The 72,089-nt window shown below is 40.5% G+C and overlaps 1 protein-coding gene and 2 pseudogenes across 1 annotated transcript; 2 read left to right on the top strand and 1 right to left on the bottom strand.

Moving 5' to 3' along the window:
- The first annotated feature begins 22,828 nt into the window (after window positions 1–22,828).
- Window positions 22,829–24,691, top strand: LOC130868495 (uncharacterized). The gene has a single exon (XM_057760694.1). The coding sequence runs from the start codon at window positions 22,829–22,831 to the stop codon at window positions 24,689–24,691; it is 1,863 nt and encodes a 620-aa protein (XP_057616677.1).
- Window positions 24,692–57,676: 32,985 nt separating this feature from the next.
- Window positions 57,677–60,200, bottom strand: LOC130868058 (PDZ domain-containing protein 4-like; annotated as a pseudogene).
- A 3,959-nt stretch (window positions 60,201–64,159) lies between these two features.
- Window positions 64,160–65,597, top strand: LOC130868494 (40S ribosomal protein S2-like; annotated as a pseudogene).
- Window positions 65,598–72,089: the final 6,492 nt, after the last annotated feature.

The following is a 72,089-nucleotide window of genomic DNA, read 5'->3' as shown; positions in this document are numbered from 1 at the left end:
TATGTCTGACAAAGTATACTTCAAAAACAATACCAGAAGCAACAAGATATTCCTAATAGAGGGATTGATAAAACAATAAAATATGAAAATTATGAGTTTATATGCATCTAATATTAGAACACCTAGTTTTATAAAACAAACATTATGAGACCTAAAGATATGTTTCAATGCAGTAATAGTGAGGAATTTCAAAATTCCACCTCCATCAATTTTTCCATTAAGGAAACATCATATTTAAAGTATAGTTTAGATCAAATATACCCTTATGAACAAAAGCTATGGAAAAAGTCTTATCAATGAGTAAGTTTTTGACACCTTAAATCACATCCTGCGTATTTTATTATTACAATGCGGTAAAACAGAAATTCAAAAAATTTAGAAATGAAACAAATGCTTAGAAATCAAATGCCAATTTTTAACTTAAAATTAATTGATATTGACTATAGAAATTTATCTCATCATGTCGCTTTCATTCATGTAACTATCATGCTTTAATTGATTATACAAACACAAATATTTCTTTCACTCTATCCTACCTCTATTCAAATCCATTTCCTTTTTCTAATAGTTCGTCTTCTACTTTCAGGTCAACACACACACACACAGAGAGAGAGAGAGAGAGAGAGACAGAGACAGAGACAGAGACAGAGATGGAGAGATTAATCCTCATCCAAACAAATAATAATCATTTTGTACCATATTGTAGGTGAACTCTTTACTTTGCTGATTATTATTTTGATGTATAGGAAAATTTTATTGTGATACAATCTCATTTTCTACTTCTTGCTTTTATTTCTTGAACTATTAGATTTTAAAACATTAGTACCCATATCTATATCTCAAATCTTGTGCTCCAATTTCTTTAAAATTTTACATTTTTGGTCCATTTTAATTTTTGTACAGAATGAAAAGAATCTAGCCTCAATCTTCTACATGTTGGCATACCTACCCCACTTTTCCATCTCCAACTTCTCTTGGATAGCCCCATAAGCCCCTCCCAAATTTATATCCCAGTCTTTTGTTTTTATTTATAATTCACTGATTCCAATTAGAGATGTCCCCATTGCTCATGACTGTAGAGCCATTTACTGGATCATAGACAACATAAAAGAGGTCGCAGCACTGTGGAAAAAAAAAAGAACATTCCATCTTCCAACAGTCATCAACTGCCAATATCTCTCAGGTAGGGGTGAGGCTTGGTGAACCTCTCCCTCATCCATGCTGGAATGTTTATTGGCTTGATATTATGTAGATCTTGTGCAGGTAGCCCCAGCTGCTTGACTTCATAAGTAAACTGGCCCAATCCTGTCATGTCCAGAAAACACTATTTCTGAAGCAGTCTTCACCAACTTCTAGCTCTTACAGTCTTTTTACCTCCTTTCTGATAGTCCCTGAGCCTTGTGAGTACAGAGGCTAATATAAATGTTTCATTTAAGGCTGAATACTCCACAGTCACTTATTCACTGCAAGTTAACTTGTGAATCTGTGTTTAAATACTCTCATCCACTGAAATAAGAAGTCTCTTTGATAAGAGGTGAGAGCTAGGCTAATCTAGGGGTATAAAGATAAGCATTTAGAAGGCAGTTTGATGCCATCTTGCAAGCATTATGGTGCTGTGAGGAATCAATCTGGCTTTGTGAAACCTCCACTTATGCTCACTTTTCTCAGGATTATATTGGTTATCCAGGGCATTATTCAGAATATCCTCTAATTTCATATGAATTTTAGGAGTTTCTAGACTTGTAAATAATGTCATTAATATTTACCTGATTTATGTAAATAATATTTTATTATTTATAAGTATAAACAATTATTTATAGATTGCTTACAGTAATGTGACTGTGTTAATACTAATTTTGCTTATCCATGACTATGGAATGTTTTTGTCTTTTCTATGATCTTTTTAGCTTAATTTCTTCATTTTTCCTGAGTTTCACACTAGGACTTTTCCAACTATTTAGTAAGGTTTATTGATAAGTTATGTTGTGGATACACCAAAATGGATTTGGTTCACCAATCTATTTCTTACTGAGTTCATTGCTACTGAACTTTTTCTGTGTATTTTCTACTGCTTTGCTTAATTTATTTTTCAGATTTAAAAGCCTTCTCATGGAGTGTTTATGGCATCTGAAGTGATAAGATGCTATAAGTGATTTTTCTATTTTTCTATTTGTATTTATTTTATTTACTTCTTTATTTTTCTTGTATCAATGTCAAGTATTTCATGGAGGAAGAGTTATGAGAATAGTCATTCTTGGTTTATTCTTGACTTTAGAAGAAATTATTTCAGTATTTTTCTCTACTGTGGGACAATGGTCTTGTACCCTGTAAAGATTTGTCACTTGTATTGGTTTAATAAAATGCTGATTAGCCAGTAGCCAGGTAGGAAGTATAGGCAGGGCAACCAGAATAGGAAGAGGAAAGGCTCAGTCTGCAGTTGTCACCCAGACGCACTGATAAAAGGTACCAAGCCACATGGCTAACACAAACAAGAATTATCGGCTAATTTAAAATGTAAAAGTTAGTTAATAAGAAGCCTGAGCTAACAGGCCAACCAATTTATAATTAATGTAGGCCTTTATGTGTTTCTTTGGAACTGAATGACTGAAGGACTAGGCGGGACAGAAACTTCTGTCAACATTTCTCTATTTAGTAAGATGTATTCTTATGAAAGGCAAAGAATTATCTATTAAAATTACATTTTCAACATAAAAAAGATGTTGCATATAAACTTACAATCTAGAACCTTTGTTATAATGAGGCACTTATGAAGGCTTTGATGAAAGCAATTTTAAATGTTCTCAAAAGCCTTTGATCAAATATTTTGGGGGTTATTATTTAATTTTTATCTTTGATAATTTACAACAGTTATTTGTATGTGTTGAGCCATCCTTATATTTCTGAAATATAAAAAACTAATAAAGTACATTATCCTTTAAATACATTGCTGAATTTGATTTACAATTATTTTCTTAAAGATTTTCACATCTATCATCTTTCTTTCTTATCTCATGTCCTTATTCAGTTTAGTATCATAATATTTTCTTTATAGATTGATATTTGAAGCAGTCCTTCAATTTCTATTCTGTGGGCTACATTGAGAAGCACTTCAATTTATAACTTGAGATTTTGAGAAAGTGCAGCTGTTAGTCTGTTCATTTCTATGCTTTCTTTGTTGAGATATATGTGTAGCTAATTAAATTTCATTGCTTTTTATTAAAGTAATGTAAAATATTTTTTTGACATAGGGTCTCATGGCATATCTCCAGCTGAACTAAAATTCACTATTTATACCAGGCTACGCTTGAACTCATATAGATTCTCCTGCTTCTGCCTCTGCCTCTGCCTCCCAAGTGCTTTGATTAAAGGCATGTACCACCAAGCCCAGCTGTAAAGTTTTGTATGTTAATGGTTTAATTTTGATTGATATATGCCTCATGCCCCTTTCTTCCTCATACCAACATATTTTGGGGGATTAGAATATAAGCTTTTAAAATATTGTGTAATGATTCTCTATATTTCAGTATTTGAGTGGTATCTGTGGCAATGCTTCCTCCCCCCCCGCCCCCCATCAGTTATATTTCTTGGGTTTCTTCTCTTTCTTTGGTTATCTTCTTTAAGGATGTGTTGATCTTATTTACCATTTCATAGAACCAATCTTTGAAATCTTTGACAGTTTTTAGTCTTCTTTTAGCTTCATTTATTTTAGCCATGATATCTAATATCTCAGTTTTACTTTTTAAGTTGGATTCAACTCCTTGGTTTTTAAAATCTTAATAAAGTCAGTCACACAGTTATAAACTTTCTTCTCAGAGTTGTTGTTCTTGTGTCCCAAGACTTTCTAGTATGCTGTGTTTTCATTCATATTTGGTTATGGCACTTTTCATCTCCCTGCCCTGAATTTTTATTTTATTTAATCTTTATTGTTCATTTCAAGAACATATATAATGTATTTTAATTAACCTCCATTTTATCCCCTTCAATTTCTACCCTATCCTCCCAACACTTTCCTCCAACTTCGTGTGCTTTTTTTCTTTAAAGCCAAGAGTCTACTTAGGTTTGTGTGTAAGAACCTTAGGACGATCGTCTCAGGGACTTTATTCTTGAAGGCAAAAAAGTCTCTTTCTCTTAACAACCATCAATTACAAGTAACTCTTTAGTTAAAAGTGATATTTCACTACGTCTCCTACCCACCACACACCAGCCATGCTGGTATTTTGGATAGCTTGATCTTATGCAAGGCTTCTTGCAGCCACAGCTTCTATGAGTTCATGTATGTAACTGTGTTCTCGTGTTCAGAAAATAGTGCTTTGTTTTCTTTTCAGATATCCACTGCCTCTAGCTATTATACTCTATTTGTCCCCCCCCCCAATGATCTCTGAACCTTGGGAAAAATAATTTGATATATATTTCCTACTTTGAGCAGAGCACTTCACAGTCTCTTATTCTTTGTGCATTGAGCAGTTGTTGGTCTCTGTTTTAATTACCATGTAGTGAAAAAAGAAACTTCCTCGATGAAGGTTGAGAAATGCAATAATCTATGAGTATGAACATATGAACTTAAGGAACAGTTTATTATTATGACCATTTAGTGGAATATTAATATTAAGTTCTCCCTAGACTCTATGACCTTGCCAGCCACAGGGTTTTGTTCCAGTTGACAGTAATTGCCATGAGTTCTTTAAATCCAATCAGGAAGTAAATGGTTACTTTCATGATATTTATGTCCCTATTTTATCAGTGGGTTTATCTTATCAAGCCAGTTTTTAATGCATTTGAATAATATTTGAGGCATTTCTTCAATTTCAGAGTTCACAGATGAGTAAGACTATTGATTTCTCTCTCAACACCTTGGAAAAAAACAGCATTATGGAAGCTAGAGATAAAATGGTCTTGTTGATCAAGATTGTATTCCTCATGTCCTATGAATCAAATATGTAGTAGTATCTTCAGCAATAGGCTCTGAACATCAAGTTATAAGGGCTTGACTTACTGTCGTAGTTAGTTTTTGTCAAGTTGACACAAACCTAGATATACAGGGGAAGAAGGAATGTCAATTGAAGAATTACCTCTATCATATTGCCCTGTGGGCATGTCTGTGGGACATTTTTTTTAATCCTGAATTGAGGCAAAGGTGCCTAGCCCACTATAGGTAGTAGAATCTGCAGGCAGCTGGGCCCAGGATCTTATAATTAAGATAACTGAACAAGGTAGGGAAAGCAAGCCTATAAACAGCAACTCCCACCACCATGGGATCCGCTTTGGTTTCTGCCTTGAGTTCCCTCTATGATGGACTGTAAAATATAAGATGAAATAAACTCTTTCCTCTCCACATTGTTTTTAGTCAGTCTTTTATTGTAGCAACAGAAGCAAAACTAAAACTGAAGTTGGTACGAGTGACTGGTTGTTCTGGGAAGGATTTTATAGGTTTATGCTGGAAAAGCCATTGAGTACTCACAGTTTATTGGGATGTTTTTGTGGAAGCTTTGGAGATAGGAATGTTGAGAGAAATGCAAACAAAGATTGCGATGTCTCAGAGAGACACGAAAACTTTATCGGGCTGTTTGTGGAAGTTTTAAGAATTTCTGAAAGTGAAACCTAAACAGCACCACCAGCTAGGGAGCAAGCATTCAAATGATTGATCCTGTGTGGGATATTTTTCATTAAACCACCCCATTCCACTCTCTGTTATCCACAGGCCTCGTGGCCATATCATAATACAACATGATTTAGTCCAAATTCAAAAATCTCTATGGTCTTTCAGTTTCTACACTGTTTAAATGTATAGTAGGGAGGCCGCTTTTTCATTTCCTGGCTGCCCAGACTCCTGAAATAACCACACAGAAACTGTATTCATTAAATCACCACTTAGCCCATTAGCTCTAGCTTCTTTATTGGCTAACTCTTACATCTTAATTTAACCCATTTCCCTTATTTTATATTTTACCATGAGTATTGTGTGTCTGTCTCTGAGGGTGGCTCCATGGCTTCCCCTGACTCCACCTCCTTTCTTCCAGTATTCAGTTTAGTTTTCCCTGCCTATCTCTACTCTACCCTATCACAGGCCTAAGACAGTTTCTTTATTAACCAATGCTATTCACAGCATACAGAGGGGACTCCCACATCATAAAAGTCCAAAGTATCTTCAGAAATGCAAAGAAATCTTTTCTCTGTAATCTCCTGTAAAATCAAAAAACAAATTATATATTTCCAATATATAATGGCACAAAATATACATTACCATTCAAAAAATGAGGCATAGTGAGGAAATACTGTACCAAAGAAAGAATGTAACACAGCAGGCTCTCTGTCTGGTATCAAAGGACTTAGATAACTCTGCTACTGCAGATTTTCTGCCTGCAACATAGATCTCTCTTGGGCTTGTTCCATTCCTTGTATGGAAGCTGTCTCATGACTCTGGCATCTCCACCATCACTGCAATCCAGGTCTTACTTGACGCTTTCTTGGGGATTACCACACTCTCAGGGCCTTCATACAATAATTCCCCTGCCACGTGCTGCCAAGCCTCAGTAGTTCTCTGGAACTGTGGAAGAATCCACAACCAATTTACTTTTGTGTCTCTCATTTTACTAAAAGCCAGCACCATGTAAATGACACTGCCATGTACTGTTTCAAACTTGGGTTGGATTCTGACTCATTTGAACCACATCAGCCACAGATTTTTTTTTTTATTCAGTTTCTTTCTAGGAAGAGAAAATGCCTCAGACTCTCATAAGTTGGAAGCTTAGGTTAATGGGATCTTACTTTTCTGTTTACCCCAGTAAAAAGAAGGCCTTTCCTGACTGTGCTACTATCAACAAGTACAGCCTCTTCCAGCACAGGCTGTGTGTGTTACCTTAGCTTCCTAGGAGTTTCCCAGCTCCAAACTACATTCTGAAATTCTTTCTTGCTCTTTTTCACTATAGAACTGCTTAAGTGATAACAATAACAACTCTATGATAGATTCAGGGTTTTGCTCTCTTGAAATTCTCTCACCAAAGAAATTAGTTCATTGTCTTTTATTTTAGCCTCAAGCAAGTTCCTAGGACACCATCAGAAATCAACTAAATTCTTTGTCAAGTATCATATCAATGGCTGCTATCCCAGTTTGGAATGAGCTAGGCTTCTTTAGCCTACATTGATCTTAGCACTACTGTCTTCTAAGCTTCTATTAGAATATCACTTTAAGTGCTGCTTACAGCATTCTATCACTTTTCTGGTCCAATATTCGAAAGTCTTCCACATTCAAAAAAACACCCAACCATCAAGAAACTCAAAAGATCAGGGTCTTCCCAGCAGCAGCCCACTTTTTGGTACCAAAATTTGTGTTAGTTACTTCCTTGCTGCTGTGATAGAACAAGTCTTTCAGATACAATGGCTTACTTTGACTGATGGTCCCAGACAGAGTCTATCACATTAGGAAGCTATGAAAGGTAAATATGGCAGAAAATGAGACTCACATACTAAATTTCAAGCACAAAGTAACAAATTTTCTGAAAGTGATGATGAGGCTTTTAATTCTGTACTTACTCCATCCAGACTATACCATCTCAACCTCTCCAAACTGAGAACCAAACATTCAAGTATTGGAGCCTACGAAGGGCATTTCTCATTTATGCAACCACAGTCCCAAAAGAGAGGGCAGCTTATAGGATGGGTAGGAGTGGCCTCCTCTGAAGGATGAGGATGAGAGGTCATAGGAGTCATGTGGTCTAGTAGCACTTGAAGGTAAAATCTAGAAGGAGCTAGAAGAGCTATATATAATGTGCAGAGTGATGCAGTTTGGTTCAGGGAAGTGGGATCTCAAAAGATATGGAATGCCTCCAAGTGGAGAAGGAGAAGAGCCTGGATGATAGGCAGGGAACAGAGGGACCATAGGAACCAGTGTGCTGTGGGTATAGAGAAGTAGACCTATCTTGTGGCACAGTGAAATTTAGTACTGAAATATGGATGATCCTGTGGTGTGTGAAAGAGAAGACCTACTTGGCTACGTATATGAAAATAAGTCCTAGAGGAAACACATGGTACTGGTATGAAAAAGATTTGGCATCCTTAGCTTCATGGGAAAGAAGAGTCCCATAGGAGGGAAGGTAGTCTTGCAGGACCTGGATAAGATTATGGGATAGGAAGACACAATCTTAACGAGAAGCAAAGAAACGATGAGTCCTGAAGAGCCCAGTGGACTTTTGGGGTGGGAAGGAGTGGATCTAATTGATAGTGTTGGAGAGAGAAATCCCAGAGGATCCCAGTAGCCTATGGGATAGAAAGGAACAGGCCTGTTAGGTGGCATGACAAAGAGGGTCATGCTGCCCTAAATTTTAAAATGACTAACTTTGTATTCAAATATACAGTGTTCAATCTCCCTGTATTCTTACAGTGTCTATAGTTTATCTTGATAACGATTTCTAGTTTTACAAGAACTTGGAAAAGTAATCAGGCGACAAAAATTAATAGTTGGAGACAAATAACAAAATCAAAGTGTGAATAAATAAAATAGTTTAAAAATAATACAGAACATCAGTGAAACCTGGAGTTCTTTTTAAGTAAAAACAAAAAGTCATTGACAATCTAGACTAACCAAAGTAAGAAGAGAAGATCAAAATCAGTAAAATTATACATGAAAAAGATATTACAACTACAGGAATTAAAAAACCTCATTGAATTATGAAGGCAAAACCACACAGGGACCAACAAATTGAAAATTAATACATAGTAAAAAAGCTCCCAACCAAGAAATGGCTAAGGCTGGTTTCAGTGCTTCATGTTACCAAACATTTAAAGAGCGCATGTAATTTTGTCTCAAACTATTCTTAGAACTAAATAGAAGCAAACTAAACTGTTCTTCTGAAACCAGCAATACACAGAGTTATGAACCTTAAAAATTTGTTTCTTTTTATTTTATTTATTAAAAATTTCCGCCTCCCTTTTTCCTCCTTCTCCCCCTACTCCCCACACACCACTCCCCTCCCCCTCCCTCTCCAGTCCAAAGAGCAGTCAGGGTTCCCTGCCCTGTGGGCAGTACAAGGTCCTTCCCCCTCCATTCAGGTCTAGGAAGGTGAACATTCAAACAGGCTAGGCTCCCACAAAGCCAGAACATGAAGTAGGATCAAAACCCAGTGCCATTGTCCTTGGCTTCTCAGCAGCCCTCATTGTCCACCATGTTCAGAGAGTCCGGTTTTATCACCAACCCTGCAACAGACAAAGGTCTGATCTCCAAAATATATAAAGACCTCTAGAAACTAAACTTTAAAATGCTAATTTATGTTTCTTTAAATGAAGTATATCTTCAATATTTTATTTAATAAGTTTGTGTGCCAATTTAACATTGTCTGAAATTAATATTCCTTCAATAACTGTAATTTCAGTTGATGTTATCTGTTGCTTTATTCTCAGTCTTCTGAGTCACTTAGAGAGTCTTTCATAATTTGAATTTAAAATTTATATATATACATATATACCATATTTCATGTATGGATATAATGCATTTTGATCAAATACACTTTACTTTCTCCCTCTAATTCCTCCCTAGGACTCTTATTAAATGTGTTTCAGTATAAATTAATGATAAAGACACATTGGTCATGATTTGAACCCTATATAATTTTATGTGTATTCAAGCACCACATGTTGAAAACTATATTTATGTTTTATCTATTAAAATAAATTAAAAAATACTTCATATCTTCAGGAAGGTTTTCCTTGATCTCTATTTATACTCTCAATTGACTCAATTTTGGTTTTATTTTTATTTATTTTGTTATTAGTCTTTATTCTACCTACATGTCACATTTCTCTACATTCGTGTCTCCTCCTCTTTCCTCAGTCATGTGTTATGGAACCATGAGACAAAATAAACCCTTCCTTTCTTGATTTGCTGTTTTCCCCTTTCATGGTCATTGGTCTAGTTTCATAACCATACCCCTATTGACATGCTTATCATCTGAAATTATATTAAATATTTGTGTGTTTATTTTCATCTCATCTACTAAAGTTTCAGCCGCATGAAGGAATATAATTTATATGTTCTGTTTATCTTAAATGCCTCAAACACTTTGCCAATTTTTTCTTGGTTTACAAATTTTTGCATTTTCCTAGTTATATAATAAAGCAAATATATCAAAATATATAACCACTATAATATTAATTATATATAATATATTGTAATATAATTTATATTCTATATTACATTATAATATATTATATAAATTTCTTTTACTATATTTGTTTTATCTAACAGCTACATATTAATTAAATATAATATCATATATAAAAATTTATTCCATTATCATTTTATACATGGATATGTTTCATTCATATTTGCCATCCCTCCATTATACTTTCTCTCTCCCACTCTTGCTGATCCTCCTGGATCTTCTTAACTAGCCTCCTACTTATGCTGGTTTTTGTTATTGGGCTTTTTGTCTTTGTTTACCCAACGAGTTCAGAATTGCTTATAGAATTATGGGTGGGGAGTTATTTATAAAAACTTAAAAATGGGTGAACTGCTAAAGAAAATTACCCTTCCCTCCCAACTGCCATTAACTGCCAATAATTCATCAGCTACTGGTGAGAATTTCATAAACCCCTTCTCTTCCATTATAGAATATTGATGGTCCTAATCTTATGCATGAATTGTACAAATATTCAAAGCTCCTGCAAATCTATGAGTGCAAGGGTCATGTCTTTCCCAGAAGACAGAATTCCACACTTCACCTGTTATTCTTTGCCTCTTCCACAGTGTTTCTGTTCTTTGAGGGGGGTGATAATAGATTCATGGCTAAGTATTTAGAAGTCACTTATTCTCAGCCTTCTGGCCAGTTTTGAGTATCTGTAGTAAGCACCTCACACTGGATAAAAAAAGTTTCTCTGACCAAAGCTGACAGTGCTAATCATAAATATTTATAAGATGATTTGCTGGGCCGGGCGGTGGTGGCGCACGCCTTTAATCCCAGCACTTGGGAGGCAGAGGCAGGTGGATCTCTGTGAGTTCGAGACCAGCCTGGTCTACAGAGCTAGTTCCAGGACAGGCTCCAAAACCACAGAGAAACCCTGTCTCGAAAACACCAAAAAAAAAAAAAAAAAAAAAAAAAGATGATTTGCTGTGCACAACATGTTCATGAGTTTATGCTGTGTACATCTATTAATATAAAATGTAGCTTTGTCTTAATTTGACCATGTTCTTTTTTATTTTATTTTTCAGTGTGTAATATTTTTCTAACATTTCTCCCTTTCCTTTCCTCCTTCCAAAACCACCTATATACACTTTCCTGCTATCCTCCAAATTCATGGACTCCCTTTTTGCACTAATTATTATTATATGCACATATGTTTATGTATATGCACAAATATCCCCAAATATATCCCTTTGAATCAGTATTATGTTACTTGTATGTACGTTTTCAGTGGTGATTATTTGGCTTGGATAACCAGTTGGTGTATTCTTCGCTAGGGAGGCCCACCTCTCCTGCTCCCAGCTCTACTCGGTTAACTACAGTTCTTTGTGTAGGGTTGAGGCCTTCTAGGCTTTTCTTTATGAAGTTTCACTGGTGTCATTTTGTTCAGCTTGCATTTGGGCAGTCAAGTTCTTTTATATTAATACTGTTATTTTTTATTTTTTAGTTTTCCAGCATATTTTGATTTGCTTTAAGTGTGTTCTCTCCTATAATTTGAAGGACATCACTTTTATTAACTTCACTGTTTTTCCTATTTTGTCACCAAGCCCCATGCCTATAATACCACCTACACACAAATAATTAAGTAATTTTTATCTCTAGTCCCAAACATTCCCCAGAACCCCTGAATGTGTATGTTACTTATCTTGTGTTTCTGTATTCCTTGTACTCAGCTTACGGTTCCTCTTCAAAATGTATTTGTATTGAAACTTCTTCTTCTTCTTCTTCTTCTTCTTCTTCTTCTTCTTCTTCTTCTTCTTCTTCTTCTTCTTCTTCTTCTTCTTCTTCTTCTTTCTTCTTCTCCTTCTCCTTCTTCTCCTTCTTCCTTCTTCCTCCTTCTTCCTCCTTCTTCCTCCCTCCCTCCTCCTCCTCCTCCTCCTCCTGCTCCTCCTCTTCCTGCTCCTCCTGCTCCTCCTCCTCCTCCTCCTTCTTCTTCTTCTTCTTCTTCTTCTTCTTCTTCTTCTTCTTCTTCTTCTTCTTCTTCTTCTTCTTCTTCTTCTTCTTCTTCTTCTTCTTTTATTCTTCTTCTTTTCAAGACAGGGTCTTGTTGTAGTTTAGAGCCTATCCTGGAACTAGCTCTTGTAGACCAGGCTGGCCTCGAACTCACAGAGATCTGCCCGCTGAAACTGCTTCTTAATACTTTTTATATTACCATCATGATCCAGTCATTAATTATCATTTCTTGCTAGGCATGCCATCACCTTCTAACCAGTTTCTATGACTCCATCCTAGTTTTAAAATAAATCTTATTTTTATTGATATATGCTTTTATGAAATGAACTTATTCATGGTGTAATGTTATTAGACTTATGAGTCCTAGCCAGAGTAGCTTCTTCATATAGTAAACTACCATTTAGCAGTTCCACATGCAAAATTACAGCAAAACAAGCCATTCTTCCCATGGCAGGCCAGTGTTAGCTGAGACCAGCATAATCCCTGATAAGGGAAAGAACAGAGTGTACATAAATACGAAACTTTCCCAGGGTCTGGTTTCTCTGCATCTTATGCTATCTCAGCCTGGAGTTGTATCTGCTACTTTAACACTAGGTAGTGCTCTGAACTCAGGATTGCAGTAATTTTGTTATGGACTTAGAATCATTTAAAATGGAAACTTGAAAGAATTCCTACAAACTGTAAAATGAAAATTTTTGAAGTAGAATCTAAAAATGCTTGGAATGTGGTGTTTGACAATTCTGTTAAAATGTCACTGTCTCCAGTCCTCTGGTGGTCTGTAAATAACCCCTAATAAACTCCATGTAGTCCTCAAGATGAACTTGTAAGAGTTTTTCTTTGGCATGTTGAGGCTGTTTCAGTTTAAGTGCATATATTAATGTTACATCTCCTCAAAAAGAAATGACACACTGAGCTCACCAAATCAGCTGGTGATGATTCTGGTATCAAAAACAAGAAGAGATCCAAAGAATAGTCAGAGGTAAGGCCCATGGAGGAAATCAGGTGGCAATCCTCCTCCATATAGTATGGAATAGTGTACCTCACAGATGAATGTGCTCTTCCATGTGAAAATGGAAATGCCTCAGAAATGCTTAATGGACAGCAACACATTCTGCAATCCCTTAAAGCAGTCTGTATACGGTGGGACCACAGGAAAACTATGGCATGTGTTGCAATGGACTGCTCTATGAAGCAATGCATGGAACAAAAACTGAACTGCCTTTCAGGGAGACCTTGCTCACTTAAAGCGGAAACTAGACTTAGAAAGGGATTTGTGAGTGAAATCTTCTGTGCTAACCACTGAAGTGGCAGGAAAATTATATAAATGGGAAGACAAGAAGGAGGTGCATGCCTATGAGTTTACGTATTTAGGAATTAGCAAAGGGAAATGCAGTCCACTCTGTGCTGAGAAGTCCCATGTGGCTCCTAAAGACCTGGATTGCATGGGTCAAACAAGGAGAGTGAGAAGGGCATGGAGGTCACAGACAACACTCCCAAGAATGACACCCTAGTGCAGAGAAAGGAAATCTTATTACTCCTCATGGTGCTGGTTATCCTTCATGCAAGAAAGGGTGAGTTTTAGGGCTATTCTGCTCTGAAAGGGGTATATGGGTATTCTCCTATGTAAAACTCTAAGAAGAGTGTTACAAAAGCACTGCTGTGGGCAAGACAAGGGCATGGGGCATGGCCAGCTCTCCTTGGAAACAATGTTGAGTTTCCTGTGTAGCCCACACCACTGAAATCTCACTATCTCCATGGGAGAGCACACAGGGACAAGTAGAAATTTGCTATCTTGCTTTTTAGAGGAACACGTGCACTTCTTATCCTCAACTGCAGTTCCAGGGTTAACATATAACAATTTTGGACTCATTGTGCATTTTCACTCCCATTTATCTTGGTTACTGCTCAAGGACATTTAGAAGGTTTGTTATCTTGGCCAGCTCCCTCTAGAATATAGCATCCTGTACCTTTTAGACTCATGTGAAACCAAGGGGAAAACTATGTGACAGAACATCTTGAAATCCAAGAGGCAATAAAATCTGCTTAAGATCTACAGCAGATAAAAAAATCTTGTACTTTAGCAATGTGTGGACAGGTGATCTTGGTTGGTTTCATGCTGTCACAAGTATAGCTTGATTCAATCCTGTCTTGACAAGGTGATAAGTTTATTATATTGCTCTATGACACAAATAGATCTTTTATTTATTTGTTTTAAAAATCTATTGTGTTAGGTTAAGAAGAGAAGCATATTGAAGTGTGTGTTACAGAAGGAGTTTGTCAGAACTTACACCATGCTAACACACTATATGATATATAGTCAATAAGTCCATGGCAGCCTCTGAGACTGGAATCACTGTTAACCAAGGCAGAGGAAGACACAAAGTACAAAATAGAAGCAGATTTTCTGTGCATAGGAGACCTCCAACTTCTCTTCTGAAGTATGGCTTAGACTGTTTCTTAGTGAGGACTTTATAAGGCAATTTCTGACTTCATACTGAACTGTAAATATATCTGTCCTGTACCAGTGCAGAGACCATATGGTCCCTGGTGGGTACCAAGGCACAGTGCATCGTAATTCCTGACAACTCTCCAAAGCACAGAGGACAATGAACATCTCTAGATAGATGTTAAGTTTGTTCACCAAATCCAGCTGGACCGGGTCTGAATGAGCATGTGATCAAACTAGACTCTCTGAATGTGGCTGACAATAAGGGCTGGTGGAGAAGCCATTGATAAAGGCACTGGGACCTGTTTTTTTTTATTTTTTTTTATTAATTAATTTATTTAATTATTAAAGATTTCTGCCTCTTCCCCGCCACCACCTCCCATTCCCTCCCCCTCCCCCAATCAAGTCTTCCTTCCTCCTCAGCCCAAAGAGCAAGCAGGTTTCTCTGCCCTGTGGGAGGTCCAAGGACCACCCACCTCCATCCAGGTCTATTAAGGTGAGCATCCAAACTACCTGGGCTCCCACAAAGCCATTACGTGCAATAGGATCAAGAACCCATTGCCATTGTTCTTCAGTTCTCAGTAGTCTTCATTGTCCATTATGTTCAGCGAGACCGGTTTTGTCCCATGCTTTTTCAGTCCCCGGCCAGCTGGCCTTGGTGAGTTCCCGATAGAACATCCCCATTGCCTCAGTGTGTGGGTGCACCCCTCGCAGTCTTGAGTTCCTTGCTCGTGCTCACTCTCCTTCTGTTCCTCCTTTGGATCGTGAGACTTCAGTCCAGTGCTCCAATGTTGGTCTCTGTCTCTGTCTTCTTTCATCGCCTGATGAAGGTTAATATTCAGGGGGATACTTATATGTTTTTCTTTGGGTTCACCTTCTTATTTAGCTTCTCTAGCCCACAAACCTATGAACAACTGGGACCTGTTTTTACAGCATGTTCTGGCTTTTTGGGACCCTAGTCTGTATGGATGTACAGCTCCCTAGGCCTGGATGTATGGGGGAGGGCCTTGGACTTCCCACAGGGCAGGGTTACCTGCCCTCTCTCAAGCAGAGTAGGAGAGGGAGGAGGGTGTGTGGGGGAGCGGGAGGGGATTGGGAGGAGGGAAGGAAGTGTAAATAATTGAATGGAAAAATAAAAAAAAAGTTTGGACAGTGCAAGTGAAGGAGAGATCAGTCCTGATGCTGAGTCACTGTCTCCCAAGCTACAGTAGGTTGCTAGTTAACAAACACTCCCCTGTCCATACAAACTAAGAAAATAAATGTAAAACCATTTTAAAGAGCACAATCATGGAAATGTGCTTCTGGACCACACTTTGCACACTACAATCACAAAACAATAAAGATAGTGTCACATGGTTGGGCAAAGTGATAGCTAATGAAATGCTTTCCCCAAACAGTATAGTGAATATCAGACTACATAAAATGGTAGGCATGTGTGAAGAGGTCATGGTCATTATTGAAATATCTTAAAAGGTGAATTGTTTTGCTTAGACCAAAGTTTCTTTACCAGTCTGATATAGCCAGTAAAGAAACAAGGTAGTTCTCAGGAAATGACAGTAAATTACAGAGTGATAAATAGTTTCCCCATTTGTGCAACTGAAACGGTATTGCTTTCCTGATGGATAACAGTGATGTGCTTTTTACATGCTCATTTCAATCTTCCAAATAACTTTGATATTCTTTAGCAAATGAATTCTAGGATCATTCACATTTCCCTGGCATGGCCAGCAATGGGCTTTGAGAGTATCTTTCCCAGTTATCTACACAGTCTTATCTCTGCCCTACAGCTGTGCCTCCAGATCTTGCTTTGTTACTCAAATAATGCCATGCAAACCTCAGTATCAGAAGGCTATAAAAGTACATCCGAAGGAATAGTAAAGGGAGGTCAATCCACTCATGCTTCAAAGGCCTGACATGGCCAGAAATATTTGTTTGGGCAAGTCTTAAAACAGTAATTGAGAAATTCTCCAGCAGCTAATACTAATAACTGTAAAGCAACTGTGTGTGTTCCTAGGATTCCTGTAGTGGTGTATTTTTGTACTTCACTTTGCTCAAGTTGCCAATCCCAGATATAGACTGAAAGAAGGTGGTAGCAGGAAGGCATCATGGAACTGGGACAAAGGGGTTCACCGTAGCCTACTCAATTCCTGACCACTTCCTGACCTCCATCTATTTTCTCAAAGTTAGTCTTAGGTGGGGGAGTGACAGAGGAAAATGAAGAGGGGGGCAAGAGTATGGTGGAGAATAGGGGGAGGAAGAGAGAAGAGTGATGAGGGCGGAGGGAGGAGGGTAAGGAGGAGTGCAGAACAGAGAGAGGGGCTTAGAGTGAGGAGTTCTAAAGCAGGGAAGGAGAACTGAGTTAGGAAAAGAGCAGAGGGAGGAAAAAGAAGAAGACAGAAAGTAGGCAAAAGGAAGAGAGTTGAGGGAAGAAGACAGCACAAGGAGGAGAGGATGGAGAAGGGCAGAGTGGAAGGAAGAGCCCAGAAGCAAGAGGGAAAGGGGGAAGAGAAGCTGTGGGATCGGAAGAGGGCAGGGGCAGGCAGGGAGAAGAGCAGAGAGATGGGGGAGTAGAGGGCAGAGGAAGGAGAAAGACAGAGGAAGAGTGGAGAGAGACAGAGGGCTGAGGGAAGCTAGCAAAGAGAGAGGAGCAGAGGAGGTCAGAGGGCTGAGTCCATAGTGAAGGCTTAGAGAAGAGCAGAGAGAGCAGATGAGAGGAGGGCAGAGGACTGAGGGAAGAGGGATGAGAGGGGAGGAGAACAGAGGGGAATGGGAGGCAAGATGGGAGCAGGGAGAGTGGAGGGAATAGGACTGGGGGACAAGAGAGAGCAGAAGTAGAGGAGAAAGAGGAAGACAGACTGAATAGAAGAAGAAATAGTGCTGAGGGAGAAGGGGATCGGGAGCTGGAGAAGGACTGAGATGAGGGAGGAAAGACAAGGGAGCAGAAGGATGAGGAAGGCAAAGAAGACATGGAAGAGGGCAGAGGGAGGAAGAAATGAGAGGAAAGAAGAGGGAAAGGAGCACTGACAGAATATGGTAGTGGAACAGGAGGGAGGACAGGGGAGCCAAGTTAAGAGAATGGAGTGAGAAGAGGAGGACAGAATAGGACGGTGGGTCGAGGTAGGAGGGCACGGGATGTTGGTGGGAGGAGGGAGGAGAGTAAAGAGGGGAGATCAGAAGGAGGAGAAAAGGGGTGCAGAGGGCAGAGAGGGGAGGGAGGAGAAAAGTAGAGGGACAAGGAGAGAGAAGCAGTCTAAAGACAGAAGAGCGAGGTTGTCTGAGGAAGGGGAACAGAGGGAAGACTACCTTAGAAAGGGAGGAGAGGAAGGTCATAGGTTACAGAAAGAAGGTGGACGAAGATAAATATAACAGCGACAAGAGAGGAGAGCAAAGAAGAGAAAGAAGAAAGAGCAGGAACAAGGTGAGAGCTTGGCGGTGGTCTGAGGGAATAGGGGCAAAGGAAGTGGGTCCAAAAAGGTGAAGATAGAAAGAACAGAAGGAGTGTCAAAGTATAAGGGACCAAAGGGAAGAGTGAACAGGAAGACCAGACTGAAGGCTGGGGAAAGAGGATACAGGGAAGAGGAGATCAGAAGGAGGAAGGGATGGGCATATGGAAGAGAAAAGGAGAGGTGAGTAGAGAAAGGAGCCTGGAAGAGATGAGAGTGGTAGGAAATTGTGGGAAGAGAGGTAGACATCAAAAGGAGGAGCAGGGAAGGAGGTGGAGAGAGCAAGGGGAAGGGAGAAGATCCCAGAAAAAGGAGGAGAGTCCATGGAGGAGAAATTGGATGAGGTCACAGGGAAGAGGGCAGAGGGAGGACAACAGATCAGTTGGAGGAGGAGAGGGAGGAGTGCAGAGAGCTGAGTGTGATGTCATAATCAGGGTGGGCGGAGTCAGGAGGGCAGGGTCAGCAGGAACACCACAGGGGGAGGTCAGTCCTCAGGAGAAGACAGCAGAAGGCAGAGGACAAACAGGTAAGGGAGGAAGAAAGTCCAGGTAAGAGGGAAAGGGGGGCAAGAGGAGAAGGAAAGGAGGTGCAGAATGGAAGAGACCAGAGGGCGAAGAAAGGAGAGCCAAGGGTGTAGAGGAAAAGAACAGGGCTGACTGAGGGCCAGGGTGCTGAGAGGTTAGAGCAGAAGGAAAGGGAATCAGGAGGAGATGAAATTACAGGAAGAGTAGGAGCAGAGTGGAGATCCAAGAGAACAGAGTGAAGAGTAGGCAAGAGGGCTGAGGACAGAACTCAGAAATCAGAGCAGAGAATAAAGCAACAGTGGTAGAGGGAGAGGTGACCAGAGGGAGTTAGTCAGAGGCTGGAGGGGGAGGGAATAGTGTGAAGGGAGATGGAGATCAAGAGGAGGATGGAGATCAAAGGGCATCTAGAAGGAAGAACAGGGATGAAGGAGTAGGAGAGCCCTAGGAGGGCAGGGGACTTCTGAATGGGAGAGAATTCTGTTGAGGGAGAGGGAAGAGACTTCCAGAGGGACGAAGAGATCAAAAGAAAAAAGGAGAGAGATGGGGGCAGAAAGCAGAGAGAGGAGGGTAGTGGGAGTGCAGAGCTGAGTGTGATGTCATAATCAGCGTGGGCGGAGTCAGGAGGGCAGGGTCAGCAGGAGCACAGGGGGAGGTCAGTCTTGAGGTGGAGAAGGCAGAGGGCACAGGGCAGACAGCTAAGGAAGAAAACCCAGGTAAGCGGGAAAGGAGGGCAGTAGGAGAGGGAAAGAAGGTGGGGTGCAGTAGAGGTCAGACACAGGAGATAAAGAAAGGTAATGGGCATGAAGAACAGGGTTGAGGGAGGAGGCACTAGAGGGAGGTAAGTAAGGGTGTATATGGAGGCCTAAGATCAGAGAGGAGTGGAAGAGAAAAGAGCAAGGAGATCAGAGGGAAGAATGGCAGAAGTGGAGAGAAGGAAGATGTTGGTGGGAAAGGTGATTAGAGTGAGGTCGTCAAGTTGGAGAATGTAGGAAATGTTGTGAAGAGAGATGTCCATCATAGGGAGAGGGGAAATGAGTGTGGGGGGCAGAGGAAAAAGAGAAGAGCCAGGAGTGGCTATCCAGGGATGGTTGGGCATAGAGGGAGGAGGGCGGAGGGCAAAAAGGGAGGAGTACAGAGGGCAAAGTGTGATGGCAAATCAGGGTGGGTGAAGTCAGAAGGAGAAGGGGAGTCACTACAGAGGGCAGAGGGCAGAGGGAAGATAGGGAAGGAAGAAACCTCAGGTAGAGAGGGGGAGAGAGGGCACTGGGGTTAGGAAGAGATCATAGGGTGAAGAAGGAGCAGGTAAAGAGCAAAGATGGTAAAACTGAGGGAGGAAGGGGGAAGCCAGGGGCAAGAGCAGGGAGGAGTGTTGAGATCCAAGAGCACAGTTGGAGTGGATCAGAGGGCTGTAGAGAGATGCACAGGCAGGGAAAGAGAGCGAGTATGGGTAGAAGGAAAAATGTTGGAGGCCGAAGGTCAGAAGAGGTCAGAGTGTGCAGCAAATTGTGTGAAGGGAGACATGAAAAGGAGGAAAGGTGAAATGTGTGGAGACCTGAGGGTAGAGAGCAGAGCCCAGAGGAAGGAGCACTGTTTAGGAAGGACAGGATGATGGGAGCAGGAGGAGGGCAGCAGAGGAGGAAAGCAGGGAGGAGTGCAGAGCTGACTGTGGTGTCATAATCAGGGTGGGCGGAGTCAGGAGGGCAGGGTCAGCAGGAGCACAAGGGGAGGTCAGTCCAGATGAGGAGACAGCAGAGGGCACAGGGCAAACAGCTGAGGGATGAAGAAAGCCCAGGTAAGAGGGAAAGGAGGGCAGGAGGAAAGGGAAAGGATGTGCAGAATGGAAGAGACCAGAGGGCAAAAAAAGGATAGCCAAGGGCATAGAGGAAGAAAGAACAGCACACAGAGAGGAGCAGTGGAAGCTTGAGGGGCCAGGAGGAGTGTTTGAGAGGTCAAGAGAACTGAAGTCAGCGGGAAAAGAGCAGAGAGAGGAGATAATCAGAAAGAGGAAGAGAAGGGCTGTGGAAGCAGAAGGAAAATGGTTAGTGGGAGAGACAGTCGGTGAAGTAAGAGGTTGGAGGGTTAGGATATTATGGAAAGAGAGGTGGACATCAAAGAGAGGAGAGAAGAAAGTGGAGCGCAGAGGGAGGAGTTGCATCTGGGAAAGAGTCTCCAGAGGGATGGGGGGCAGATGGAGAAGAGCAAGTGCAGAGACCTGTGAGCAGAATGTAATGTGATAATTAGGATGGGTGCAGTCAGTAGGGTGGGGGCAGGAGGAGAAAACTCAAAAGTGAGAGAGCAGAAGGCAGGAAGGCAGGGTGGAAGAGCAGAGGGAAGAAGAAACCACAGATAGAAGGGGGAAGGAAGCCAAGGGGTAAAGAGGAGAGTGCTGAGTATGCATCAGAGGAAGGTTGAGGAGGTAGGGGAGAAGGAGGAGGGGCCAGGGGGTAGACATAGAGTGAATAAAGAAGTTTGGAGAGCTAAGAACAGAGGGAAGATGGCACATGAATGGCCTCAGAGGGAGGAAAGGAAAAGGAAGAAATTTGGAGGGAAAGCATAGGAAAGAGGTTGGGGGAGGTGGAGGGAGGAGGGAATTGTGTTAAGGGAGTGGAGATCAAAAGGAGGAAAGGTCAAATGAGTGTGGAGGGCAGAGGGAAGAGAGCAGATCCCAGGGAGGAGCACTGTCCATGGAGGAGAGGATGGGGTGAGGGCAGAGGGAGGACAGCAGATCAGAGGAGAGGAAGGAGTGCAGAGAGCTGAGTGTGATGTCATAAGCAGGGTGGGCAGAGTCAGGAGGGCAGGGTCAGCAGGAGCACAGCGGGAGGTCAGTCCAGATAAGGAAAGGGCACAGGGCACAGGGCAAACAGCTAAGGGAGGAAGAAAGCCCAGGTAAGAGGGAAAGGGGGGCAGGAGGAGAGGGAAAGGAGGTGCAGAATGAAAGAGACCAGAGGGCAAAGAAAGGAGAGTCAAGGGCATAGAGGAAAAGAACAGGGCTGAAGAGGAGAGTTAAGAGGTTTGAGGAGGAGGGGCAGAAGTAATAGGTGCCAGGACATATGGAAATGATAGAGGGAAGAGAGCAGGGAGGAGTGTAGAGGGTTATGAATAAAAGAGGACTCAGGGACTAGGAGATCAGAGGGAGGAAAGCTTTGAGTGGAGGGAAGAAGAGATCAAAGGGAGGAGACAGTAACTGGAGGGTAGAGGGAGGAGGAGCTGGAGATTGGAGTGTGGTGTCATAATCAGGGAGGGTGGTGTCAGGAAGCTGGGATTAGGAGGAACAGTACAGTAGAGTACACAGGGAAGCTATCAGAGGGAGGAAGAAAAGGGAGGAAAGGTGGCAGTAGAGGGGTAGATAGAAGGTAGAGTTTAATAGAGAATGGAGGAGGATAAATGGCATAGAGAAGGAAGAAGCCGGAGGAAGAGGAATGCAATGGGAGACAAGATAGGAATGTAGAGGGGAAATGAAGGCAGAGAGCAGATTTATGAGGGGCTGAGGAGATTCAAGGGTGCACAAGAATGGGGTATGGTGGCGTAAGAGCAGGAGTGGACAGAAGATCAGAGGGAGGAGGTCAGAGGAGGTTGGAGGGGGGAGGAGATTGTGTGAAAGTAGATGGAGAAAAAGGTGGAGGAAGAACAGGGATGAAGGAGTAGGAGAGCAGAAAGGCAGAGAACTTCTGAAGGAGAGAGTAGTGTTGACATAGTGAAGTCCGGAGGGTAGGATGTAGGGGAAGGAGGACAGTTTTTCGAGGATGGGGAGGGCTGATTGCAGAAGAAGGATGGTAGAGGAAAGAAACCAAGGAGTGAGGAGCCAGGAGAGCAGAAGGTGATGTCATAAGTGCAGAGGGTGGAGTTACGAAGGTGGGTTAGGAAGAGGGAGGTAAGGACAGAGAACCAGAGAACGGGGTGGGGGGAGGAGGGCAGAGGACAGAAGAAACAAAGAGGTCGTCTTAAGAGAGGGAGGCAGGTAGAAGGCTACCAGCTTCAAGAGGGCAGGTTGAAGATAAGACCAGGAGGAGGAAGGGTGATTGGGTATGGCAATAATGTAATCATACATTGTCTCACTGCTTGTTTAAAGAAAAGAATCCGATGAAACAGCATGCTTGTCCTGTAACTGCTGACAACCTGAAGGCAAGAAGCTGGTGCCTTCACTTCTCCAAAGGTGTGATTAACAGATGGTGGAAAAGCTTAGGATAGTGTTTAACAACTTGGAATGGACCGATAAGAGTGGTGAATGCTTAAAGCAGGGTTATAGAAGCATCTTTCTACACTTCACTTCTTTATTAACAAAAATCCATCATGTCGCTTAATGAAGACAAGCTTGAACAATATCTAAGTCAACCACAGACAATTTCTGAGTTCATCTATGTAATTCTGACATCATTAAACAAAATAGTGAGTCGAGTAAATGATCTTGATAAACACACTGAAGACTTATTCAGAAAATTAGATAAAGAGATTCATAGCATCTCCTTTAAACTTCAAAATTTACAAGAAAATATAATCCAGCTAACTGATGCTATTGCTCACAAAGTTCCAAATGAAGTGTTATCGATGGAAGTGTGGAAGTCAAGGAAGACTCTTCCAAATATAACTATTGAAACCCAGCAAGTGTACTCCTGTACATCATTGCCTGTTAACATCTTTGAAAGAAATGATGCTAATACACCAATACCACTTCTTACATTACCTTCATACTACCAAAATGACATGGAAGATTCAAGTTCTTCTGACGGTTCATTCCACTCATGTTTATATTGTTCCAAATTTGTACCTGAGAATAAAGAACAAGCAAGCAAGAAATACATACAGGAGAAGAATCTAGACCATGATAGTGGAACCAAAACTAAGCTACAGTGTCAACTGGTGAAAGAACGTATCTCTGTGGATCACATTCCAGCCTCTGGCTGTGCAGTATCTTATTCATATTTAGATCAATCTGAAGGTGGCTCTTTGTTATACATTTTTCCACTGAATAAAAGCAAGCCTCAAGAAAAATCTGCAGCGAACAACTTACCTGGTGAGCAAGAACATCTACATTACTGTATTGGGCATATGAGCCAGTCACGTCCTCGTATCCTTTATGGAATTGGTAAGGGGGACGTGATGCTCAGCCAGCCACCATCGCTAATTCATCCCAAAAGAGATGTATTTGTCAACCCTCTTGTACCAGAAGCACCACCATTGCCTTCTGATGAGCTGATCCAACTTGAGAGTTCTAACAGACCTTCTACTCCCAGAATTGTTAGCTCGCCAGTAACATCTTCATTCGTTGTTTTAGAAACTACAACATCTGCTTGCTTAAAGACCACTTCTAAAATACATCTAAAGATGCCACCTGAATTCACTTCAACACCAGCATCTCATGAATGTTTGGAACTGCAACCAGGTGGTCTAAGTCCACAGAGTCGAGATCAGATGATCACTTCACTTTTATCTCCTTCAGTAATTGCATTAAGTAAGTCATGGGATTTGGCTTTAGCCGTGCAATCAAAATATTCCATTTGTCAACCCGTGAAGTCTTTTCCAAAATCAACAAAATCTGCACAATCATCACCAGCATCTACATCAAAATCAAGATCTGCAAGTGAACCACTACCAGAAAACCAAGTCTCAAATACATCAGATTCTTTGAGTGCCCAATTACTAAGATCTTCCAGGGTACCACGCTCTGTTTCAGTACCTGCCTCATCAAACCAACCACAGATGTCTTCAAATTTGTCACCATCACCAAAACGTTCAGTGAGCCACTTAACAAAACTTATTGAAGCACAGTCAAAATCACACATGACAAAGTCAAAAGGACATTTGTATTCACCTCCACTGAAGCTATCATGTTTAACCTCAACAAAAGTTACCACTCTACAGTCATCATTGTCTTCGATGAAATCAACATCCGCTTCAAGCCATAGATCTCTTGCAATAACTCAGCATGTAAATCCAAATCCTGGGAACCAAAATCCTTCATCAGTCCTACCAATGATGGGCAAAGCATGGAACACACTGATGGAAGCCATAAGAGCAGGCGTTCAACTACGCAAAATTCAAAAAGAGAGACCAAGTGCTGAGTTACCTAAAAATGAAGCAGATATGATCCAGGACCGTCGTAAAGCAATGGGGTATAATTCCGGAAATTCGGATAGCGAAAGTGAATGGGCTTAATAAGCAAACGTAAGCAAATAAACCCATCAAAAGTAAAAACTAGTATTTGTTTTTTTCTATTACATCTAAGTCATTTCTAGTGTTCTAATTTTCCCCCTTGAATTAGAACCCCTACCTTATAACTACACACACACACACACACACAAACAGAGCATACAAAGCTTGCATACAAAGCTTTAATATTTAAAATAATGGATTTTAGTGCAAAAGAAGTTAGCTGGGGAGTTTACAGATTCAGAAGGTGAGTCCATGACCTTCTTGGTAAGCAGAATGGCATCAAGCAGGTAGGCATGGAGCAGTAGCTGAGAGTTTACATATGATCCATAGCTAATGGTAGACAGAGACTCTGGACTTAGCATGGGCTTTTGAAACCTCAGTTCCCATCCTAGTGACATACCTCCAACAAGGGCAAAGAATGCTTAGAGAAAGATGGTGGCTGCCCAGTTTGTGAGCTTTCAGAATGGAACATCGGCTGTCAAAAATTGTGCTAGGAGCTACTAACATTATATTCTGGCAAAGAAATTGCCTGTATTGTCTTCATGTCTTGATGGTCTGAATGTAAAGTGAATGAACTTTGATAGTGGGAATTTCCAGGGTATTCAGATTGTGGTATAGTTGCTACGGCTTACCTTGGCTTATCCTGGTCTGCAGTCTGGAGAATATGATAAAGTCATTTGTGGTAGTTTGAATGAGAATGACCCCATAAGTTTATATATTTCCAGTTGGTGGACTGCTTAGCTCCCATGAGAGAATGGGTAATTAAATATTCCATAGAGTATACAAGGCCTATTGTACAAAGTAACAAACTTTTGAATATTCCCCCACATACCAATTCCAAGGGCCCAATAACCACAAGCCTTCTCAGTATCAATTTTTTTATTAGTTACTTCTCCTGATGCTGAAACTTAAGGAAGCAAAGGCTAATTTTGGCACATAGATTGAGGATACAGTCCATTGCTGCAGGGAAGTCATGGTACAAGAGCTTATAATATTATAACATATATAACATGTCTGCAGTCCAGAAGCAGATAACGGTTAATATTGTGCATTATTTTTCTTTTGTAGTAAGTCCTGGATCCTAGCCTATGAAATGATACTGTTCACTTTTAGGGTGGGTGGACCCACTTCGATCTAGAATATCCTCACAGATATGCCCAGAGATAATTATGTTGATTCTAAATCCTATCAAGCTGTCAAGATTAACCATCACAATGTATATGGATAGAGGAGTACATGTGTGAGCAGATGTGTGTTTGTGTGTGTGCATGTAATGTAGATTTGTATGCACGTACTTGTAGAATATAAAGGACAACCTGGGATGTCATTCATCGGGAACTTTCAATATTTATATTTTTTGGTGTCTCTTGCTGCGATCTGGGGCTCCCTTGTTAGCTTACCTAGCCAGAAAGTATATTTATATGTCTTCTGGGGATTGCTTGCAAGGCATGTGCTTCTACTGACTGAGCCTTGAACCTCAGATTTACATCTTTTAAAAACAACACTTAACCTCGAAAGAAAATACAAGGTTAAGACTTCGCCTAACATGATATAATTAAGTCTATATTTAAAATATCTTATCATTGTCCTCCCAAGATGATAGAGTCTTCTTGTCATGATCATCATTATTCTCAATGTTCATTAGAATTAAAATCTACATATTACTGCTTAAAGTCAATACAACTTTGTCTATAGATAAATAGAAATAAGATGGAATAAAAACATATTGATACCAATTTCATTTTTCATTTTTATGTGTGCCACATGATAATAGCTAAAATTAATAAAAAGCTTGTTCTACTACCCACTCCATAGTCCGTTGGTTTCAGCTGGTTGTAGGTTTTGCTCTGGTGCAGTGCTTAGCCAAAACATTCCTTTCTAAAAGAAATTGGCAATCAATAATACTGTCTGAATTTCGTTTTTATGGTTTTCCATTTGCTTTAATCACATGGTACATGTGTTGATAACTTTCCATTACTGTGAAAATAGACTTGAGGTGGAAAACTAAAGTATTTGTTAAGGGATATAATTTTCATTTTCATTTTATGGTCATTTGACCCTATTGTTCTAGGTCTGTAGTAGCATATTACATCAAAACAGAAACATCAATAAAGGAAAGCAGAGATGCATTTGTCTTATTGTACAGAGAAAGAAAGATGGATACCCAGAAAGGGGAGGAAAGGAGAGAGACGCTAGGGTCCTATATCCTCTTCAATAATAAAAGTTTCTGGAAAAAAAAAAAAAAAAAACCCACACACCTTACATTGCTCTTCTGTCAAGGCTGATTAACTGTTTGGAGGAGTTGGAATGTTGCAGGTCTAGAGCCTAACTGTAATTTATTTAGGCATTTCTTTCAGCACCTGTGTGAGACAGGCTGAGAAAACCTTTTGGAATGCGTTAACTTGAACAAAACCATAGTTTTCACCAACTGAAAAAGAACACAATCAGACAAGACATAAAGCCTGCCTCAATCTGAACTTTCCTCACTTTGCTGTAACCTGCAGACCTGGTATCTCTTGGTGTGTGTGTGTATGTGTGTTTGTGTGTTTTTTTTTGTGCATTGTCTTGCTTTTTTTATTTTTTCCTTTTTTATTACTTAAAAAAATACCAATTCAAATTTCCACTCCCTCCCCTCCTCCCAGTACCCTCCCTCTCCCTCCACAGACCCTCCCCCACCCCTCCAACCCTAAGGAAGTGCCATGCACCCCACCCTGTGGAAAGTCCAAGGCCCTCCCTATTACATCTAGGTAGAGCAAGGTTTACATCCATAGGGAATAGGATCCCATGAAGCTTGTATACGCAATAGAGACACATCCCAGTGTCACTATCAGTGGTGCCTCAGTCTGCCCCAACTGTCAACCCTCTTCAGAGGGGCTTGGTTGTTCCCATGCTCATTCACTCCCAGTCCAGTTGGAGTTGGTGAGCTACCATTAGCTCAAGCAAACTGTCTCAGTGGATGACCCCCTCATGGTCTTAAATTCCTTGCTCATACTCTCACTCCCTCCACTCTTCAACTGGATCTTGGGATTTCAGTCCAGTGCTGAGTCCAGTGGGTCATTGCCCCTGTTCCCCATCTGTTGTTGGATGAAGATTCTATTGTTATATTTAAGATAATCATCATTCTGACTACAGGGTAAGGTCAGTTCAGATACCCTCTCCTCTATTGCTTAGGGTCTCAGCTGGATTCATTTCTGTGGGTTCTTGGGCATTTTTCTAGAGCCAGATTTCTTGCTAACTCCATAATGGCTCCCTCAATCAAGATATCTCTTTTCCTTGCTCTCATATCTGTCCTTCCTCCATCTCAACCATCCCATTCTCTCAAGTTCTCCTCAACCTCCCTTCTCTCCCCTTCTAGCCCCCCCCTCCCGCTCCTAAGTTTTTGTCTGATTCCAATTTCCAGGTGGGTCTATATATGTTTTTCTTTGGGTTTACCTTATTACTTAGTTTCTCTAGGATAGGAAGCTATAGGCTCATTGTCCTTTGTTTATGACTAGTATCCACTTATGAGTGAGTACATACCATATTCATTTTTTTGGGTCTGGGTTACCTCACTCAGGATGATGTTTTCAAATTCCGTCCATTTGCAAAATTCAAGATGTCATTATTTTTTACTGCTGAGAAGTACTCTAATGTGTAGATGTGCCACTCTTTCTTTATCCATTCTTCAGTTGAGGGGCATCTAGGTTGTTTCCAGGTTCTGGCTATTACAAATAATGCTGCTATGAACATAGTTGAACAAATGTTCTTGACCAAACTGTCAACCACATAGGAATGTGGACTTCGGAGTAATCTGGATCTGTGTTCCCAGGCCATAGCGACTCAAATTTAGCTCCAGAATAAATTCTGTTTTATCTCTTTGAGATGAGTGAGAGCTGCTTTAACACTGACTGGGAGTGTTAACAAAAGACAAGTATTCCTTAAACAACAGGATTTTAGAAATTATAGGGAAAAAAGCAAGATATAATCAACTAGCCAAATGGTTTCTCTGAGTTATTGGCACCCTAATCTCCATCAGTTAGAACGTACCTAGGAGCACAGTGTGTCCCTAGAAGTCTCTCCCTGAGGCTGTCGTAGGCTAATATGCCTTGCACAAAGTCACTAACCTATAACCAGGTACTACAGAATTCTCAGCAGAGTCAGAATGAATAAAAGTCCCAAACTTGTATGCCATACTTGTGCCTCCAAACTTCACCCACCAAACTTCTGACACTGAGTCCAGAGATCACCTGCTGGTGTTCCAAGGTCGTCTGTTAACAGAACAAGGTTCATGTGGCCCAGGGCAAAGAGTTGTACAGAACACGGGGCTAGAAACAGGAGTAGAGGCATTTTATTATGAAAGGAAAGCACTGTTGAAGACTGGGTAGGGTGCTGAAAGCAAAGCAGAAACTCAAAAGCAGTGGGCCAAAACTGCATGACCATCTAGAGGGCATTTACATTTTGTCCGTAGGCCTTTTCTCTGCTATTTGTGTGCTGCCCAGGAGAGGAAGGGTGTCCAGTCTTTCTCTGGCAACTAACTGGCTTCTTTTGTGTGTTAATCTTGATATTTGGGTATCGCCTGGACACTAGTCCTTGCTCTCCTGCCCTCCCTAGACCACCACAGCATCTGGGAAACAGCAAGATGTCTCCATGTTACTCTAAGCTGTCTATTGCCTATTGCACATATTGTCCAAGACTGCTGCAACCAACTAGAGGTGACCTCAGCTGGAAAAGAAGCACAGTCAGTACATTGGGGCTGTTGTCCTCCCTGACACCCGACCAGTTCCAGAATCTCTGTCCATGGGGCAAGCCTGTTGGTGGTGCTGATTAGGATCTGCTCAGTGTTGGGTTTCATTAGCCTATTGTGATGACCGCAGGGCAACAGCTTAAGCTTACTTTCCTGTCCTGCACCCACAGTGACTTGAACCATACAACAGTGTCAGAGGCTGGGGTAGTGTTTGTAGAGGTAGGCCCTTGGCTTGATCTACAAGCCAATCAGACCACCATTTCCTTGCATCCTCACAGATACTAGCAAGCAGCTTATTAAAAATATGGATGTGAATCTGCATTAGACTCCCTAGGGGTAGTGGTGCAGGGACTTCACAGAAGAAATGTTGAAATTGCAGTCCAGAAACAGCAGCCTTGTGTATCTCTGATCTTCAGTTTTGTTTCTGGGATCCCCTTCCTGCCACAGAAAGAGAAAAACAGCCTTTCTGAATTTGGAAACAGACTCCCCAGGTGTCTGGATTCCAAGAGAGGAGCAAGAACAGGAATTTGCAGACTCCAGGGATTACAGGCCCAGGATCATTTCCCAGATCTTATTTGGAGTTCACCAGAAATAAAAAGTGCCCTTCCTCCATATCCCCCACATCCTGTAAGTCACAGGGCACCTAGATTGCTTCTGAAAGACCCTACAGACACCCTCCTCAGAACCCGCAGCTAGCATGCTCCTGGGAGAACGTCCTGTTTGCTTGAAAGATTCTCAGGATCAGCAGCTAGCCTACTCTCGTGAAAACATCCCATTTGCTTAGGAAAACAGGATATCTATAAGATAGGACATCTACAAAGCAGGATGACTGCAAAGTAGGATATCTATAAGATAAGAACAGGATGTCTGCTGCCAACCATCCATGCTGGGAGAGGAAAAACCATTCATGCCCTTCGCCTCATTCCGATAACCACGCTTCTGCTTCTGTAAACTTGCTTTTGCTGCCCTCTTTCCTATAAAAAGACCTCCCAGTGCTCCGAAAGACTTGGCCGCCCACAGGTACCTGTGTCTACCTAATAAACCTCTTGTGATTTGCATCCGTGTGGTCTCGGCCTTTTCCTTGGCTTCGGGAGGTCTCCTCCCGAGGGAAGATCCTCTACGAGGGTCTTTCACTTCTTCATTACCCCATAGTGTGAGATGCTCCCATCAAAGACTTAAAGGTTCGGGATTCGCTTTTTTAGGTGGTCCGAGTCTTTTTCTGGCATTTAATAAATCTCGTAGGTTCAAGAAATGATCTGCTTCAGTGACCGGATACTAAAGAGAATATCAGGCACAGAGCTTTTGTGAGCTGCATAATCTCAGGGTGCTCTATACTTCACCTTGCATAAGGCAGGTTGAAACACCAGTCTGCCCTACTTGGGTGCAGATCTCCCTGCCTGGTGATGAGGTAATTCAGTGGAGGGTGGGCTGGGGAAAATGTTGCCTGAGGTTGTGGGACAGAAATGCTAAGAACTGGATTCCCGGTGATTGGGTTCCTCCACCCATGCAGTCAAGCTAATTTGATAAATCCAGATTTAATAAACAGAGCAAAGCAACTCCCGGAGACTCTTGGGAAAGCAGGAGAGAAAGAGAGCACCTGTCTGGTGGTCAGGTCTTAAATACCCTGTAGGCCTGGTCTTGAGCAACTCTGGGGAAGGAATTGACCCTTGGAGGGCTTTCTGAGGGGTGGGGTCTGGAATGGGAGGAGTGAGACAGGAGCAGAGATTCTCCCCAAGTTTTTCTACCATGAAGGCTTCCTGAAATTTGAATGATTATTTGGTTGTCAAATGGAGGTTTAGTCTGTCCCTTACTGGAATAAATTAGTAAGAATAAGTTCGTTGCTACATGTAAAATGTGGAAGGGTTTTCTAGAACACAAGAAATTCTCAAGAAATTCTCAATTTTTAGCACAAAAGTGTTTTGTGACCTTAAATTTTCATCTTATAAAAATGAAACACTAACGTAACTTGTGCCTCCTAGAACATATGTTTTGAATGATAATGCATACAAAGCACTAATCACGTTACAATAGTTTTATATGGTATTGATACGGATGGCAGCCACTGTAACTTCATTTGTGGGTGCCACTTCCATTCTGTAGTCATTACAAATTATTTGAAATATAGCTGATATGCAGCCATATTGAAACTTACCAAAGGCACCTAACTCTCCAGTTTACAAGTTAAATATTTTAAAAGCTTTTAGGAATATTAATTTTAAACACCTGTTAACATTTCTTCTTCTTTTTTTTCTTACTGTGTTTTTCTTTTGAAACAGCAGAACTATCAAGAGCAGCCATTTGGCCCTTGAATGACATGTGACTTGTCCTATGCCTTGAGCGCAGAGCTGTAAAGCCAGCAGTTCCTGTGCTGGTGACAGGCAAGACTGTCATCATGACACCTTGGCTGCTGGGACCACTTTACAGATGCCTTGAGGAAACTGCACTCCAACTGTTGTTAACATTGCTAAAGACATGATGCCTGCTTCCTGGGGCCTGACATTGGATCTGAAAGAATCCACTCATGATAAGGTAAGTGGCCTTGAACTTAAGATGACCCTGTTCACCCTACAGATATTATTTACTCAGGAATGGAATGCAACCACAACATGAGTGGATTTCAGAGATCATCATACAGGAAGTCATTCAAGAATCCCTCCCCCAACTCCAGTATTGTTCTCTAGCACATTCCTAATACAAACAACTTTCACTTCTGGACAGATTACTGGGTACAGAAATATACCCATTTGCAAGCTAATTCTCTTTCTTTTAGCTTGTATCTTCAGTTCTCTAGAGTTTAGTCACCTTTTCTTTAAACTGATTGTTATAATGTCCAATGGCGGTTTTTAATGTGAACTTCCCACAAATCACCTGAGTAGGGAGCCTTAATTGGTGTGGGAAGATCCACCCAGGTTTGGGGATACCTTCTGATAGCAGCCCAAATTTTTTAAAAAAAATGCACAGCAGAAGGAAGGTCTTCCACATGTTGCTTGCTTGACCTTCACTCTTATGGCTGAGTCAATTTGCTCTGTTGTTGCTGCTGCATCCTTTGCTCATTGATGGACCAGTATTTCCAGTCTACCACCATTGATGGGGCAAGAGGCTCTCTAGTAACCCCCCCAGGTGTTTGCATGGAATTGAGGGACCCTATCTTTTGGACTAAGCAACTATTAGGTTCTTAGCCTCCTGGGTCTGAGATACCTGTTGTTTCTATTTGAATGTAAGCCAACTTAATAAATTCTTCACACACACACACACACACACACACACACACACACACACCTTGTTTGTTTATCCTATCAGTCCTGTTCCTCTATAAGCCCTTCCTAATATAATTCTTTATTTCTTTTACCTGGACAGAAAGTTTTAGGAGGCTAGCTGAATGAGACACATCGTAAATGAGAGAAATTAAGCTTTGAAAAGTAAAACAGTCTAAGAATGTCCTGGTTTCAATCACTCATGTATACTATAATGACAAAATAAGCTTCATAGGTTTTCATATAAGGTAATTGAGATAAACAATGTACTCTGCTCACTGTAGATTCCCATGCATTTGTGAAGGCTTAGCATATGTTCAGATATTATAGTATAAAATTAGACAATATAGTATCTGAAGTTGTATACAGTAGGGAAGAGAATTTCAGGACATTAAAAGTATCTTCTGGTGTTAGGCAGATCTAAATTCACATGATAGTGTTCACTAGATAACTGCATTAACATAGATGAGGTATTTAATCTCCTTGTACTTCTGACCTTATTTGAAAGCAGGGGTAATGAGACTTCTCTAGGAGGCTGTTTTGAGAATTACATATCATAATATAGGAAGAATGCCTGGTAGAGTAACTTGATTGTAATTACCATTAGAAAAATAACCACCATAATTGCGCCTCTACTGACAGTTTTTTTATCCTCTATATCCAACGTGCTGTAACTTCTCAGCTCCTTTTTTTGGATATCAATTCAATTTTTCCCACATTAAGATAGGTTTATACTTTTATTAATGCATCCTGGGATTTGTTTGTTTGTTTTGTTTTTGAGATAAGATCTCACTATGCTGTAATGGCCTCCAACTAGAGAACCTTTCCATAAATGATGAGATTACAGCCATGTGTCACTACAACTTCTGTGTACTTCTTTAAATAATTATAAAATAAAACTGAGATACTAAATGATCACAACGCCATTAGTAGAATAATAGAGTTACCTCCAATATAAAAAGTTATTCAATAAACCCTTCTCTTACAATGTTAATTTTAGTCGGAGTGCTGTGTCCTCCAGGCATCCCTGAAATATTCAATGCAGCCACAATGTCACGAACCTTTCAGAGTTAATCCACTTCTAGATTATTGTATTTTACACAGTCATACAACCTGTCTTCTTATTTTTGGAATTAGATTTTGAGAAGCAATTGCAGGACCTTACAATCTTTTAAATAGAGTTAACACATTTTTCAATCTATCAGATTTTTTTTAGATATGTCACAGAAAAAAAAGTTTTTCATTCCCTCTCTTTTATAAAATCTAATCAACACTCTTTAAAGATCTCCAGCACTGCTATTATAAAACATGAAGTAGATCAGATGAGAGTCATGTACAAAAATATCAACAAAGTAGTAGAATCTTATTCTTAATAGCATCTACTAGAAATCTGCTGTATTCTTTTCTGGAATGCATCAGACTGTATTTTTGGTGGAAATCCCTTTCTTTACTGTTTCTGTTTCATCTCATTAATAAATAACCTTAAATATAATGAAGCATATAGTACTCCCTCTTATTTGTGGAAGATACATTCTAAGATCACAGATGATACTGAATCTTATAGATGATAGAGTTTTTCTTATACATATACACAAAAATAATGTTTAATTCATAAAGTAAACACAGTAAGAGATTAGTAACTATCATTTAAATAGAACAATTATCACAATATTAAAGCTACTTGAAACTTTTGAGATATTTATGCTGGGAATTTTTACTTAATATTTTTGGGTTACAGTAAGTAAAAGTGTGAAAATCAAAATTACATATAAAGAATGGCTGAATCAAAAGTTCGTACACTTTGATTTACTGAATCACTGAAACATGAAAAATCAATCTCGTTTTATAGTTTAAATGAAGAATTTAACCTTTATGAATATTGTTTTTATGTTCTAAAATGTTTTCTATTTTTCCTATATATATATATATATATATATATATATACATATATATATATTATCCCAGCCACATACAGTTTCCCCTTTTTCCTCTACTCCCAGTCCTTCCCCCACCCTACTTTCTGTTCCCACACCACAATCCACTCCTCTTTTCTGTTTAGGAAAGTACAGGCCTTAACAAAACATATATTAAGGATGGGCAGAGTGACCCAGATCCCAAGATTCAGTAAAAGAGTCAGAGATAGCCCCTGTTTCCACCGTTAAGAGTCCCACAAGAGGGCCAAGCTACACAACTGCCATATGTTTGCAGAGGGTCCAGGTGGGTCCCATGCAGGCTCCCTGGTTGTCACTTCAGTCTCCATGAGCTCCTATGAGCCCAGGCTGGTTGATGCTGTGATTTTTCTCGTAATGTCCTTGACCCCATGATTCCTACAAACCCCCTCTTGAATATACCTTTTTATATATCATCTGTGATTTTATTTATTATCTATGAAAAAATTAGAGCATCCATAAAGTATCCATGTCTCAAATCTTGAACTGCTTCATAACAGTTATACCACATTTTCACATTTACCAGAAAGAAGAATTCAAGGTGAGAAGAAACAAAAGCATTAGCTGATGGAAAAAAAAGCAACAAATAAAATTACCAGGAAAATAGCTCCTTCTTAGGTCTTAGAAATGGAACTATGAAATGGAAGACTCTTAAAATGGAAGCTTATTGGCTTCAGGCTAAATCCATCTCTGTCAATATGGCATACCTACTTCTGGCATTACTATGAATGTGGAAGTTTTTATATCTCACAGCCTTGGTTTTAATTTTCTGTTTGCTTCTGGTACATGAATATTTCCTTTTCTTACTTTTAAGCTAGTGATGATATAAAATGTTTCTGCTTTGCATTTTGTCTGGATTTTGTGCAGTGAGAAAGGGAGCTTCATATGTAACTCAATTTACGCCTTATGTTTACATATTTTATTTTATATTGTATTCCAAATTTATTTTTATTTTTTAAATTTTTTATTATTTTTTAAAAGAAAACAAACTATCTTTATTCATTTTACATAGAAATCCTATTCCCACTCCCTCCCTTCCTCCTACCCTCTCCAGTTACCCTCCCCACCCTCCATCCACTCCTCAGAGAGGGTAAGGTACATAGCTTTGGGGAAGGTCCAAGGCCATCCCTACTATATCTAGGCTGAGCAAGGTATCCATCCAAAGAGAATAGGTTCCACAAAAGCCAGTACAAGCAGTAGGAATAAATCCTGGTGCCACTGCCAGTGGCTTTGCAGTCTGCCCCAGTCATAACTGTTACCAACATTCAGAGGGACAAGTTTGAAAGTATGCTGTTTCCTTTTCTGTCTGGTTGGAGTTGGTAAGCTCCCATTAGCTCAGGTAAACTGTTTCAGAGGGTGTATCTATCAAGGTCTTGACCTCTTTGTTCATATTTTCACTCCTCCCCCTCTTCAACTGGACTTTGGGAGCTCAGTCCAGTGCTCTGCTGCAGGTCTCTGCCTCTGTTTTTGTCAGTTGCTGGATGAAGGTTCTATGGTGATATTTAAGATATTCATCAGTCTGACTATAGGGCAAGGTCACCCTCTCCTCTATTGTTTAGGGTCCTAACTGGGGTCATCCTTGTCGATTCCTAGGAATTTCTATAGTGCCAGGTTTCTTGTTAACCTCATAATAACTCCCTCAATCAAAATATCTTTTTCCTTGGTCTCATTCCTATTCTTCCTCCATCTTAACTATCCCATTCCCTCACGTTCTCCCTATTTCTCTTCTCCCCTTGTCTTCCCATTCTGCACCCACCCCAATGCTCCCAATTTTGTCAGGCGATCTTGTCTGTTTCCCATTTCCAGGTAGATCTTGCAGGAGGAGGGCCAGTTTGTCCTGGCTGCCCGAACTGAAATAACCACACAGAAATTGTATTAATTAAATCACTGCTTGTCCCATTAGCTCTAGCTTCTTATTGGCTAACTATTACATCTTAATTTAACTCATTTCTGTTAATCTGTGTATCACCACGTGGCAGTGGCTTACCTGCTAAGTTTCAGCATGTCTTACTCTGACAAAGGATCTATGGCATCTCCTGACTATGCCCTTCTTTCTCCCTGAATTCAGTTCCATCTCCCTGCCTACCTAAGTTCTTCCCTATTAACAGGCCAAGGCAGTTATTTATTCATTATCCAATACAAGCAACACATAGACAGAAGGACCTCACACACCATTTCCATTTTTCTGTTTAAACAAAAAGGAAGGCTTTAACATAGTAAAATTACATATAACAAAACATATCAAGCAAGAATTGAAGTTACAATATTTATATCTACTTTATCTTTTATCATAACTAAGAAAACTATATCTATTCTTCAACTCCATCAAAGACTCCAGGAGGATATAATATTATCTAAGTAAACAGGAAGTGCATTGTAAGCAACTTCCAAAACTCTAGGAATGACAGAGACGTCTTGCTGCCCAAAGTTTTTCTGTACCACTGGGGCATCCATCTTCAGCCCACAGGCCCATAGTATCTCACAGACTTTTCTACGAAGCAGGAAATTTCAAAGACAGTTCCACCTATACTGGAAGTTTGTCTGTCACATTTTTTCTGTATCCTGCAGAATGTCTTGCAGACTCTTTTATGAAGCAGGAACCCAACGGATCATCTCACCTTTAGGCAAGTTCAGCAGTCATTTCTCTGCCAGTCCTGCATGTCTAGTGAAGCAGTCCAAGCAAGAGCAGTTTCTTGCCCAAATGGCTAATCAACTCCATAAGGAGCATCTTCAATGTCCATCATTCTTTTGAAGTAGCTTGTGCTGCCAGGAGCAGATGTGTCTTTCCATCATAAAAAGTCCTAAATTATTAAAACATTTAAATGCCATATTCTGAAGGTCTCTGAAAGATTTAAATAATACCTATCTAACCAAAATATATCCCTCTACATCTAGAAAATCTAACTAACATGACTACAAGTTTAACTATTATAGATGAGTATCTATTAACTTATATTTCTTAATTATACATTACATTTTTAAATGAGCTACACAAGTACAATACCTTAATCAAGATCAGAAAAAAATATACATACAACAAAATTTACCTTAAATTTGTATCAATAAACCAAGATCCATATCAATACAAATTATTAATATCTATATAATACCCCCTTTAAATGTAAACAAATAATTAATTATAAACAATATTTGAGAATATGGGTGGAGTAATTTCTCTCCAAACTGCTCCCTGCTGTTTGGGGGTGCTGTTAATCAGGTTTTTTATGGTGTATCCTCTGTACTAGGTTTATCTCAGTCAGCAATTATTTTCTTTGTGGGAGTGTTCACAGCAACCTTTCAGGGGGTCTTGTCCAATGAAACCATATTGGTCTAGAAGCAATACACAGGTTCTCATCTTCTGTGAAAATAAAAGAACCTCTTTTCTAAAGCACCATATCCTTAGACACAAATTCTGAAGTCAAGATACCTTTATAATACACATTCTGGTTTAGCTTAACAGCCCATACAATGAAGTGTCTCTCTGTACTTAGCTCCTTCACAGCCAAAAAATTTGAAGAAAACACAATAATATACATAACCCAAACTGTCTGTGAATTTTCAACTTTTAAGTAGCTTATTTTTCTTTACTCATTTTAATCTATGACTATCTGTACTCTATTTCTTTAAAGACTCTACCCTTTTTTAAAGGCATTAAATTTATTTTATGATCCTCTATACACTTTTACTTTTCTCTTCCAAGCCTATATACATTTATACAACACTGTGACCTATTTAGAGGTCTTTTTTGTCTGAATAGGTCCTATTGTGAATCTCTAATTCTTTACTGTCCAGGAGCACTTCTTATGGTACTTCCTGTTTGCCTGCTCAGTCTAAAACTGAAGCTGTGCTATTACTATGATATATATGGTAGTTCCTGTTGGTTCTGCACAGTCCAACATGGTGGAGCTGCTTGTACCTCTGAGCCACAGATACTACCCCAGTCTCAAGGACACAGCCAGTCCATGTCACCATTAAGCAAGCTGCATCAGTCTGCTCACAAACCCCATTCAAATGCTCCATCTCCCAAAAGAGCCATAGGTCACACTGGCAGCATAGCCCAGAATGCCAACATTTTAAAACCACCACTTTTTTCCTCCTACAGCTGAGTCAGGAAAATCTCTCTTAAAGGAGCTGAGGAAAGCTGCCAGCAAACAGCAAGAAGCTGTGTTAAACTGTGTATTCTTTTGTCTAGAGAATTCAAGTTCTCTCAGGTTTTACATGGAGTTAATTGACCATGTTGGAGTGCCAATTTGTAGGAGGAAAGCCTGACTGTTTGTCCTGGCTGCCCAGAACTGAAATAACCACACAGAAATTGTGTTAATTAAATCAATGCTTGGCCCATTAGCTCTATCTTCTTATTGGCTAACTCTTACATCTTAATTTTACCCATTTCTATTAATCTGTGGTTCGCCACATGACAGTGGCTTACTGGCTAAGTTTCAGCATGTCTTATTCTGGGAAAGGATCCATGGCATCACCTGACTCCACCCTTTGTTCTCCCTGCATTTAGTTCCATCTCCCTGCCTACCTAAGTTCTGCCCTATCAATAGGCCAAGGCAGTTTATTTATTCGTTAACCAAGAAAAGCAACACACAGACAGAAGGACCTCCTATATGAGGATCTAGGTATATTTTCCTTAGGTTTGCCCTTGTTGCTTGGCTTCTATAGGATCATGACCTAGAGGCTCAGTGTTCTTTGCTTTACAGCTAGTACTCACTTATGAATGAGTACATACCATGTTCATCTTTCTGGGTCTGGGTTACCTCAGTCAGGATCGATATTTTCTAGTTCTATGTATTTGCATGCAAATTTCAAGATGTCATTGTTTTTTTACTGCTGAGTAGTACTCTAATGTGTAAATGTGCCACATCTTTATTCATTCTTCAGTTGAGGGGCATCTAGGTTGTTTTCAACTATTACAAGAGGATCCTATTCTCTTTGGATGTAAACCTTGCTCAACCTAGATGTAGTAGGGACCACCCACCTCCATCCAGGTCTATTAAGGTGAGCATCCAAACTACCTGGGCTCCCACAAAGCCATTACGTGCAATAGGATCAAGAACCCATAGGTTCATAATGCTGCTATGAACATAGTTGAACAAATGTCCTTGTAGTATAATTGAGCACCTTTGGGTATATGCCCAAGGGCGGTGGTATTGCTGGGTACTAAGGTAAGTTGATTCCCAATTTTCTGAGAAGCTGCCATACAGATTTCCAAAGTGGTTGTACAAGTTTGCATTCCCACCAGCAATGGAGGAGTGTTTTCCTTACTCTACATCCTTGCTAGCATAAGTTATCATTGATGTTTTTCATCTTGGCCATTCTGGCTGGTGTAGGATGGTATTTCAGAGTCGTTTTGATTTGCATTTCCCTGATAGCTAAGGATTTTGGACATTTCCTTGAGTGTCCTTCAGCCATTTTAAATTCTTCTGTTGAGAATTCTGTTTAGTTCAGTACCCCATTTTTAATTGCGTAATTCAGAAATTTGATATCTAACTTCTTGGGTTATTTTTTTCCTTGAAATGTTTATTTTATTTTTTTATTAATTAATTTATTAAATTATTAAAGATTTCTGCCTCTTCCCCGCCACCACCTCCCATTCCCTCCCCCTCCCCCAATCAAGTCTTCCTCCCTCCTCAGCCCAAAGAGCAAGCAGGTTTCTCTGCCCTGTGGGAGGTCCAAGGACCACCCACCTCCATCCAGGTCTATTAAGGTGAGCATCCAAACTACCTGGGCTCCCACAAAGCCATTACGTGCAATAGGATCAAGAACCCATTGCCATTGTTCTTCAGTTCTCAGTAGTCCTCATTGTCCGTTATGTTCAGCGAGACCGGTTTTGTCCCATGCTTTTTCAGACCCCGGCCAGCTGGCCTTGGTGAGTTCCTTGGGTTATTTTTTTATATATATATTTTAGAGATCAGTCCTCTGTGTGATGTGGGGTTGGTAAAGATCTTTTCCCATTCAGTAGGCTGCCTTTTTGTCTTATTGACTGTGTCTTTGCTTTACAGAAGCTTCTCAGTTTCAAGAGGTCTCATTTATTTATTGTTGCTCTCAGTGTCTGTGCTACTGGTGTTATATTTAGAAAGTGGTCTCCTATGTCAATTCATTGAAGGCTACATTCCAATCTTTCTTCTATAAGGTTCAATGTAGTCAGATTTATATTGAGGTCCTTAATCCATTCGGACTTGAGTTTTGTTCACTGAGACAGTTTGCTTGAGCTAATGGGAGCTCACCAACTCCAACTGAACTGGGAGTGAACGAGCATGGGAACAACCAAGCCTATCTGAAGGGGGTTGACAGCTGGGGCAGACTAAGGGGCCACTGATAGTGACACTGGGATGTGTCTCTACTTGCATATACCGGCTTCATGGGATCCTATTCTCTTTGGATGTAAACCTTGCTCAACCTAGATGTAGTAGGGAGGGCCTTGGACTTTCCACAGGGTGGAGTTCATGGCACTTCCTTAGGGTTGGACGGGGGGGGGTCTGTGGAGGGAGAGGGAAGGGAATGGGAGGAGGGGAGAGAGTGGGAATTAGGATTGGAATTTTTGTGACGACGTAAATGAATGAAGACAGATTATAAAAATATATACAGCTTTAATAGGGAAATAGACTTACAGGACCACAGGTTCCCGCAGAGAACAGGAAAAGCAGAGAAAAGAGACTGCTGGGATCATGCCCGGCAGATTTATCAGTAAACATTAGCCCGAGGTGAATATGCCCCCAATGGGTGGGGCTATATCCCTACATCTCCCCCTTTTGTCTAAATAAGATAGAACTAAACCAAATACAACTATATACAATAATAATAAATAATAAATATAACAAATAATATTGAGAACAAAAGTTTTGCTAAACATTCTATCTCAAGGAGTCTAAATAACATAGAGAGTAACTACAATTATATAATCTTCAACTCCGTCAAAGATCTGAGAAGGGAATAAATATTACTTAACAAACGAGAGATATCCAAAATGTGCAACAATTGACAGAGACAGCTGACTACCTGGGCAATCACACAAAGTCTCGTTTGCAATGTTGAGTCAACCAACTTTGACTAAGGCCTAACATAACTGACATACTATTCTTAGAACTATCCTACCCTGTCTTGGCAGGATAAGACAATCCTGTTTCATCCACTTAGGGATATTCTGTATCTTTGTCAGAAGTTGAGGTATGGGCTTTTCTTAACCCAAAGGCCAGTTCTGCCAAGAAGACAAGCTCCCAGTGGAGTGTCTTTGGTGCTCAACGTTCTCTCGGGAGTAGAGTGGCGTTGCCAGGAGTAATTGTGTCTCGTTGGCACAGAAATTTTAGGTTAGATTAAAGGCCATTTTCTACAGCTCTTCAAAGAGGCTGAAGATCATACTATCTATACTAAATATAATCTCTATGTAACTAAAAGACCTGATAAACTTAAAAATAAATATGACAAACATATAATTCTCAATACCTATCTAACTTGAAGACTAAAAGAATAAACAACTGTGCAATATATGAAGACAATGATCTTCAACTGTAAACAATGTCATAGTATCAGAGGTAGAAATGTACATTGTAATATGGTAGATGTATCAATACAATATAGACAAAGTTATAAGCATACTCATACAAAAATAGAGGTAGGATCACTCACATTCAATATTCAATATATCAATATACAAGAAACAGTACCAATACAATTTTCTATAAACAGTAATTCACAAATACCAATCATCCCATAAAACCAGTTAATCCCCCTTCTTCTTCCTCTTCTTCTTTTTTTTTTAAATACCCCTAAGTCCATAAAAATATCACCCCGTCCCCTCAACCCTAAACCAACCACTAAAAGATGTCCCTAACCCTGAGGGCAAACTCTGTTGGGAGAGGGGATGTTGTCCTCTAAGATTGCTTCTAGCTGACACGGGGGCGACGTTCTTCTTAGGGGGTCCTGTGAAAGCAAATGTTGGTAAAATTCCCAATTTAACCTTTGACCTAAGAAAATTGTAACTAGTCTCAGAGCGTTTTGAGAAGGTCCGGCCAGAGTGTTGTCAAAAATGTGCACCATTCGAAATTGTCTCATGTAGTTGGTACCAAAAAACAGGTCTAATATTAGCGCCCTAAAAAAAAAATTCATGACGTCATAAAAACCAGATTGAGTTGATGTCGTGGGGCCCCATCTGCATCCTGGAAACTTCAAAGATTACTTTAGGAAAATTTGTTGCTTGTTATTGGAAATTTAAACATTAACAACAAGGACATATACTGACATATAAAGAAAGACACAGATATGAGGAAAGGCAAAGAAAGTTTAAGACATATATATAAAAAAATTAATACTTACAGAACATGTCCATCCATCAGTAATTAAATATTCAGGGTCCCTTAAATTCTTTGAAGATGGGTATTTTCCTGTGGAGATAAGAAGAGAACCCTGCCCCCAACCTATCTGTATTACTTACCATCAGTATGATTGCCACCCATGTGATTGAATTGTTATTTATCTTTCCCAACTGGCTTCTCTTCACCAAAACGAACCTTTATCAATTTTGACGGTATCCACAATTTTTCGTCACCTGTGGAGACAAGAGCAAATCCCCTTCCCCAACGCAGCACATCTCCTGGCTTCCATTGTGAGGTCAGCACATCCTTGAAATAAACTGATTGATTTAGTTCAGTAGACTTTTCCATTATCCAATGTCTTTCTGCAGCCGATGTTCCCTTCTCATTAGCATTGAGAAAATTCAAGAATAACAAAGCATTATGTAACCTATTGCTGGGGGTGTTTTCCATCCCTTTCTGTTTGTTCAACATATCCTTTATAGTTCGATTTGATCTTTCTATGACTGTTTGACCTGTAGGATTGTATGGTATACCTGTAACATGCTTGATATTGTAATAATCAAAAAACCATTTCATTTTCCTAGCAACATAAGCAGGACCATTATCTGTCTTTATTTGTGTAGGTATACCCATGATAGCCATGACTTCTAATAAATGAGTGATTATTGAATCAGCATTTTCTGAACTTAAAGCCGTTGCCCACTGAAAGCCTGAATACGTGTTAATGGTGTGATGAACATATTTTAATTTGCCAAATTCTGCAAAGTGGAACACATCCATCTGCCAGATTTCATTCCTTTGGGTGCCCTTTGGATTAGCCCCTGCAGGCAGTGGCGTTTGGTTATAGAAAGAGCAAGTAGGGCATTTCTTTACAATCTCCTTAGCTTGTTGCCATGTAATAGAAAACTCTTTCTTCAAACCTTTGCTATTAACATGATGTTTTTTATGAAATTCAGAGGCTTGTAGCACACTACCAATCAATAATTGATCAATTTCTGCATTACCTTGTGCTAGAGGACCTGGCAGACCCATATGGGATCGGATGTGTGTTATGTACATAGGGCAAAACCTGTTCCTAATCAAATCTTGCACCTGGATAAACAAAGAGGTTAGTTCTGTATCATCAGGTATAAATTCAGCAGTTTCAATATGTAAAATAACTCTTTCTGCCTATTGTGAATCAGTAACTATATTAATAGGTTCTTTAAAATCCCTTAGCACCATAAGAATGGCATAAAATTCTGCCTTCTGGACAGAATCATAAGGACTTTGTTCCACCTTACCCAAGTCTTCTGATTTGTAATTTGCCTTCCCTGATTTATTGGCATCAGTATAGAATGTACGGGCTCCAGTTATTGGAGTATCACAGACGATTCGAGGAAGGATCCAAGAAGTTCTCTTTATGAAGTTAAGCCTCTTGCTTTTTGGATAGTTGTTATTAATGTCTCCCAAAAAATTAGCACAAGCTCTTTTCCATGGTTCATTATCTTCCCATAATTTCTTTAGTTCATCAGCAGTGAAAGGCACTATAATTTCTGCTGGGTCTATGCCTGCTAGTTGACGAAGTCTCAACTTGCCTTTTATAATTAACTCAGAGACTTTTTCCACATAAGTTTTGAGTTTCTTACTTGGTTTATGTGGTAAAAAGATCCATTCTAAGATAATATCATCTCTCTGCATTAAAATTCCTGTAGGGGAAATTTTTGATGGTAGTATGATGAGAATACAATCGAGCTCTGGATTTACCCTGTCCACATGTGCCTGTTGTAATTTTTCCTCAATCATTGTCAGTTCCTTTTCTGCTTCAGCTGTTAATTCTCTGGGACTGTTTAAATCTTTGTCACCATCCAAGGTTTTGTTCAAATGAATTATTAGATCAGGTGTTATCCCAATAGCTGTCCGTAGACTGGAAATGTCCCCTAACAGTCTTTGAAAGTCATTAAGAGTCCGTAGGCGATCTCTCCGAATTTGTGCCTTTTGTGTCTTAATTTTTTGCAAACCTATTTTATAACCTAAATAATTAACAGAATCTCCCTTCTGAATCTTTTCAGGAGCAATTTGTAATCCCCATTTAGGTAAAAGTATTTTTATTTCTTCAAACAGTCTGTTCAAGGTATCCATGTTTGAATCGGATAACAAAATGTCGTCCATATAACGATATACTATCGATTTTGGAAATTTCTTGCGTATTATTTGCAATGGTTGATTCACAAAATATTGGCACAGGGAGGGGCTATTTAACATACCGTGGGGGAGGACGGCCCAGTGGTACCTCCTCGAAGGTTGAGAATTATTATAAGTAGGCACTGTGAAGGCAAATTTTTCTCTATCTTCTTTTTGTAAAGGTATAGTGAAAAAACAATCCTTTAAATCAATAACTATGAGAGGCCATCCTTTTGGCAATAAAGAGGGCAAATGAATTCCAGATTGCAGAGGGCCCATAGGTTGAATAACCTTGTTGATAGCCCTGATGTCTGTTACCATTCTCCATTTACCTGATTTTTTCTTAACTACAAATACAGGAGAATTCCAAGGGCTGTAGATTCTTCTATATGTCCAGCATCTAATTGCTCTTGTACCAACTGTTCTAAAGCCTGTAACTTTTCCTCAGCTAAAGGCCATTGCTTTGTCCATATTGGTTTCTCAGTCAACCATTTTAAAGACAAGGCTGTTGGTATCTCTGAAGGGACATCAATTGCTTGTTCTAGTACAGCCCGAATGGCCGCTTTTCTCTGTTTGTAATATCTTTTAATATTATTCTCAGAAATACAGGCTCTAGAAGTAGCAGGAATGTTAATTTGGGTATTCCATTGTTGTAATAGGTCATGACCCCATAAATTCATTGCAATATTGGCTACATATGGCCTTAATTTTCCTATTTGTCCCTCTAGTCCTATACATTCAACCCATCTTGTGCTCTGCCTTACTTGAGATAGGGCTCCAATTCCCAGGAGCTGAACATTTACATTCTGAAGAGGCCAATACGGATGCCAAGATTCTGGGGTAATGATACTTACATCAGCACCTGTGTCCAGCAGGCCAGTAATAAAAATGCCATTTACACACACTCTCAGCTTTGGTCTTTGATCATTTATAGAAGTTTGCCAAAACATATGGAATTCATCTTTCTGATCATTATTGCTTGTAACAGTAGGCATGGGGCTTCCTAATTGTCCTGACGAGTCACGTTCTCTGTAGTAACTGGAAATGACTGAACCATGTTTGCCATGGGGGCCTGTGAGGACCCCCTCTCACGTTTCCCGTCTGTATCAGGTTGCCTTGTCTATCTCTTGTAGACCTGCACTCATTCGTCCAATGTCTGCCTTTTCCACATCTTCTACATAAACCTGAAGGCTGAGTCCTCCTATTTCTGTTATTTCTAGAAGATGCATTATTATTATTTCTGAAAATCTGTTGTCTACAATTCCTTTTCATATGACCCATTTTGCCACAATTAAAACATTTGGTATTCTGATGTCTCCTTTTACCATTGGAAATTGCTTCTTCTACCCATGCTTCAGTACCATAGTCAAATGTATCAACATTCAGTGTATGCAAGACCCATTCTTCCAATGGCGCTGATCTGAGCTTTAAAGGTTCCAAAATCCTTTTGCATTCCACATTTGCATTTTCATAAGCCAAAGACTTGATCATTATACATCTTGCTTCTGGGTCAGATATCCCTATTTGTACAGCTTTAGTTAGTCTTTGTAAAAAGTCACTAAAGGGTTCTCTCTGACCCTGTTTAACTCTGACAAATGATTCCATTCTCTGTCCTGGGTCTTGCACCCTATCCCAAGCCCTTAAGGCTGCTGTAGTACACATGGAGAGTGTGTTTTCATCCAAATTAGCTTGTTCCTGAGGGTCAGAAAATAGCCCCTCTCCTAGAATTTGATCTAGGGAAATCTCAATTCCCTTTGCTCTTTCCTGCTGTTCTAAAAGTCTAGCCTCTTGCCTGAATAAGCATTTCCATTTCAATTGCAGTCCACTCTCAAGGACAGCAAAGCTCAGTTGTAACCAGTCAGAGGGAATGACTTTATTTGTTGTGGCCCAAGATCTTAGCATCTCTTTAACAAAAGAGGCATTCATCCCAAAAGTCATTACAGCCTGTTTAATTTCTTTGAGATCATTCATACGGACATGTTCCCATGTATCTTCCTTGATGACCCTAGGGTTTCTGGAACCAACAACTTTCTCTGTTGTTACTACTGGAAAGGCAGGTAGAACTGTAGGTAGAGCTTTGTGGGAATTGTCCCGGAGAGATTTACCCACAGATGTAGTTAAAATTTGCCTTTCTACCTCTTGCTCTTCTTCCTCAGAATTTAGAAATTCCTCAATCTTTTCAATTCTATTCACCATTGCCTTCTGTAATGTCTGAATCTCCTGTCCAGAATTATGTTCTAAAGCCTTCATTGAGGATTCTAAAGTATGAAGTTTGTCCATTAGAGATAACATCTCATCTTTGGATATAATTTTTATAGCATAAACCGTGCCTTCTTGTATTGACAATCTTTCCGCCAATCTGTCATAAGCTTTAGACAAAATCCGATTGTCACATTCAGCAGTTTTGATTCTCTCAGTTAATGTTTCAGTTCCTACTGAAAGGGACTGAAGCTTACAATCCAAATCAGCTGTTCCCTCTTCCATAGTAATGAATTTCTCCTTAACATCAGCCTGTACCTCTTCTAAATTTTGTTCAGTTTGTTGAATTGTGTTAAACAAAGATCTGTTCTCTGCCTGGAGAACTTCAAACTGATTTTTGAGAAGATTGTTCTCATTCTCAATTGTTTTTAAGCGTTCAACCTCGTCTCGTAAAGACTTTATCATATTTCTACTATCAAACCATATAGTACCAAGGAAAACTACGAATCCAAGAAAGATCCATATCTGTGGGTTGACAGACACTTCTTGTAAAATCTCCCACATGGTACAATTGAAAAGGATGTTAAAGTCTTGAATGGTAATATTTTCAGACATTTTTCTTATTTATAAAAGAAAATTATTTACCTGTAATGACGTTTTCCTGCCAGTGGTGGTGAAAGAAATGCACCTGAGTCCACGTGGTCTAAGCCAGAGCCAGTCTGAAACAATTAACTCAAAACAAAAATTATTGTACTGCCTGAGAAGGGAAGGGGTCACTTTGTCTGCTGCTTTGGCGGCTTTTGCTTCAAAACCGCAGGTGCTTCCGTTAATTCAGGCAGTGAGGCTTTGGAAGGCAAGCAGGGAGCAGTTAACTGCTCTGTGGGGGTCGCTGCTCTGCGACTGTATCTTGGCCTGGAGTGGGGGAAGGGAAAGCGAGTAGGGAACACGTTGTGAAAGCTAGCAGGCTATGCTCGACCAATCTCACTTCCTGAGCTCCGGTAACTAACTTGCTCACAAAGGCTGGGAAAGATGGAGCTTGTGCTCCCCCGTGCTGGGGCGGGGGCAAAATAGCCCGACGTTGGACGCCAAATGTGACGACGTAAATGAATGCAGACAGATTATAAAAATATATACAGCTTTAATAGGGAAATAGACTTACAGGACCACAGGTTCCCGTGGAGAACAGGAAAAGCAGAGAAAAGAGACTGCTGGGATCACACCCGGCAGATTTATCAGTAAACATTAGACCAAGGCAAACATGTCCCCAATGGGTGGGGCTATATCCCTACATTTTTTGTAAGGAATAAAAAAGGAAAAAATCAAACATTCTGAAAGCAAAAAAAAAAAAAAAGAAAGAAATACATTTTTATTGATTTTTATTGAGCTCTACATTTTTCTCTGCTCCCCTCCCTGCCTCTCTCTTCCCCTTTCAATCCTCCTCCAAGGTCCCCATGCTCCCAGTTTACTCAGGAGATATTATCTTTTTCTACTTTCTACTTCCTGTGCAGATTATATCTATGTAAGTCTCTCTTAGTGTCACATTGTTTTCTAAGTTCTCTGGGGTTGTGGTTTGTAGGCTGGCTTTCTTTGCTCTATGTTTAAAAACCACCTATGAGTGAGTACATGTGATAATTGTCTTTCTGTGTCTGGGTTACCTTACTCAAAATAATGTTTTCTAGCTCCATCTATTTGCCTGCAAAATTCAAGATGCCATTTTTTTCTGCTGTGTAGTACTCCATTGTATAAATGTACTACATTTTTGTCATCCAATTTTCAGGCAAGGGGTATTTAGGTTGTTTCCAGGTTCTGGCTATGACAAACAAAGTTGCTATGAAAATAGTTGAGCACATGTCCTTGTGGCATGATTGAGCATCCTTTGGATATATACCCAAAAGTATTACTGGGTCTTGAGGAAGGTTGTTTTCTAATTTTCTGAGAAATCGCTACACTGACATCCAAAGGGGTTATACCAGTTTGCATTCCCACCAGCAATGCAGAAGTGTTCCCTTTTTCCCACAACCACTCCAGCATAAGTTGTCATCAGTGTTTTTGATCTTGGCCATTCTTACAGGTATAGATGGAATATCAGAGTTGTTTTGATTTGTATTTCTCTGATGACTAAGGATGTTGAAAATTTCCATAAGTGTCTTTCAGCCATTTTAGATTCCTCTGTTAAGAGATCTCTGTTTAGGTCTGTACTCCATTTTTTATTGGATTATGTGATATTGTGGTGTACAATTTATTGAGTTCTTTGTATATTTTGGAGATCAGACCTCTGTCTGATGTGGGGTTAGTGAAGATGTTTTCCCATTCTGTAGGCTGTTGTTTTGTCTTGTTGACCATGTCCTTTGCTTTACAGTTTTATGAGTTTCTATTTATTAATTGTTTCTCTCAGTGTCTGTGCTGCTTGGGTTATATTTAGGAAGTGGTTTCCTGTGCCAGTGCGTTCAAGTGTACTTCTCAGTTTCTCTTCTATAAGGTTCAGTGTGGCTGGCTTTATGTTGAAGTCTTTGATCCATTTGAACTTGAGTTTTATGCATGGTGAGAGATATGGTTCTATTTTTATTCTTCTACATGTTGATATCTAGTTATGCCAGCACCACTTTTAAAACATGCTTTCTTTTTCATTTTTTCCATATTTTTTGCTTCTTTATCAAAGATCAGGTGTTTGAAGATATGTGGATTGATATCCCAGTCTTCTAATTGGTTCCATTGGTCCCCCTGTCTGTTCTTATGCCACTACCAGGCTGTTTTCAGTACTGTAGCTCTGTCATAGAGTTTGAAGTCAGGGATTGTGATGCCTCCAGAAGTTCTTTTATTGTGCAGCATTGTTTTGTCTATCATCGGTTTTTTGCTTTTCCATATGAAGTTGAGTACCATTCTTTTGAGGTCTTTGAAGACTTTTTCTGGGATTTTGATGGTCATTGTGTTGAATCTATAGATTACTTCTGTTAAGATTGCCATTTTTACTATGTTAATACTACCTACCCAAGAGCATGGGGGATCTTTCTACTTTCTGGTGTCTTCTTCAATTTCTTTCTTCAAACATTTAAAGTTCTTGTCATATAAGTCTTCCACTTGTTTGGTTAGAGTTACTCTGAGATGTTTTATGCTATTTGTGGCTATTGTGAAGAGTGTTGATTCTCTGATTTCTTCCCCAGCCCTTTTATCATCTGTGTATGGGAGGGCTACTGATTTTTTTGAGTTAATCTTGTATTCTGATACATTTCTGAAAGTGTTTATGAGTTGTAGATGTTTCCTGGTAGAATTTTTGGGATCACTTATGTAAACGATCATATTATCAGCAAACAGTGAGAATTTGACTTCTTTTTTTCCAATTTGTATCCCCTTGATCTACCTCCCTTTCATGTCTTATTGCCCTAGCTAGGACCTCAATAACTATACTGAATAGATATAGAGAGAGTGGACAACCTTGTTTGTTCCTGATTTCAGTGGAAATGCTGGGAGTTTCTCTCCATTTAGCTTGATGTTTGCTGTAGGCTTGCTGTATATTGCCTTATTTATATTTAGGTATGTTCCCTGCTCACTCCAAGGCCTTTATCATGAAGGGATATTGTATTTTGTCTAATGCTTTTTGGGCATCTAATGAGATGATCATGTGGTCTTTAATTTTCAGCTTGTTTATATGGTGGATTACGTTGACAGAATTTGTATATGGAACCATCCCTGCATCTGTGGGATGAAGCCGACTTGATCATGTTGAATGATTTCTGATGTCTTCTTGGATTCGATTTGCTAGTATTTTATTTACTATTTTTGTATCAATGGTCATGAGTGAAACTGGTCTGTAACTCTCTTTCTTAGTAATGTCTTTCTATGGTTTGGGTATCAGGGTAATTGTAGCCTCATAAAAAGAGTTTTTCAATGTTCTCTCCATTTCTATTGTGTGGAATAATTTGAGGTGTATTGATATTAGTTCTTCTTGAAAGTCTTGTAGAATTCTGAGCTGAAACCATCTGGTCCTGGGCTTTTTTGGTCAGGAGACTTTTGATGACTGTTTATATTTCTTTAACAGTTATAGGTCTGTTTAATTTGCTTATCAAGTCTTTATTTAATTTCGGTAAGTAATATTTATCCAGAAAGTTGTCCATTTCCTTCAAGTTTTCCAATCTTGGGGAGTACAGGTTTTCAAAATATGACCTGATAATCCTCTGTATTTCCTCTGTGTCTGTTGTTATGTCCCCCTTTTCATTTCTGATTTTGTTAATTTGGATATTTTCTTTCTGCCTTTTGGTTAGTTTGGATAAATGTTTGTCCAGTGGTAGAATGCCTTGCCCAGTCTTGATGCAGGGGGCAAGGGAGCTTGGTCCGGCCTCAACTTGATATGCTATACTTTGTTGACTCCCATGGGAGGTCTTGCCCCCTTTGAATGGAGACAGAGGGGGAGTGTATTGGGGGCTAGATAGGAGGTATAGGAAGAAACAGGAGAGGAGCAAGGGAAAACTGTGGTTGGTATGTAAAATTAGTTGATTGATTAATTAATTAGTTTAAGAAATTTGTTGCCTGTAAACCGTTTATAGAGTATTATACAGTATTCTGTTGATACAACCCAAATCGAAGAAGATATGTATTTACTGTAAACTGATGTGATATTTCACTTAATGCCTAGGGTATATTGTAGGTTATAATTTTATAGCTTGTTTAATAACGTCCTTAACCATCAGTTTCTACTTCTTTCTCCACTACTTTTTTGTTCTTCTTCACAGCTATACACAATTGATTGTCAAAACCAGCTTTTTATAGGTCCTGGCATACTAACACTAGTCAAACAATTTTTGGAGAAACTGTTAGATTGCAATCTCCACCCCCAAAGAAAGAAAGAAAAAAGAGGTAGGGAAGGATGAAAATGAAAAGAAAAAAATTCCAAGTAGTAGGAAAGATTTTTTAGAAAATCTTTATATATTTTCAGCAAAAGTTTCACATATGGTTGTTTACTCTATGCATCCAGGGTCAGAATCCAATACTGAATTTATCCTAGAGTTATGTAGTTGAGACAGTTTTCTAGCAAGCAATAAGCTATTTTGAGAAAGGAGCACTTTTAATTAATTTACAAGGATGAACTATAGGGCTATCAAAGGACCATTTATTCAGTCTTGTCCAGCTCAATCTTATTCTTTCTCATACATAGCCTGTGTGTATACATTTTTGAAAAGTGAGATTCTGCCATATATGTCAAGCAACTTGGACAACTGGGCTGAGTGACCTAGACAAATTTTCTCTTTTAATCCTTGCCACAACCTTATGAAAGTTATTTTTTCTATTCTAGGTATATTGTAGTTGCATCAGTTGGGTTCAACAACTTTGCATTTTGGTTAGTAGTCATTTTCTATAATTGTCTCTATTGAAAAGATAAGTTTCCTTGATGAAGGCTGAGAACTACACTTATCTATGATTATAAGGACAAATATTTAGAATGTAGTTAAGGATTGTGCCAGTTAAGAACAGTGGCAATTATTTGTAGGTTCTCTACCAAGATCCTTGAATTCACTGGCCTCGGCTAGTTGACTCTTTTCAAGTACCAAGCCTGATTTCCCTCTTGTTGAGTGGGTCTTAAGTTCAATTAGAGAGCTGTTGGTTATCACCAAGGATAGGTTAACTAAAAAGGACTAAAGGAAGGAAATGAAAAGAATTTGAAAGTAGTCTGAAAGATTTTAGAAAATCTTGATTGATTTTCTTGATATATTTTCAAGCTGTTGGTTACTGCCACTATTGTACCCTTATCTTGCCATTGTGGTCACTGTTGTGTTTCAAAGGTGTCTTAGTTAGATTTTCTACTGCTGTGAAGAGACATCATGACCATGGCAACTTTTATAAAGGAAACCATTTAATTGGATGGCTTACAGTTCAGAGTTTCAATCCATTATCACCATGGTGGGACATGGCGCTGTGCAGGCAGACATGGTGCTAGAGAGGTAGTTGAAAGTTCTCCATCTTATGCGCCTTTTTCAGGTGACAGTTGGGCTCACTAGGAATGGCTTGAGCATGTATATGAGACCTCAGAGCCTGCCTCCGCAGTGACACAGTTCCTCCAATAAGACCACACCTAATCCAAAAATGCCACACCTCCTACTACTGCCTTTGGGGGCCATTTTCTTTCAAACTACCACAATAGACTCATAGCTGGGTAGGATTACTGGTCATTTACCTCCTTTGGAAGCTTGCACAACACCTTTTAGTACCATGAAAGGTAGTGCTCAGAGAGTGGGGCATTAAAGTGAGGCATAGCTCAGGTCTTCTGGGTACTGCATCTGAAATGCATGGTGTCTCTACCAATAGGGACTTGACTTCCACCTCTGGTGGGGTAACCCAGGGCAATAGTAATAGTCTCTATATGTTTCAGAGTCTTTTGGAAATCCCCGATCTGTTACAACTCAAAAGAGAGATTCTCATGCATGATGTTGAGGTTTCTGTTAAGTAGTCTATGGATCCTGTGGGGAGCATTGTCAGCCCAGATGGGGAAATTGTATATGTATGTTTATGTACTGACTTAAATGTATTGTAGGTATTTGAAGCAGATAATTAATAAGATTATTCCTTGTAACTTCCTCAGAAACTTTTACTTTGACTTTAGCCTTCTTTTGTATTTTTTCTTTCCTCTCTTCTTTCCCTAATGTATTCCAAACTCTCTACATCAATGGATCCCAACCTTCTTAATGCTGTGATACATTCATACAGTTTCTCACATTGTGGTGACCCCCAATCATAAAATTATTTTTGTTTCAGCTTCATAACTTTAATTTTGCTACTGTTATGAACTATAATGTAAATATCTGACAAGCAGGATACCTAGTATTTGACCCCTGTGAAAATGTCATTGGACCCTGAAAGGGATTGCAACCCATAGGTTGATAACCGCTGCTTTAGATGATGATAAACAAGAGGGAGAGTCAGTTCTCATACAACATGCTGATTTTTTTTCATTGTATTTTAAGTGATAAAACTGAAAGTGAAAATACAGGATCCTTAGTATTAAATAACTTAAAGAAAATCAAATAATTATATCAACTTTAGATTCAGATAAAAGCCTTTGTCTCCCCGAATGACTTTGGTAACATTTCATAGAGGGGATTACAGTTAAGTAGGCATCTGAAGAATAAGATGACATTCTTAGGAAAACAAAAGAAATATGGGAATAAGATTTAGGCAAACAGAAGACTCAAAGACATGAAACCATGTTTTAATTAATTCTTTTAAAATTAGAGTTCATTTTGACAGGGTGTAAAAGCATTCAGTAAAATGGCTAGATTTAAATGTGTGTGTGTGTGTGTGTGTGTGTGAGATGTAGTACATGAAAATACATGGGACAATGGGAGGAGAGGCCTAAAGGGAGGGGAGCCTGAACAAGAAAGGATAATAGAATATGTGTGACATGAAATCAGAAGGTGTGAGCTGTTTGGGAGAATCATCAAGAGAAGCCAGGGCAGCAGGAGAGGGCACTAGGGCCAGAGTAAGAGCAATCTATAATGCTACATGTTATAATAATGACAAATGAAAACCATTACTTTGTATCTAAACTAAAACAAAAATTTTTAATCCAAGCCAAGGGGATCAAAAAATCTGAAGAATTAAATAGCTGATATACCAGGTGTGCTGGCTAGTCTTATGTCAACTTGACACACAAACTAGAGTTACCTAAAAAGAAGGAAACCTCCAACTGAGAAAATGCCTCCATAAGCTCTGCCTGCAGACAAGCTGGTAGGGCATTTTCTTAGTTATTAATGAGGGAGGGCCTAGCCGTTGTGGGTGGTCCCAACCATGGACTGGTGACCCTGAGTTCTAGAAGAAAGCAGGTGGAACAAGTCATGGAAGTAAGCCAATAAGTAGCACCCCTCCATGTTCCATGGCTCCTACATCAGATCCTGCCTCAAGTTCCTGCTCTGTTTGAGTTTCTATCCTGACTTCCTTTGATCATAAACAGCAATATGGAAGTGTAAGCTAAATAAACCCTTTTCTCCCCAACTATCTTTTTGGTTATGATGTCTTGTCACAGCAATAGAAACCCAAAAACACCAGAGAAGCAATTGCTAAAAATGTTAGTTGAGTAGTGGAGCCATGAATTCATCCTTGGATGTAATAAAGAAGAGTTTCTCTGCTGTAGGCCTGGCAGCAGAGGGGAAGAATGGAAGGATTCTATAGTGGTTTATCTCTCCATTATTCAAATTTGAAAAAGACTGTTTTACTCTTGACTATAGTTAACTGAAGTGTTGCTAGTTAGGTTTCTATTAGTGTTTGAGTGCTGTAAATAGAAAGCAGTGATCATCATTCTTCTAAAGATTAAAAATGTCACCTGAAAAGATTCAGAAATTTATTTGAATTTTTTAAATATTCAAATTAAATTATACAAACCTAAGAAAAACTGAAATCAGACTACATAATAGTAAATTTTAAATCCATCTTATATACCTAATCCAATGATTCTTAGCTATTTGAAAGTAACTACTATGTCCTATATAATTTAATTTTTTTCTTTTTATGAATTATGTCATGCTTATGAGACAGACAAATAAAAACTTATTTAACTGAAATTAGTTATTTCTGTCAGACACAAATTTGTAATTAAATAATTAGTCTTGTTTGTGGATTAAATCTGTTGTTATGGTTTATACAGAGGTATAAATTTTTCTTTTTACTTAAATGCTGTATAAAATATATTAATGCCAAGAGGGTATATAAGAGAGAACAATTAGTGGTTTTTGCTCTGTGCATGAACTCGAAAGGCTGAATAATATTAAAAGATAGAAAATAGTATTAGGAAACAATTAAGTGTATGTGACATTGTAAGTTATGCCTCATAGGCTAGATGAGAGATTCTCAGGAAGACCAGTGTAAAGGAGGACAGTCCGCATAAAGGGGATATCATGAACAAGGTGTGAGATAACATGAGCATTCAAGGAATGTGATATAGCAAACACAGTTTGAAATAAATTGAACACTTGAAGAGGTAATTCATGGAACATGCACGGAATTCAGATATATCTAGAAAATAAGATATGTGGAAAGAATAGTAAGTTCATGAGAAGGGAATCTGGGAAATTAGGAACTATTCTGATTGTAAAAACTCTTGCACCATATAAACATTTTAATTTGAATAGGCAATTGAGAAAGTATAGTTGAAGACAGAGTATGAGAAATATGTGAAGTGGGGTTAACAGGTCACTCACTAGATATGGTGTAATCTCATAAAGATAGTTTATATGTCATGTTATTTAGCTAATATGATTGAAAGGCCTATGTTTAGTCTCTTTAATAAGATTGATTATCATTTGCTGTCTCATAATTTTTTTTCAATGTAGTAAAAAGGCAGCTTGCTTTATTCTTGGAATGTAGATGGGGAACAGGGCTTTCCTGTAGCCTCCCAACATGAGCTTCACCAAGACTGAGAAACCAAACGAGTGGCACATTTGGAAGTTGCATCACTGGAAGAGGTTTTAGGTGTCTCTCACTCAGCCCATCTTCCTTTCTCACTGGGTCCAGGCCTCCCAACTCCCACCAGATCTCTAGGCTAGGTGAGGTCTACCCTGTTGCCAATTGGGTTTGGCTTCTCAAAACCCTGAACATCTAAGCTTCTTGCTCAGGTAACTAAAAGTGGCTCTGCTCCAGGTGGCATAGGCCAGGGGTCAACAAATTCTTTTTGGATGGATACTGTGCCCACAATCCCTGTGATTTCACTCTCAGTCACATGGGTGCACCTCAAAAGCCAACTCAGATCCTTCCTGCCATTCCTCAGAGTAGAGACCACCAGGACAGCTGCTTCCTATTCTTCCCCATCCCCTTCCTTTCCCTCCCACCCAACCCTCCAATTTTTCCTCCCCCCAACCTCCTTCCCAGCCAGCACTCAGTGGGGTCCACCTTTGTCAGGCTGCCTGAAGGATCTGCCAACCCCCAGAGCAGGTCCACAAAACAGAAAACAACTATTGGCAAGCACAGAAAAGGAGAAAAACCACAAAATTCAGGGTTGCCTTTGTCTACAAGGAACTGCGGCTTCCGGGGGTGGGAAGAGGCCATGTTCAGCAAGAAGTTGGACATTCTCTTGTGCTTAAGATAGTCCACCTCACTTCTCTCTGCGTGGACTTCCCTGTCTCCAAGAACATATCAAGAGCACTGTGTATGTACACAAACATGCAGGCACACACAGGTGCCCTCTGTGCTGGCTGTTGACATAGCCTCTTGGGGAGCAGGAAATAGGTGGAAGAGAAGTGTCCCTTCTAGGGGCTTTCTACTACCAAAGTTCTGTGCACACATACAAATACAGGCATGTGCATGAGCACAGCGTGCAAGCACACACATAGACACACACTAGATTCTAAGGTAGGGTGATGGTCAGACTCTCTAGGTCTGGATTGGGCTCTTGCTGGAGCAGCTCAGACAGTAGTGACAGAGAGCAGAGGGTTATCGATCCTTTTTCAATCAGCTGAGCGGGCACCGTGGGCCAGCATCTTTTTGATGGTGATCCAGTTGTCCAGGATCTTCTTGTTTCTTTTCTTCATGGTCTTACGGTGGCTCAGGGCAATAATGTTGAGCTCAGGCTTGCTGTCGCCATTCTGCTGCTCCCTCAGACACTCCAGGCGGCTCTGCATCATGAACTCATGCCTCTTCCGCTGCTCCCGTGCTCGGATCAGGTGCTGCTTCCTCTCTTCCTTGCTCCCGTAGCGGCCCATCTTCATCTCACTCACTGCATCATCATCAGTGGTCATACCGCTGCGCTCTTCCCGGATTTTTAGGGCCCTAGCCTTCAGCAGCCGATCTCGCACAGGCCGCTTGGCCACATAGCGGGTTCCATCACTTCGCACCTTCACCTTCCATTCCATGTGGGGTACTTCGACAGCTGCGGCCACCACCCCACCCACCCGAGGACCACTAGCCAAGCTCAAGGAGCCATGGCCCAGATCCTCCAGGGTACGTGGCGGGGTCAACTGCACACAGCTCTGGTAATGCTCGCTCTACTGGCCACGATGACGCCTGGAGAGGTAAGGGCTGCCTTCGGGAACTACATGCTCCAGAGTAACACCTGTCTTGGTGCTGCATCAGTCACGCTCCTCTGAGTGCTGTCTCCAGTCCACCTCAGGATCCCGAGAGAGTGACTGGAACTTGGCAGGGCTTCCAGGTGGGCGGTGACAGGAGGGCCAGAAGGGGTCCGCTTCAAATTGGAATTGCCCGCAGCAGATCGCTTCAGGGGGATCTCAGGCAAAGGCTCCATGAGCAGCGGAGTGCTCCGGCAGCTCTCCCCAGTGTTGTAGGCGCTGGTGCTATCCTTGTCTGATTTCTCTGGCAGTTCAGAGATATCAGACAGCTCGTGCTTTTTGGGCTCACTGGCTGCCAGGTCATAGAGGCTCTCCTCCTCCTGCAGCCAAGCCTTCATACAGCGCTCCCGCAGATGCTGCATCTTCTGTGCCCGCAAAATGTTGCGGCACTTGAACTCTAGGTGCTGAAGCTCCTCCTCCAGCATGGCCATCTCATGGCCTAGGCTCTCATTTCGGTTGACGTCCAGGGCACCGTTGCCACTGGAGGCCCGGGAGAAGAAGATGCCTAGCTGGTTGCCATTCTCCAGGTGGCACTTGATCTCCAGCAGTTCCCGGTAGTGTTCATACTCCTCATCAGTAAGCCCAGGCAGGTCAGCTCCACCCAGTCCTGCCCCCTCAGCCAGCAGAGAGTCCATGCTGAAGTGGAAGTCCCTGCTCTGCAGGGCATCCCCTTACAGGCCAAACTTGCGCAGGTTTCCAGGAGTGTTGGTGGTGCTGGGGAGGCTCATCCCCCAGCAGGTCATGTTCAGAGCTCTCTTCATTCCGGGTACTCTCATCAGTCCAGCCCATCCCTCTGTCCAGCTCCTGGCTGTTGCTCAAGCCTGGGCCCCCATCAGGAGCACCCTTCTCATCATTTCCATTCTGCAGGGCAGGGGGTGACTTCAGCTTCCTGGCATGAAGGTCCCCTTCATTCTCAGACCCAAAGTCATCTAGGAAGTCATCTCTGTCACTGTCTTTCCACCGCTTTGCTAGCTGGCTCTCAGGCTGGGCCACCAGCAGGGAGATGTTGATGTTCTCTTCCTGGCTCAAGATGGCCACTGCCTCCTCTCGGTTCTGGACATCCATTCGATTAATCTGGATGATTCCGTCTCCCTCACGGATCCGGCCGTCTTTGGCTGCAATGCTGTTGGGATTTACCTCTCCAACGTAGATGCCCAGGTCCTTCTCATCATCTGTGCTGTAGCACACCATCAGGCCCAGCTTGTCTTGGTGACTGTTTTTACACAGCTCCACCTCCTCGTACTCCAGCTCATCCATTCGCTCTTCCTCCTGCGGGCCGCCCTCCATGAACTCCGCTGGGTCATAATACTCATGGCTGAAGGGGGGGGGAGATCAGAGAGGACTTACGGCTCCAAGATGCCCATGGGTGGGGTGGGTGGGCGCAGCTTGCCCAGTGCCATGATATGCTCGAAGGTGATGTCGGTCTGAGTGCCACTGTCCACCAGATGAAGGTCATGGCAGGAGCTGCCCCCCCCCCCGCAGATGGGGGCTGCGTCTCAGCACCTGGATCACCAGGGGCTCCTTGGAGGCACGCAGGGCCTCTAGGGTTTGCTCCTGAGACAGCTTGGAGAGCTCCTTCCCGTTCACCTTTCTGGACTGAGAAGACCATACTCATTGTTCCTCACTGGGATGAGCTAACTGGCATGACACCAGGCATCACCCCCACCTGATGAGACACGTGAATGACAAGAGGGCCTGCTGGTGTGAAGGGCAGAGGCAGCGAGCAGATCAGGAAAGGCTCTGAGAAGGTGCTTTGTAGCATGGTACCAGATGCATCCTGATTCCAGTTTTCCACTCTTCCTTTCTGAAGCATCACTTTATACTGCTCCTCCGGTTTCTGGACCACGCACATATTACATCCCATGGTGCTGGCCAGTGAGGGAAAGAAGAGGGCGGGAAGAGGAAGGATTCTTTCATTGGCCGACGCTTGGGACCACGGGTCCCGGGCCGGGCTCTGGGCCATACCCTACCCTACCGCGGGGGGATGAGCCGCCTAGCCTGTCTCATAATTTTTTAAGTGAGAAATCGATATTCCATTCTTTCTTTCCCTGTATATGTTGATTCTACATATAGATAGATACTGGTAGAAAAATACAAAGGCAACATATTCCTTGATGGTTGGAAATAACAATAATTGCTTCTGCTGTGACCATAATAAAATTAAGAGAAACAAGACTTCTTTTTTGTTTTAATTTACTTATTTATTTATTAAAGATTTCTGCCTCCTCCCCGCCACCACCTCCCATTTCTCTCCCCCTCCAACATTCAAGTCCCCCTCCCTCGTCATCCCTAAGAGCAATCAGGGTTCCCTGACCTGTGGGAAGTCCAAGGACCACCCACCTCAATCCAGGTCTAGTAAGGTGAGCATCCAAACTGCCTAGGCTCCCACAAAGTCAGTACGTGCAGTAGGATTAAAACCCAGTACCATTGTTCTTGACTTCTCAGCAGTCCTCATTGTCCACTATGTTCAGCGAATCCGGTTTTATCCCATGCTTTTTGAGACCCAGTCCAGCTGGCCTTGGTGAGTTCCCGATAGAACATCCCCATTGTCTCAATGTGTGGGTGCACCCCTCCCGGTCCTGAGTTCCTTGCTTGTGCTCTCTCTCCTTCTGCTCCTGATTTGGACCTTGAGATTTCAGTCCGGTGCTCCAATGTGGGTCTCTGTCTCTGTCTCCTTTCTTCGCCTGATGAAGGTTAATATTCAGGAGGATGCCTATATGTTTTTCTTTGGGTTCACTTTCTTATTTAGCTTCTCTAGGATCACAAATTATAGGCTCAATGTCCTTTATTTATGGTTAGAAACCAAATATGAGTGAGTGCATCCCATGTTCCTCTTTTTGGGTCTGGCTTACCTCACTCAGGATAGTGTTTTCTATTTCCATCCATTTGCATGCAAAATTCAAGAAGTCATTGTTTTTTACTGCGGAGTAGTACTCTAATATGTATATATTCCATACTTTCTTCATCCATTCTTCCATTGAAGGGCATCTAGGTTGTTTCCAGGTTTTGGCTATTACAAACAATGCTTCTATGAACATAGTTGAGCATATACTTTTGTTGTAGGATAGGGCATCTTTTGGGTATATGCTCAAGAGTGGTATTGCTGGGTCCAGGGGTAGGTTGATCCCGAATTTCCTGAGAAACCGCCACACTGCTTTCCAAAGTGGTTGCACAAGTTTGCATTCCCACCAGCAATGGATGAGTGTACCCCTTTCTCCACAACCTCTCCAGCAAAGGCTATCATTGGTGTTTTTGATTTTAGCCATTCTGACAGGTGTAAGATGATATCTTAAAGTTGTCTTGATTTGCATTTCCCTTATCGCTAAGGAGGTTGAGCATGACCTTAAGTGTCTTTTGGCCATTTGAACTTTTTTTTTTTTTGCCTTGAGATTTTCTTTTTTTTTTATTTTTATTTTTATTCTTTTTTAATTAAAATTTCCACCTGCTCCCCATTTCCCATTTACCTCCCCTCCTCCCACATATTGCCCCCTCCCCCTCTCCCCTCCCCCTATCCCTACTCCTCTTCTCCTCCCCCCACACCATTCCCCCTCCCTCTCGATACTGAAGAGCAGTCCAAATTCCCTGCCCTGTGAGAAGACGAAGGTCTTCTATCTATGTCCAGGAAGGTGAGCGTCTAAACAAGCTAAGCTCCCACAAAGCCAGTTCATGTATTAGGATCGAAACCTAGTGCCATTGTCCTTGGCTTCTCATCAGCCTTCATTGTCCGCCATGCTCAGAGAGTCCAGTTTCAACCCATGCTTAATCAGTCCCAGACCAGCTGGCCTTGGTGGGCTCCCAATAAATCAGTTCCACTGTCACAGTGGGTGGGTGCATCCCTCGTGGTCCTGATTTCCTTGCTCATGTTCTCCCTCCTTCTGCTCCTCATTTGGACCTTAAGAGCTCAGACCGTTGCTCCAAATTGAGTCTCTGTCTCTACCTCGATCCATCGCCAGATGAAGGTTCTAAGGTGATATGTAAGATATTCATCAGTATAGGATAGGGTCATTTCAGGTTCCTTCTCCTCAGTTGCCCAAGGTACCAGCTGGGGACATCTCCCTGGACACCTGCGAACCCCTCTAGAGTCAAGTCTCTTGCCAACCCTAAGATGGCTCCCTTAGTTAGGATATATACTTCGCTGCTCCCATATCCACCCTTCCTATATCCCAACCATCCCAATCCCCCAGCTCCTCCCATCCTCCCCTTCTCACGTTTCTCATCCCATTTCCCCTTTGCCCCATGCCACCTCATCCGCAAGTTCCCAGTTTTTGCCCAGCAATCTTGTCTACTTCCCCTTTCCAGGCGGATGACTATACGATTTTCTTTGGGTTCACTTTCTTATTTAGTTTCTCTAGGATCACAAATTATATGCTCAACGTCCTTTATTTATGGCTAGAAACCGATTATGAGTGAGTACATCCCATGTTCCTCTTTTTGGGTCTGGGATACCTCACTCAGGATAGTGTTTTCTATTTCCATCCATTTGCATGCAAAATTCGAGAAGTCATTGTTTTTTACCGCTGAGTAGTACTCTAATATGTATATATTCCACACTTTCTTCATCCATTCCTCCATTGAAGGGCATCTAGGTTGTTTCCAGGTTTTGGCTATTACAAACAATGCTGCTATGAACATAGTTGAACAGATACTTTTGTCATATGATAGGGCATCTCTTGGGTATATTCCCAAGAGTGGTATTACTGGATCTTGGGGTAGGTTGATCCCAAATTTCCTGAGAAATCGCCACACTGATTTCCAAAGTGGTTGCACAAGTTTGCATTCCCACCAGCAATGGATGAGTGTGCCCCTTTCTCCACAACCTCTCCAGCAAAGGCTATCATTGGTATTTTTGATTTTAGCCATTCTGACAGGTGTAAGATGGTATCTCAAAGTTGTTTTAATTTGCATTTCCCTTATCGCTAAGGAGGTTGAGCATGACCTTAAGTGTCTTTTGGCCATTTGAATTTCTTCTGTTGAGAATTTTCTGTTCAGTTCAGTGCCCCATTTTTTATTGGGTTAATTAGCATTTTAATGTCTAGTTTCTTGAGTTCTTTATATATTTTGGAGATCAGACCTTTGTCTGTTGCAGGGTTGGTGAAGATCTTCTCCCAGTCAGTGGGTTGCCTTTTTGTCTTAGTGACAGTGTCCTTTGCTTTACAGAAGCTTCTCAGTCTCAGGAGGTCCCATTTATTCAATGATGCCTTAAATGTCTGTGCTGCTGGGGTTATACGTAGGAAAGAGAAACAAGACTTCTAAATAATGTTTACCTTTAGTCTTTTCAACCCCAGATTAAGGAAGTGTGGAATAGGGCTCGAGAAAGTTCAGGATATGTCCATCTTTCTGATAACAATGGATTCAGCTATATTATCCCTGGATAAAGTACCTCTAGTGTTTTGTCAAATGATTCAAAGCTAACTAAAAGAAAATAGCTATTAGAAGAGCAATACAGCTTATAGACTCAGAAATGATCTACTCCACCATTTCTCAGAAATGTCAACAAAGAAAAGATTGGATATCTTCTAAAAGTCAGAGGATGCTAAGGGATGGACTTGTAAATATATCTCAACCACTGTATGCTGTGATCATAGTCACACCTCAGTACCTTTTCTCATCCCCCTTCCACTTCTGCCAACCCCCTTCCCCCATTTGTCCTAAATAGTCTTCACTCCACACTCATGTCCCTCCTTTCCCTCCTGCTTCTTCTTGTATGTATACAGGTCATCTCAGTTGCTATGTGCTGTCGAGAAGACAGCATTTCACTCCTCTCTATTTTCTCAGGCCCATACCCTTTTACATTCTTTATGCAATGTTACTTGGAACGTGGGAATGACAAAGGTGTCCACTTGTGGGCCAACCACTCAGTTGTCACTGATTTGCAGAACTGTGGCCAGTTATGAGTCTTCAATTTTACCATTTTCTGATGTCTGAGACTTCTGTGATCAGGTGACAACTACACTTATCTATTCATATAAAAATAAATATTTGCAAGCTATTGAGATGGTTCATCATGTAAAGACACTTGATGTCCAGCTAGATGATATGAGTTAAATACCCAAAGTCCACATGGTAGATGTAGGGAACCATCTCCTGCAAGTTTCCCCTCTGACCATTACATGGGTGCTGAGGTATGTTCATGCATGTACATGTGTGTGTGCACATGCAGGCACTCTCTCTCTCTCTCTCTCTCTCTCTCTCTCTCTCTCTCTCTCTCTCACACACACACACACACACACACAGACAGAGAGAGAGAACATAAGTAAATGGAAAAAGAAGCAAATACAATAAAAATAAAACAAGTATTTTGAAGATTGTTTAATTGCAATGATTATCTAGCAAAACATTGGTAGTAGATTTCTCCATATGATATGAAACCAGCTTCTTCTTCTTCTAGAAAACAACAAATGGCCATTGATGCTGATGCAGTGGGAGGGCCCAGAGTACTGGGGGCCCAGGTTTAGGAGGACTTGGTGGCTTCTGTGGAGGATTCAGCTGCGGTCTTAGGGGACATGTTTGTGGATGAGGCCATGGCCTAGGCCACGGGACTCATGGAGATAAAGCTGAAGACAAGGAGTGGATTCTGCCACGAGGCTGGGCTGCCTGGTTAAGGACATAAAAATCAAGTCCCTAGAAGAGATCTACCTATTCTCCCTGCCCATTAAAGAGTCTGAGATCATTGACTTTTTCCTGGGAGCATCCCTAAAGGATAAGGTTCTGAAGATCATGCCAGTGCAGAAGCAGACTAGGGCAGGCCAGTGGACCAGGTTCAAGGCTTTTGTCGCTATTGGGGACTACAATGGTCATGTAGGTCTCATCGTTAAGTGCTCCAAGGAGGTAGCCATACCATCTGAGGGGCCATCATCTTAGCCAAGCTTTTCATTGTCCCTGTGTGGAAAGGCTACTGGGGGAACAAGATTGGCAAGCCCCACACTGTTCTGTGCAAAGTGACAGGCAGCTGTGGTTCTGTGCTGGTGTGTTTCATCACTGTCCTCAGAGGCACTGGCATAGTCTCCGATCCTGTGCCCAAGAAGCTACTGATGATGGCTGGCATTGATGACTGCTACACATCAGCCAGGGGCTGCACTGCCACCCTGGGCAACTTTGCCAAGGCCACTTTTGATGTTATCTCTAAGACCTAACCCCTGACCTTTGGAAACAGACTATGTTCACCAAGTCTCCTTACCAGGAATTCACTGACCATCTTGTGAAAACCCACACCAGAGTCTCTGTTCAGAGAACCCTGGCTCCATCTGTGGCCACCACATAAGGGTTTTTATACAAGAAAAATAAAAGTGAATTAAGTCTGTTTTTTAAAAAAAAAGATATGAAACCAAACATAACTAAGAGTGTGGGGTGTGCTTAGGGAAATATCATCTTCGTGGGATAAAAAAGTACAAAAGGCCCTATTTGAGACAAGGCATAGCAATGCATCCAGGGAGTTAAATTGAAGCCTTCTATCTGAACTATAGACAAGAAGAGAAAGCATAAGAGCTGGGAATGGAAGTCCAGGTGAAAACAACCATATCTCATTATGCTTAGATTGTTCTCAGGATTTAGGCTGAACCACAGCAGCATTCACAAACCACTAGAGAGGTTTAAATCAGGGACACAACTGAGCAACGTTGCCTTTCTAAAATACCACCCTGTGCAAAGGCATGAGGAATGGATGCTCTGTGACAGACTTGGGAAGGCCAACCTGCACTATCTCCATTTTACAGATGAGGAAAACAGAGGCTATATTTTGTGACAGAGTAACAAGAAAAATTTTATGGGCTCATTTAATATAATGCCCTGCTTATGTATTCATTCAATATCATTAAACACTATTTGAAAGGATAAAACTCCTATGGTTACTTTCATTATGATACTTAGGCACTAATAAAAGACAATGACATTAAACTAAAGCTTGTAATTACTTCCTCACAAGTGCAGCTACTGCGGACTAAAAGAACAGAGTTCTATTAGACTTGGTAACTGAGGAAGAAAGGAACATGCACTTCTTGGAGGAGGTGACATTGAAGTTGAGACATTAAAGATAAAATGTAATAAATTTTAGAAAATATTTCCAAACAAAAGGAACACCATGTGCAAAGTCCATGAGAAGGGAAAGGATCCAGTGAATCTGTAGCTGAAGCATGTTTAGTGTGGCAAGATGTAGTGGAGGGGAGGTGTTTAGCACAGCACAGCACTTGACTCACTGTGGGTTAGTCAAATACATTTATCTAATGTACAACTAAGAAAGACATTGTGAAGTAAAGAGGCATGCTGGAGAAGAATGAAATCTCAAAGCACAGGAGTAGCACAGATGTATTTGTAGTCAAAGATAAAAGAACCACCAGAAAGGAAAAAGCTAATGGCATAAGAGGGAATACTTAGAAGCAATGCATCTTGAAAGAAGCGGGAGGATACTGGGAGATAGATAGGCTTGGAAACAAAGAACACTGCCTGCATTGAAAGAACTCCTTTGAACAAAGATTCATTGAAGACAGAGATATGCTACAGTGAACCCTCCCATTTGTGAATGCACATTGTTTTTTCATAACCTCAAATTCAGTATCAATTTGGTTTTTTTTTTTAAATTGATAGTGGTGGAAGTATTCACATGGCAATCACCATGCATACTATATAAAGAAGACCTTTTAAAATTACTATTAATTATTAAATGCTTATTGTGCAGACTTCATAAAAGTTATTCAATAATCTCATTTATACCTGGTTTATAGATGAGAAAAGTGAGCTAATATGCTTCTAAGTCACAGAATGAGGAACTAATACTGGTTTGACTCAAAGCCTTTCCTCTTTTAATCCCATTAGTCTCTATAGTAGCATCACAGATGATAATTTGTAAATGATAAAAGAGAACTCTGTGAAGGATGCAATTAGGATAGCAAAGGAGATTTGTTAGAGAAATGGGATGGAAAGAAACAGAAGTATCTGTGGAGCGTCAGGAGTTTTGAAATCACAGTGAATTACTAGAGAAAGTTTCCTGGCAGAGGTGCTATGGAGACTGAATCAGTATGCAAGAACTCATCAAAGTAAAGGAAACAGGAGGGAATTTGAGGCAAAGAAAGAGGGAAATTGGGCAGGAGTCCCCAAAGAGTTTAAGAATATTGGAGTATAAGACTGAGGAGGGAGGAAGGGATTTGGTTATAAAAGCCTATAAGCAACGTGAAACAGTTCCTACTTTATTACAGTCATTAGAAAATTTCTAGACAATTATGTCCAGTAACTAAATTTGAGGTTTACATCAAAATGTATGACACTGATTGCTGTGTTAAGTCAAATGGATCCTACTCCATTTGTATTTAGACTAAAGCTTTATATTTATTTAATAAGTACTAAGTGCCTAATTTCTGGGGACGCAAGAAAAGTGAATCTACTATGGTGCCTGTCTTCATGGAACTGATAGTAAGGTAAGAGGAAACTTAGAAGGTCAAATAGGTTTATAATTTTAAGTGTTAGTACTAGCCATCCAAATAGCACATGGTTCCCATAGAAGATTTAACAAAGGCTGCTGCCTGATTTTTTTTTTCTCGTTACTGTGTAGGCATATCAAAGAGTTCCATGATAACCCAGAATGGTGTATAAGAAAGGAAAAAGGAAAAAGGCCAAGTTACTTATAAAGGTAATCCTATCAGACTTACACCTGACTTCTCTATGGAAACCATGAAAGCCAGAAGGTCCTGGATAGATGTACTGCAGAAACTAAGAGACCATGGATGCAAGCCCAGACTACTATACCCAGCCAAGCTTTCGTTCACTATAAATGGAGAAAACAAAATTTTCCAGGATAAAAACAAATTTAAACAATACGTAGCCACAAATCCAGCCTTACAGAAAGTAATAGAAGGAAAATCACTAATCAAGGAGTCCAACAATGACCACAGTAACTCAGACATCTAGAGACCCTTTACCAGCACATTTCAAAGAAGGGAAACACACAAAATCTACTACTAAAAAAAATGACCGGAGTTAACAACCACTGGTCATTAATATCACTTAATGTCAATGGACTCAACTCACCTATAAAAAGGCACAGACTAAGAGATTGGATACGAAAACAGGATCCAACATTCTGCTGTTTACAAGAAACACACCTCAACCACAAAGACAGGCACCTACTCAGAGTAAAGGGCTGGGATAAGGCTTATCAAGTAAATGGACCTAGGAAACAAGCAGGTGTGGCCATACTAATTTCTAGCAAAGTTGACTTCAAACTGAAATCAATCAGAAGAGATGGAGAGGGACATTTTCTACTCATAACAGGAACAATTCATCAGGATGAAATCTCAATCCTGAATATCTATGCCCCTAATATAAAAACACCCTCGTACGTAAAAGAAACATTGTTAAAACTCAAGGCAGCCATCAAACCGCACACATTAATAGTAGGAGACTTTAATATTCCTCTCTCACCAATGGACAGGTCAATTAGACAGAAACCTAACAGAGAAATAAGAGAATTAATGGAGGTAATGAATCAAATGGACTTAACAGACATCTATAGAATATTCCACCCAAATAGGAAAGAATATACCTTCTTCTCTGCAGCTCATGGAACCTTCTCAAAAATCGACCACATACTCGGTAACAAAGCAAACATTCACAGTTACAAAAAAATATTAATAACCACCTGTATCTTATCAGATCACCATGGATTAAAGCTAGAATTCAGCAACAATGCTACCCCCAGAAAGCCTACAAACTCATGGAAACTGAATAGTCAACTACTGAACCATACCTGGATTAAGGAAGAAATAAAGAAAGAAATTAAAGTCTTCCTTGAAGACAATGAAAATAAAGAAACAACATACTCAAACCTATGGGACACTATGAAAGCAGTCCTGAGAGGAAAGTTCATAGCACTAACTGCCGACTTAAAGAAAACAGAGAAAGCACACATTGGAGACTTAACAGCCCACCTGAAAGCTCTAGAAAAAAAAGAAGCAGACTCACCTAGAAGGGGTAGAAGACTGGAAATAATCAAACTGAGGGCTGAAATCAACAAAATAGAGACACAGAAAACAATTGAAAGAATCAATAAATCAAAAAGCTGGTTCCTGGAGAAAATCAACAAGATTGATAAACCCCTATCCAAACTAATCAAACGGCAGAGAGAGAATTTGCAAATTAATAAGATCAGAAATGAAAAGGGAGACATAACCACAGACACAGAGGAAGTTCAGAGAATCATTAGATCTTACTACAAAAGCCTGTATGCCGCAAAACTGGAAAATGTAAAAGAAATGGACACTTTTTTAAATAAATACCATATACCAAAGTTAAACCAGGACCAGGTGAACAACCTAAATAGACCTGTTAGTCGTGAAGAATTAGAAGCGGTTATCAAAAACCTCCCTTCCAAAAAAAGTCCAGGACCAGATGGTTTCAATGCGGAATTCTACCAGAACTTCCAAGAAGACCTAATACCTATACTCCTTAAGGTATTTCACAATATAGAAACAGAAGAGTCATTGCCAAATTCCTTTTATGAAGCTACAGTAACTCTGATACCAAAACCACACAAAGACCCAACCAAGAAAGAAAATTACAGGCCAATCTCACTCATGAACATCGACGCAAAAATCCTCAACAAAATTCTGGCAAACCGAATCCAAGAACACATTAGAAAAATTATCCATTATGATCAAGTAGGCTTCATACCAGAGATGCAGGGCTGGTTTAACATACGCAAATCTATCAATGTAATCCATCATATAAATAAACTGAAAGAAAAAACCATATGATCGTTTCATTAGACGCTGAAAAAGCATTTGACAAAATTCAACATCCCTTTATGATAAAAGTCTTGGAGAGATTAGGGATACAAGGGTCATACCTAAATTTAATTAAAGCTATATACAGCAAGCCGACAGCTAATATCAAATTAAATGAAGAGAAACTTAAAGCCATCCCACTAAAATCAGGAACACGCCAAGGCTGTCCACTCTCTCCATACCTCTTCAACATAGTTCTCGAAGTTTTAGCAATAGCAATAAGACAACATAAGGGGATAAAGGGGATTCAAATTGGAAAGGAAGAAGTTAAACTTGCATTATTTGCAGATGATATGATAGTGTACATGAGCGACCCCAAAAACTCCACCAAAGAACTCCTACGGCTGATAAACGCCTTTAGTAATGTGGCAGGATACAAGATCAACTCCAAAAAATCAGTCGCCCTCATATACACAAAGGATATGGAAGCAGAGAGGGAAATAAGAGAATCATCACCTTTCACGATAGCCACAAAAAGCATAAAATATCTTGGGGTAACTCTAACCAAGGAAGTGAAAGATCTATTTGACAAGAACTTTAAGGCATTGAAGAAAGAAATTGAAGAGGATACCAGAAAATGGAAGGATCTCCCTTGCTCCTGGATTGGGAGGATCAACATAGTAAAAATGGCAATTCTACCAAGGGCAATTTATAGATTCAATGCAATCCCCATTAAAATCCCATCAAAATTCTTCACAGATCTTGAAAGGACAATAATCAACTTTATATGGAGAAACAAAAAACCCAGGATAGCCAAAACAATCTTATACAATAAAGGAACTTCTGGAGGCATTACCATCCCTGACTTCAAACTCTATTACAGAGCTACAGTAATGAAAACAGCGTGGTACTGGCATAAAAACAGAGCAGTCGACCAATGGAATCATATAGAAGACCCGGATTTTAACCCACAAACCTATGAACAACTAATTTTCGATAAAGGAGCTAAAAGTATACAATGGAAGAAAGAAAGCATCTTCAACAAATGGTGCTGGCACAATTGGATGTCAACCTGTAGAAGAATGAAAATAGACCCATATCTATCACCATGCACAAAACTCAAGTCCAAATGGATCAAAGACCTCAATATCAATCTGAACACACTGAACCTGATAGAAGAGAAAATGGGAAGTACCCTACAACATATGGGCACAGGAGATCGCTTCCTATGTATAACCCCAGCAGCACAGACATTAAGGGCAACATTGAATAAATGGGACCTCCTGAAACTGAGAAGCTTCTGTAAAGCAAAGGACACTGTCATTAAGACAAAAAGGCAGCCTACTGACTGGGAGAAGATCTTCACCAACCCCGCAACAGACAAAGGTCTGATCTCCAAAATATATAAAGAACTCAAGAAACTAGACTTTAAAAGGATAATTAACCCAATTAAAAAATGGGGCACTGAACTGAACAGAGAATTCTCATCAGAAGAAGTTAAAATGGCCAAAAGATACTTAAGGTCATGCTCAACCTCCTTAGCGATCAGAGAAATGCAAATCAAAACAACTTTGAGATATCATCTTACACCTGTCAGAATGGCTAAAATCAAAAACACCAAGGATAGCCTTTGCTGGAGAGGTTGTGGAGAAAGGGGTACCCTCATCCATTGCTGGTGGGACTGCAAACTTGTGCAACCACTTTGGAAATCAGTGTGGCGGTTTTTCAGAAAAATTGGGATCAACCTACCCCTGGACCCAGCAATACCACTCTTGGGAATATACCCAAGAGATGCCCTAGCATATGACAAAAGCATTTGTCCAACTATGTTCATAGCAGCATTATTTGTAATAGCCAGAACCTGGAAGCAACCTAGATGCCCTTCAATAGAAGAATGGATGAAGAAAGTGTGGAATATATATACATTAGAGTACTACTCTGCGGTAAAAAACAATGACTTCTCGAATTTTGCATGCAAATGGATGGAAATAGAAAATACGATCCTGAGTGAGGTAACCCAGACCCAAAAAGAAGATCATGGG

Source organism: Chionomys nivalis, chromosome X (genome assembly GCF_950005125.1).
Source record: "Chionomys nivalis chromosome X, mChiNiv1.1, whole genome shotgun sequence".
Taxonomy (NCBI): domain Eukaryota; kingdom Metazoa; phylum Chordata; class Mammalia; order Rodentia; family Cricetidae; genus Chionomys; species Chionomys nivalis.
This window is presented reverse-complemented; position numbering and strand designations above follow the sequence as displayed.

Excerpts from the sequence above, each read along its gene's own strand:
- LOC130868495 (XM_057760694.1), top strand. The coding sequence starts at position 22,829 with ATGTCGCTTAATGAAGACAAGCTTGAACAATATCTAAGTCAACCACAG.